The sequence below is a fragment of the Symphodus melops genome, assembly GCF_947650265.1.
Source record: "Symphodus melops genome assembly, chromosome: 15".
NCBI classification, from domain to species: domain Eukaryota; kingdom Metazoa; phylum Chordata; class Actinopteri; order Labriformes; family Labridae; genus Symphodus; species Symphodus melops.
The window spans coordinates 11,072,696-11,144,343 of NC_136705.1; the positions used below are offsets into that span (position 1 = coordinate 11,072,696).

The following is a 71,648-nucleotide window of genomic DNA, read 5'->3' on the forward strand; positions in this document are numbered from 1 at the left end:
CAACAACCTTTTCCTTTACATAGAATCCCAGAGACCACTGAAAGGAAAAATAAATACAAGTCAAGCTTCTTTTAGACAATGATGACATAATCCATTGTTTATTTAATCTTAAAAAAATCCCTATGAGCAGCATGTTGAGCCTATATGAGCAGATGAAAGCATCATTTCTTCACATCTTGACCCCAGTGATGTCATAGCATGGGCCTGTCGCTGGGGGTCAACATAGCCTCTAATGTGTTGTCTTTGAGTTCATCTCATCCCCATGAAAATGAAAGAACTAACAAAAAACCTCTGACGGTATCACTATAGTACTCATATGATATCGTAGCTTGATGTAGTGGTATATTCTAAAAGGAAAATTGTGCGTTATTTCTGAATGAAGTCCTTTTGTCAGTTGATTTTAAGGCAGGTAACAATAAAACAGGAAAATAACCATCAGACTGCTGTCACACCATAGCTTAGCAATGACTGGTGTGTGTGTGTGTGTGTGTGTGTGTGTGTGTGTGTGTGTATACAGAGGACGGCAGGCTTGACCATATCTGCATATATGACTCACAGTAACAACAGAGATACATAGCAACAATGACAACAACAATAACTACTTTAACAACAAATATGCCCATAAGGCTACATGCACATTTATAAAAGAAAAACAATACAAGGAAGCTGATTCGTTTTTTTTTTGTTTTGTTTTTTGAGGAACAAAATGATAAAAGTCTCTTCTAGGGGTAATTTGAAGGGGGAGACTGTGGTCAGTTGTAACGCAGAGAATTGCACCAATCAGAAGAAAGTTAAAAAAAAAAAAAAAAAAAAAAATGACTGACAATACTAAAAAAAAAAAAAAAGAACATGATTCACTGTTTTAGCCTCTCAAACTGAAAATCCCACCTGGACAAACCTGAAATACTTTGTGAAACACACCAACGTTTTTTGTAATTTGCTTACTTTGTTTATTTTATAGTTAAATTCAAATACTTTAACATAAATGTCTTATGTGAGCAAATACTTATATTTCAAGCTAAGATTATCATTGATAAATTCATAATTATCTACAACTCTGACTTAGATGGTCATATGTGTAAAATGTGATCATTTTTAATTGTGTTTTTTTAAACACCATATTTTCAATTGAAGAAAAAAATAAACAACTAAAAAGTACACTTTTTGTAGATATGCACATATTCTGAATACAAAATGTACAAACATTTTGTACACACCGACATTTTTAGAAGTGGGCTGTATATGATTATTGACACCCCACATTATCGAAACACATTCTGCATGTTACAACTAACCTCAGGATGTCAAAAAGTTACAACTTTCTGAAAAAGTAAACTGCAGGCCTTTCCTTGGCTTTATCACAAGTTTCTGACAAGAGCTGATTTATGATTGTATTGGATTCAGCAGAGCACCCACAGCCACTATAATAACCTTACGCCTTGTTGTCGTTGTAGTTTGTGTGCCTATTCAGCTTTTTAGCAGAAACAAAGTATCAATTTCCATGAACACATAGTCGAAAGTGGTTAATTATTACTCTAAAGAGGCATGATGTTGTTTTGAGTGTAAAAGGACCTTTTTCTCAGCAGAAGTAACTCTTGCAAAGTAGCATGTGTGATTTAGGACATTTGACTTGTTTGTAAATGATATTTGAAAAAAACTCACATTGAGCACAAGCAGTTTCAGATCCTTGTCATGGTGTAGTCAACAATGCATATTAAAGACCTTGTGGAACACTCGACATGTGACAGATCCAGGGTTATGTTATTGTCTACCACAAGCAATGAGGCTGAATAACAGCACATCCACAGTAAGTGCAGCCACGGTCAATGGACGTTCAGTTCTTGCAAGTGACTTCATGTTTTTAACCAGGAATAACAATTACATTATTTCCATTCATATAAAAGCAAACAGAGGTTGCTAATAGTTCCCAATTTTTCCATTTGGTACTGCTGAAACTCACTTAATCTTTCAAGTTTTGTCTGACTCTCCTCTCCTTAAGGCAATAGTCCGTTTTAAGTTTCAGGCTTCTGTTTGTTTAGGATTCTGTGCTAAAAGTGTTTTCTTTTAATGTCAGATAAACACTCTTGAGTGTGTTTCTTCGGAGCAAACAGACAGGTGTTTGGTCATAAAACCACTCAAGGGATTTATCTTTGATAGTTGCCTTGCAGTCTCAGTCTCATCTGGCACACTGAGAGCAGTTTTTATGAGATCGATAGTTTGGGCACTAAATCATAAAACAAGATTCGTATTTTGGCAGAAAGCACAAGCCAATTTATGTGAAGTCAAGTGTGTGTCTAGTAGTTTTAGATTTAGACACATGGGACGTATAACTTGATGAAAAACAGATGTGTTTCTAAAATGAGAACAGCCTTTGATATCAACGAGTGTGTGTTTTTAAAAAAAATTTGATTTATGGATCTCGCTGTGATTCTGAGCTTTATTTACAACTACCCCAGGTTACAGGGTTACTGTCCTGTCTTTTGTAACATGCAGATGGAAGAATTCTCCATTACAGTTCAGAAGATCGACCACGAAAAGGCCAAAAGGATAAGACAGGAACGTATTTTTCCCAAAGTTTCCAACAAGTTTTACAACACATCCTCCAGATTTTCAACACGGCAGTTTTCAAAGGCCCATGTTGGTTCTACAGTCCCCTTCCCTTGCTAAGAAACTGCTGATTAAGCCAGCTGTAGACGTTTCAATTTGGGGCAGCTTGGAGCGCTTTTACCAGCTGTAAACTTGACTGATTTCCCAGATAAAACAACCCATGCCGCTTTTCTAAAGTCCTTGTTCAGTCATTCATTTATGTATTAATTAATTTATGTTGTCATTCATTCATTCTTTCATCCATTCAATCGTTCATTCATTCATCCGTCCATCCACCCATTCATTCAGGGATACCCCTCCTGTCCCGGGTCATAAGCTTCTTCATCTTCATCCGTCTGTTCTGGAACCAGATTTTAACCTGCCTCTCTGTCAAATTTAAGAGTCCTGCCACCTCCAGGCGCCGGTCCCTGGTCAGGTACATGTTGTACAGAAACTCCTTCTCCAGCTCCAGCGTCTGGTGTTTGGTGTATGGACACCTTTTCTTCCTGGTGGACTTGGCGTGGATCCAACTGGCTGAAGGATTTTCTGCAGAAGAGGAAACAACAGGGTTGCATGGGTTTTTACTGTGACCCTGCAGCAGTGTTTTTACTGTGTGTGTGTGTGTGTGTGTGTGTGTGTGTGTGTGTGTGTGTGTGTGTATGTGTGTGTGTGTGTGTGTGTGTGTGTGTGTGTGTGTGTGTGTGTGCGTGCGTGATTGCGTGTAAGAAGTTCAAAGACTGACATAAAAATCTAGGAAAATATCCTCAGGTACAAGTTTTATGAGCCTACAACTTTTGGCTCATTAGAAAAAGAAACAATAGCAAGCACTCAAAATGCAGATCCATAAATAAAAACGGAATCAAAATACAAAGATGTTCAATGAAAATGGTCATTTTAAACCCGATCTGTCTTTTGCACAAAACAAAGAATTTAATGAGCACTAGGCTTGATTGAGCCCTTATTTAATCACCTTTTAAATCATTTAATATCAAAGGACACTGTGCACATTTTGTTTTGAGGTTTCTGGTGTTGCAAAAGACTTTTCATTATGGAAACGTGTTTGGGGATTACAATACATAGCAACAAATACAGCTGTGAGTCAACTTAAGCTCCAGTTTAAATCTCTGTCTGAACAGAGGCAGCATTGATATTCTGCTTAATGTTCTAATCTTCAGATCTGCAAAGATCTCTTAAATGTTTATTTAACAGTTGGAAAAGCTCTTATTTGAGTCATTGGTGTTTTCATTTTTAACGCCTAGACAATCCGTCCAAGCCGTTTTATAATCAATGAAACAAAAGCTCCCTTTTACAGAACATTACAACTTTAATTGTTAGGCTATTGTCATAATTATAGTTCAAGTCCCAAACGTAGTATTTTGCTTCAAAACTTATATTTATGTCGTCTTGTTTCCCCCCCCCCCCCCCCCCCCCATCTCATTTTCATCCGTTCACTTTTACCTTCTATAATGTGTTTTGAGTATTGTTAATTCATGCTGCAATACAAACTTGATTCTGCTTAACAGTAAAATATGTATAAATAATTAAGTGCTTTTTCCACCACAAAATGTTAACTATTTTAGCTGTTTCTTATGAAAAAAAGATAACATTTCTAATTAACAAAGGAAAACAAGTCCTGCACAAGTCTGATCACATAAATGCAGCGCGAGCCTATATAGGCTATGCAACAAAAAGTGAAATAAAAGCAATGGCAGCTTAATTATTTTAATGGACAATAAAGTTTTATACATAAGAGTTTACAAGACATTTATAGGGCTATAAAAGTCACACACTTACTTACTTAGGCCTCGTTCTCCCTCTCTGCCCACTCGCACACGCACACTGTCACACACACTCGGACATACACACACCTGTTTATACGCATGCTAATAAACATTCCCGAGTTTGGTTTTATCTGTCTCTTACCCGGGTCAAGCTGTGGCTCAGGTTTTCTCTCCTCGTCCTCGTTTTTGGGCTCCTTCTTCCTCCTGACCTCCTCCACAGTTCCAAGCCGCTCGAGGACCACCTCAGCTGGGCTGCCAAAGCTCGAATCCTCGGGGCTGTCCTCGTGCGGCGGTGGCGAACTCTCGGGTTTTACCGCCTCGTACCTCGGGCTCGAATTGGAGAGGTCAACCTGAGTAGGGAGACACCCGGGAAAACCGCTGTGTGACACGGAGGTCTCCAAGGCAGGAGTCGCCCCCTCCCAACAGCGGACGAATCTGCTCTCAGTAGCTGCCGATGATGCGAGGTGCTCAGCGTGGGTCTGCGTCTGCGGGCTGTAGTACGGGTGGTGGTGGTGAGTCAGGAGGTGATGTGGATGGAAAAGGCCGGGGATGGAGGCGCCGGGGGTGGACTGCAGCTGCGGAGAAGAGGGCGACGAGGACGAAGAGGTGTTAGTCCAAGGAGTAAAGCCATTTAAGCTCGTTTGTTTGTTGGAAAAATGTGAAAAATCCGGAATGTGTGAGGCGGGGGTCCCTTCCTCTTCAGCTCCCCGGGCTGGTTTCGCACAGCCGGCCGTCGAACCCTGCAAACCTCCCGGGATGAAATGTGCACCGTACGGCTCTTCAGTCTGGAGCCCCATCATGGAATAATAATTCGTTAGCGACATGTTTATTTTATTATTTCAATAAAAAGACACTTAAGTGCGACTGTAAAACGTTAGATGGGCTAGTATAGTGGCTTACATCCTCCCCTAAAATGGTAGTAATTTTTTTCCTGCCCTTACCTTCTTCTCGGCTGCCCATTGGTTATTCTGTTGATCACATGGTTGGACTGTATTTACCCAGTATAGGAAATAAATCTAATGAGTCTTTTGTGCTTAGATATGTGACAGTAGGCCTGCAAGTCTGCTGCCAGCTGGCCCTGGATGCAGCACACAGCTTTTTAAAACTCTGTACTTAAAACACCGTTTTACAAGCTGAATAAAATGTAGCCAGTTTACAAGCTTGTTTGATGTGTACGTGCGTGTGTGTGTGTGTGTGTGTGTGTGTGTGTGTGTGTGAGAGAGAGAGAGAGAGAGAGAGAGAGAGAGCGAGAAAGGGTGTATAACGGGGTTGCTGGGGCTTTGGATTTTAATGTATAGTCCAGGGTCTATGTCATATGAATATCCAGCTCATATTCATTTGTAATTATACTTTGGGTATTTTCGTTTCTGGTTTTGTTTTTTAATTTTTATATTATAGCATCTTACTATACATTGACGTATCCATTGTGTGTCAATTAGCACGCTCAGAAAATTAAATTATTCTTTGATTGTTTTTTTTCTCCAAAATTATTATGTAGTCTTTGAATGTTTTGCTTCGTTACTTTGTCTTGTGAAAATGCATTTCCGCTTTTGGTAAGATTGCTTTGCATTTGGATAAACAGAACTCTATTAAAAATCCCCATATGACTGTATAGGCCTTGTGACTGATGTGAAAACAGGGACATTTTCCAACCATATTTAATGAAATCATTAACTTATTTGTGTCTTTTCCCAAAAATGTAGCCTATTGAACAATAGAAAAGACCTAGCCTTTGTTTTGAACGCCTATAAAATATTACTTTCCTGGATTATTATTAGGAAAAATACATTAAAAGTAACTCTCCCCAAGGATCGGATTTGGTCCTTTAATTTTAAAGTGAACATCATTACACATCTTTGTGTGTGAAAGTGAAACTCAGTTGGACAAGGTGACGACAATGCAGTGGCCATGGCTCAAAGACAAAGAAACGGTGACCTTTTCGGAGTAATTTCTAACCTAGGCTATTTGTTTTATTTATTTAGGCTATTTATTAGAGAGAGAGATTTTTTTAAGAACATAGACTTCGATCGATGTCTCCTGTGCACCCTTAGTGCCACCTGCTGTCTGGATAAGCCAATGCAATAGGAATTTATGATACTTATTGGAACTGGTCCCAAACGCTGAACATTTGCCTTCAGATGGCATTTATTAGCATCCCGACCCTGTTCAACACCATTTGAGAATAATTAAAAATTATATATAGGCCAAATAGGGCCAGCTAGATTAGAAAATGGTGACACAATTGGAAATAAGCTGAGCAAAATAATATCATCAAGTTAAACTTTTAATGAAATAATGCATTTTGCAGATATAAATGGATAACCTACAAAAACCACTTGCATTTAAAAGCCTCGAGTTCATCTTTGATCACCATCCTTTAAAAAAATCCAACAAGGAAGAAATAAAAGTTTGATATCCTGAAGAGCTCTGGTGTATGTCATCAAGCAGGCTTCTTTACGACTTATCTTTAATCTAGATCATTATCAAGTTATATAAATACTATCAACCCAGAGAATGAAAAGGAAGTAACACATAAATCAGTGCATTATTTGGTTTATCTGTAAGCTTGAAGATTCAGAGCAGATGTGTGTTGTAGCATCAATGTCCTCTAGATGGCACTCCCAACATGATTCTCTCTCGAGGTGAATCTAGCATGTAAAGCCTCTGGTTTTAAGTCATACAGACTGACGCCAAAAGCTGATACTAACAGTTAAAGAGCAGCTATGAAAAAATAAAACATGATTTATAATGAAAATACAACTACAAATGAACACTTTTTAAGTCTTTAAAATTGAATCGACATTACTTTTAGAACACCAAAAGACTTTAACACATTCCTTCTTTTAGTTAGGACACATTTGTGTTGGGAAGGAGACTCAGCAGGCTTGTGATCCTCTTTATTGTAGGCCATTAGGTTGAGTGCTTTAGTTTCAACCAGACACACAAGCTGTCCTTTCATGTCCTTTCCCCTTCTTTTTACGTCACACATAAACACACACTCATGCACAGTTTCATTCTCACAGACAGGGTGAGTGTGAGAGACAAAGACAGAGAGACACCAGACAGTCTGTATTGCCCCAATAAAAGTCATTAGGCGGAGGAAATGGGGGGTTGCGATGGTGAGGTTGTGTTGTGGTTGTTGTTTTGCGGTTCAAGGTTCACTTACAGCCTTGGACTCATAGTGTGTTTCTGTTGTCTGGTCCTGAATTGTTCAAAGTCTGGGTCAGAACTCCAAAGTTAACAGTATAGACAAACTTTTAGCATGTTTGCTCATATAGATCAGGATAGATAGCTGTGGCCTCATATAGAAGTTACATTTTGTACAAGTGTTGTGGCTGCAAGACCGGTTTGAAATGTGATCCAGGATGATTTTGCTTCCGAGTATCAAGGCTTCACAACACTTATTGTCATTATAAATGTAATTAATAATTTAATACTCATCATCAGTAAGTGGATTTTTTTTTTTTAATCAAAAAAGGAAGAAATGTATAATGTTTACAAAAGGACCCAGAATAACTTCTTGAAATATGTTGTTCTATTCACAGGAACAAAGATAGAGTCATAGAGGAGTGGCACACACACTTAAACATTACTTAAACTGATAAACTCTTATCAAAGTAGTGATAACTGATCTGATTAGTGCAAGACTAATAGATTTAATCAAACTACTAAAATCACAACATTTTTAACCCAGCAATTTGTCGAGGAACAGAGACAACAGTGTTTGGAAAGATATCACTGTAACAATCTACAAATTGTGTATTGTGCTTAAATATCTGTTGTTTATATGTATCTTATATGTAATGTGTAAAAAAACCACAAGATATAATATCTTATGTTTTTCAAATTTTGGGTTCCAATCATTTTCATTCAGCAATAACTAAGTCAGACCTAAGTCACACTCCAAACCTCAAACCAGAAAAAAGAAGTATAACAGAGTAAAAGACAAATGGGTTTAAAAATGTTAAATTGTATTACAAACTTCCATCATACGTGCCCCACTTAATAGTTATAACATCAAGTCAACGATTTAACAATTTGAACTTTTCAAAACAAACAAAGCAGTTCCTCGTTCAGAAACATTGTATTAAATATTCAAGTAAGCGACATTTTCTTCAGTTTTTTTGTAGTCCATGTGCATTTAAAAAAATCCTTATTGTTGCAATGCAGAAATATGTGTAAAATAAGTAAAAGATATGCCTGTACAATTGGACTAATTTCTTTTTTATTTAATTAAGTATTTATTGTATAAAAAAACAAAAATCACAACAAGACCATAATATAATGACATGTTAAGCTAACGCTATGATGTTGAGTTGACATTATTTTCTTGAAGTTGTGCTGACATAAAATCCTTATGTTTGACTGACAAATAATGACATAGGGCTGTTGTTACTCCATTTTGTTAGGGTGATGTCATTTCATGACAATGAACGTCATGACCTCACATTGAGATGACACCATTTTACAATTTGGCTGACATCATCCACTGAAGTTGACAATGAACTTACATAAAATCATAATGTTGGACTGGCATCATTTAGCCTACCGATGTTGGGCTGACGAGAAGACATGCAAGGCTGAAATATGTGAGAAAAAAAATGACTGACGCACCCTGATGTCCACATGCCATACAATAAAACAAAAAATGTTCATGACGAAATTTTCATTTTTCACAACATTTTTCTTTAATCCCAGACTTTGTCTGTGCTTGCTAAAGATGGATATTAATTTAGTCATTAACCTGGGACATTATTGGTCAAATATTTTAGCATTTAACCCTCCCATAACTCAAAATTATATTGTCAGCAGTGCAAGTCAATGTCATCTATGTTCGATATGAGTTTGTTTTCATTGGGGTTTTTTTTAAATGAAAGTGATGCAAAAAAAGTCTGAGGCAGCAGGGTAACCACATGACCTCAGAACGAAACTAGGTGACTTGAATTTCCCTCGGGATCAATAAAGTATCTATCTATCTATCTATCTATCTATCTATCTATCTATCTATCTATCTATCTATCTATCTATCTATCTATCTATCTATCTATCTATCTATCTATCTATCTAGGTCTAAAAGTGGCAAGGAGAGAAAAAACTAAGAAAATCAAGAGTGAGAAATCATATTTCTTGAGGTGGTTTCTTCTGAGATACACAAGAATAATATGGGGCAAAGACATGTGGCTTGGGGTTCACCATGTGATGGCTGGATTTCTTTTCTTAATTTACTGTAATGTGTCCAGGACATTGTGCACAACATTTAGAGAGACTGTCCTTTACTCCTTCTCAACCTGTCAGTGAGAACAAGTTGTATCCTGTGTAGTATTGCAGCCTCTCTGTTTTCAGTTTCTTCTCTTTCATTCTTCTGTTTTGGAACCAGATTTTCACCTGTCTGAAAAGTATGAACAGGCATAAAAACATTTTTAAAAGCTTATTTTAAAATGAAAACATGCATACACAAATATAATAATTCCACAGCAGCAGCAAAATACATGAAAATGCTGCATTAGTTTCTAATAAACTACTACTGTTTTTTCATTAGATAATGGTCATCTTTGACTATCTTTGAGTGATTACAACACATCCATTTCTAGTCTATCGCACAAAGTTTCAAGGTCAGATGTGGTCCAGTAAAAGGATGCCTCACTTTTTTTACGGTGATTTTTTCTTTCTTTCTCCTGATCAATATTGCGCCGAAGACATGTTTAAATGTCTTTTATTAATCCACAAGCAAGTAAATACAGTTCGATTGATTGGTTATTTCCTAATTTGGAATTGCAACATTTATGCACCTTTCTGTCAGTCGCAGGAAACGGGCCAGCTGCACGCGCCTTTCCTTGTTAATGTAGATGTTGTAGAGAAACGCTCTCTCCAGCTCATTGATCTGCTGCTTGGTATATGGACAACGCTTCTTTCTCTTCCCACCGGGATCTGCGGAGTGGGAAAACAATAACTAGCATTAAATAAAGTAATGATAACCAGTCACTATGTGCATCTATAGGCAAAATATACTGATCTAACTTTCCATTTTAGGTGAATGTCAAGCTCATACAAGTCAAGAAGTTAACATGGCGCTCTATTATCTTCCTAGGCTTTTGTAGCCTATATTTACAAACCTTAAATGTGTTCAAATTTACAGTAAAACAACTTTTAATATAACTTGCACAAAAAAAAAGAGAAATCGGTTGGTGTTTCTTATTCCATAAGTCATCATGTTTAAAACCTAGATGCTATGTAAAGTAGAGGGTTTTTGTTATTAAATATATTTTAATGTATTGAATTTAGCACATTATAATATCTATTTTCCACTGTAAAATGTAATCTATCTGCAGGATATTTGATTTAGAGAGAATATTTCTATAGGCCTATTATCTGGTCATGGCGACACATTGATGATAGAGAGAAATACCATGAGTGCTTTAGTTTGGACGAAAGTGTCAAACTGTGTCAGACTGACAAACCACAGAGCATTGTTTTTAGCCTGAACGAAGTTCTATGGCAACTCTAGACTGCCCAGTTCGGGCCTACTCTGGCTTTAAGTCCACTAAGTGTTTATTCACCTATAGGCCTACTTTGTTCCTTTAAAGTAAGATTACGTTTAGTCTACCCGTATTTTGCTATTTCTGTTTGTCTCCACAATACACACTTTTTTTTAGTTTGTCAAGTCTCCACTTTTATCATCTCCTTCAATGTCCTATTGTTGGCTCTTAGATTTTTCCACTCACTCGGCACATGACAGTTGTCTCCTGCACTGCTGCTGGATAACGCTGCATCCTCCTCGTTCTCCTTCCCAGCCGGCGATGACTCTGTCCCCGCCTTCACGTCGCTCCTCTCCCCGCTGTCACTGTTCGTCCACTCTGCTCGACTCGCCTCGTTCTCTCGTCGAATAATCTCCAACTTCGGATCCAATCCTTCATCCAAAAACTCCTCGAAAACTGGCGGTAAGACACGGTCCCGTGCTGCCGGGAAGAGGAGCTGTGAGTCCAGATTGAACGCGGTGTATCTGCGGGGAAAAGCCAGCGACTCTTCGGGGAAACGACGAACAGATGCGCCGTAGAGAAAGCATTCCTTACCGGGGCTGAAGATCGTCTGTGGGGACGGTACATCTTCGCGATAAACAGTGCCCCCCTGTAAAGTTATGCAGGGTGTCTGTACTGAATTGGGATGGTTCGTCTGGTACAGGTTCCATTTCCACGGAGGAAGAGGAGAATAGTGTTGCCGTGGCTCGGGGTAACAGGAGCCCGGGTAATCCGTGCCGTTCTCTGTTAAAAACGGTCCAGCGATGGAGCCAAAGTCCGACTGTGACGGATAAGTGCAGCTTGGTAAATACATGGAAAAGTGAAATGGCCTCCTAAATTATGAATTTCAAAGTCTCACCTAAAAACCTTGCAAAAAAATGTAAATGGCCACATACAGGGCCAGTTGTTTAAAAGTTTCTTTTTTTCCCACGTCATTTAAAAACTAGATCTAAACACAGCATCCTGACGTAAACCTACACGTTGCAACAAGAAGCAGAAAGTTGATATAAATAGGATCGCCCTCAAATTTCTTCACACAGCCTGTCTTCATCATCCCCAATACCAATGTGGAAGCAGAAAAACAGAAGAAAACATATCTTTGACCTTGAGCCTGCCTAAGAGTCTGTTGAGTCAAATTAACTAAACATACAGTACAGACTGGGATGCACGTTTTTGCTGTCAGACCTGCCCCAAACATCCCCCACACACGCACATGTGCGCGCGCGCGCACACACACACACACACATCCACATTAATCCTTTTATAGCCTTTGTGTAAAACATAAATTGGTTGCAAGGAGATGACACAGGATTTAAGGCGCACGTGCACTTTTCTGTCTTTTATATGTAGACTATAATAAAAAAGAAAGACAAATACCTTGCATGTTGCTCTTCTATACAACTGCGCACGTCTTAAGACTTCTTGGAATCTGTTTTTAAGCAACAGCATATGTTTCATTAAAATTTTATAGAATTAGTGGAAAAGGAAGCAGCACACAAACAGGTTTTGCAAGACTTTAAAGAGTGTTGTGGAAATTTAGGTTGAAAGGGTATTTTATAAATAATCGAACATTTAGAGAGCAATTTTTTTCCTTTTATGAACATCCTTTTTCTTTGTGTTTGTGCCCAGACTATAGTCACAACTGATGAAATGTAAAGAAATTGCATGTTCCCTGTTTTATATGTTTTCATATTTTCAGCATGCATATCTATCTAAGGAACTGGAAAAACGATAACTTGCAACAACCAAAACCAAGCCAATAGTCATTTCATCTACAGCATTACTTTGAGACAGTATCTTGTCAAATATGATTTGACATAGTTTGTGTTTAAAGGGACAAAATAATTTTTCAAATCAAGCTTTCATTAATGTTCAGTCGATCAATTCTTTCCTAATTGCTGTGTTAAATGAAATCACAAAATGTCTATTTTTATATCAATGAACTGTCAAGACTAAGTTCTTCCTTTGAACTGATATAACAGAGTACAAACTGATAATATGTTTTTGTTTTTTTAAATGAAATTTAAAAAAAAAAATCAATGATAATCTCCTTTCACTTTCACATTCATGAACTGGTAAATGTTTAAAATATAAATGTCCAACCTTCATCCTTAAATAACAGTTAAATAACCATGTTCAAAGGGTCCCTCTTTAGATGAAAGTATTGTACCAGCGGTGGAAGGCAGATAAAGTATCAGCTTAAGAAAAACTGGTGGCTTATCACTGCACAACCACTGCACAACCAATCCTAGCAGATAGTGGTAACAGCAGTTGAGCAGCAGTGGGTTACATATGGTCATGTCCTTATGAAGTAGGCGGCATCCCAGCTCTGTATAAAAAGGTCACATGTGCTGCAAGGGGATTTTTCATTTAATGCTCAATAAATACAGTTCATGTGTCTTATCGAAGGTAATTGTCAATGTCATGCTTTCATTCGTCATTCTTCACTGCAACAAACAAATGTGTTGTTCAAGTGGAGGGTTGTGCTGTTAATAAAGAAAGACAGCATATATAATAAGCAATGCTGATTATAGGCTTAAATGCACAGTGTCACACAGTAACACTAACTACGCGTACACGCACACACACACACACACACACACACACACACACACACACACACACACATAAGCTCAAATAAGCAGCATGCTTCTATTATTCAATGAAATGGTTAAATGAGATTTGAACATGATCCAAGTTATAGGAGGCCGCTGCCAATCTTAACAGAAGGAAGGCAGACCAACAACTGGAACTCAAATGTCAAACTTCAGCGCCTAAGGGCAAAATCCTGATAAAGAACTTCCAGTCAAACTCTAAATCAGTTCTCCCGCTTTGGCCCGCAGCCATTATCATCTTATTATTTAATTTGGTACACAGAAGACATGAGAACAAAGAAACTATATCCAGCGATTGCCTTCCCTTTCTTTCTACCATCTATGGCCTGCACTGTCTTTATTTGATATATAACAGGAACACACCATGTGGAATGAAATATGGAGGAAATTGTCTGCATGAATGAGGTATGAGTGGTACAGTACAAATGACTGACCCCTTTTACACAGAAGACATTTTGACCCCCCCCCTCCCCCCGCACAGAATGAAAAACAGAGGTGTAAATAATACAATGATGGCTGCCTTTTATGTTGCTGCTTCTCTTTCTGAGTTCTTCTATCACAATGCATTTTATCAGGACATTCAAAAAATGAACCTATCGTGCCTATTTTTTTTCTTTTCGCCGATGATAAGGTTACCTAAAATCTTGTTTTCTCGTTCATCATCAAAACAGTTTGATTTACACTTACATGTATTGTTTGCTTCATTTATGTTGATTCATAATCCTAATATGATGAGTGAATGCGTTGGGGAAGTGGGTCTATGTTTATTATTCGATCAGCTCACTGAAATACAAGACTTTAAAACCAAAATACAGTTGTAGATGTTTAATGTAGTGAAATATGTGTTTTTCTGTCATAATAACCTTGTATTAAACATTGCAGCATGTGAAATGAAGTGTAAAGATTCAAGTTATAAGTCATATAATGTAAAAAATGATAAAGGATCATTTTAATTAATTTGTATTGTATCCATTAAAAGAGTAGTCTATGTTCTGTACACTTATGGCTTCCTTCATTTTGCACAACTGCTGCAGATGTCTGCAATGTCAAGTAGACATTTCTGATTTTCACAAATAACTCTCAATTGCAAGTGCCCACCAACAGATTCCTATGCTCCTATAGGTTGTTATGTTGTTATGTTGTCCTATAAATGGAACGTATAACTTCACAGAACCTTTCTGTCGGATATATTTAATGTATTACTTAAACTAAGTCAACAAACAAACCAGATGTAGATGTTAAACGTGCATAGGTTATACATTGTTTATCATATGTCATAACAGAAGACTTTGCACATAGAGGTTACACCTGGATCCATGTAGCCTAAGTCAACAGCAATATAGTAACCTCTGTGCTGTGGGGCTTTTACGTTTTATTGCACAATAAATATGTATGTCTGATTAAAAGACTGTGGGTAATGCTCACATGAGGCACCTGAATGACATATTGGATGTCCTTAAGCAAAAGGTGATCTCTTTCACATATTTTTAACCTTTCCTCATGTTTATTCGTAAACATATATTGTGAATTATTGGAGCATCACTGTGACGCTGATGGCCCTCAGTAAACACAGCCTCGTGCTGCGCGTGTTGTATTTCGGTATGTTGGCTCATTACCTCAAGTTGAAGTCTATTTCATCAATAATCCCACGGTTTAAAAAAGAAAATTCGATATAATAAGAGCGAAATAGTTTGCTAAAATTAATATTATTTAGCCAACTTTTCACACTGTAGCTTTGTGCATTATTAATCGACATTATTATTTGACCTTATTGACTCCAGACAAAGAATAAATAAAGGTCCCAATTAATTTCAAGCTATAATGCTTTTTTTAACATTACATTCTTAATATAAAATCTTAAGTCACTTAAAACTGATGTAGACTTTCTACTCACCTCAGCTCATGCTGTGTATGAAATGATAAATAGAGGACGGGAAAGAGACGCATATATTACGCATATGCTGTTTAAACTACACAGCATGATAGTGTTTAAATTAATAAGATAACACAAATGATATAGGGTCCTATAGCCTTTTAATACACCATAAATGTAGAGACTGCAGACCTGATGCTATCACGAATATTCTTAAAGATTTCCCTGTAGCTTTGGAGGGAATTAATTAAAGGTAGGCCTTTATTGGTGTGAAATCCTGAATTGTGCTTTGACAGAATCATACTTTTTAAGCATTAAACATTAAAACAACAAGAAAGCTTACGTTCCAACATCAAGTATCCTGTAATTCGACAGTAGCAGGTAAACGGGGTTTTAAATCTCTAGCTCTGAATATAACAGTCTATAACATAAATTCGTTTCAGGTAACATTTTGAGTATTATTTTCTTGTTTGTTGTTTTTCATTTGAAGAAATACGTATCGAAATGTTATAAGTTATACAGTGTGTAGGCTACTGCACTGACGATTCATGGTGTCTTCTAATATTTCGTAGTTTAGGCCTTTTGCAGCATGTCTCGCGTTTGAAAGGAACATTTAGTGAAGAAATCAAAAGGAACCAGAGAATAAAACAATATTTAGTTAACCTACACTTAAAACATTGAATGTGGGTATCTTTATGACAAACTGCGGTCTTCTAAACTGAATTGAGCGGTTCGACCTTACCGTGTTATGTGGTGGCGAAGGCCGCGCAGCAGCAGATCCAGACACACTTCACTGCATGTACGTCCGCACGGGCATTTATCCTAAAGCAGGTGTCTGTGCTAATTTGACAGACAGACTGACTGACTGCCAAGTCCAATAAACAGCCAACGTCCAAACAAAAGTGTCTTTGAACCATGTGCCGTGCACTCGAAATGTCCAGTGGACAAAAGAGAGACGAAGCAAATGGTTGTAAGAAGGGGGCCTTTTACCATGTTGTATTTAAGGCTGACAAAAACCAAGCTGTCTCTAACCATGAGTTCGGTTAAATAATCACTTAGATCAATCATTTTAAAGCTCTGTTTATATTATATTTATGATATTTCTTTATCTGAGGAACAGTAAGACTATACAAAGAAAAGCACTCAAAAACACAGCGGCATAAAATATGCCTTTTTTTTAAAAATCATTTCCCTTCATGTTTAACTTCCTATTCTCTTTCAGTATTGACGGATCCATTAAAATGTCAGACTTACTATTCTCAAACCCAAACCTGCCTGAATGGCTGTTTTGTATGAATGAATATTAGCTGTCTGTATGCACAGACTAGTCTGAGCCTTTGATAGAACTCTGATCAACAAATATAGATCTCTTGAATGTATGGTAACAATGCTTTTCAACATGCATATGAAAAAGAAATCAAAGCCCCTTAAAGATTGGAAAAAAGTGGCCCTCTCAATTTCCAGGTTCTCTCAACAAAAATACAAAAACATACACTTTAGTGTGTTTGTTTTATTCTGGCATATGAATTTGTTGAACTATGTGTTAACTGATTATAGCGTTCTTTGACTTTTCCTCATCCATATGTCTGAAAAACAAACACACTTGTGTGTGGTGCTGGAGAATTGTATAAAGTAGTCCCTGCCGTTCATTTTTATTCAGTGTTTAATTTATTAAGGGTTAATGAAACGGAAATAACTTTAGCATCAGGATAACTCATCAGCTATAATGTAGGCTACATCAACACACATACTGTGTTGTGGTGTGGTGTGTGTGTGTGTGTGTGTGTGTGTGTGTGTGTGTGTGTGTGTGTATGTGTGTGTGTGTGTGATAGGTAGAAAGAAGGAGAAAGGGGGAGCTAGTGGGGGGAGAGAGAGAGAGAGAGAGAGAGAGAGAGAGTTTTATTAGGCTCATAACTCTTCAGTCTCCAGAGGAAGCTGTAAGCATTAAAGCTGAAGGCCAAATCTGTGCACGCTGCAGCCTCATCTGAAACAACTCAGTGGGGAGTTGGAAGTAAAAGCTGTTGAATTCTGCAAGATTCTGCAGATTCACAATATTTTTAGTGTGATAACATTGAAACATACATGTTTGTTTGAGTGTTTGAGTTTTAGACTTTGTCCAGATGTTGTTTTATTTTCTCTAATCATTAAACAAATATTCAGAGGGAATCCATCAAATGGTTCACCCACAGTCCAGTATAAATGCAAATGTATTTCTTAGGTTTCATTTACTCCTACCTGATGCGAAGGAAGCATGTGGTCTCGAAAAGCTGTAGAGTGCCTCATCAGCTGTTACCTACAAAAGAGGGCAGTATTATTGTCAGATTAATCCACTGGCCTTCTCCAGCTTGATGTTTGGCTGAATAGAGATTTATTACAATTTAGAAGTGAATATATTCACAAAATACCAGATGAGATAATTTGTGACAAAGTCTCCAATAATTGCTCAATTAAAAGTTTTGTATCTTCACAGTTACAAGCAAAATAGGCCAGTTAATAAATCTCTGTCCAACCGATCGTCTTGTGCTTGATATAAAGTGAACCATTTGATGGATTCCGTTTGACACTCAAACAAACATGCTTCCAATGCGATCACGTAGAAGTTATGAATCTGCAGAATTTCTCCAGAATTCAGCTGCTTTTTCTTCCAACTCCCCACTGACTTGAGTTGTTTCAGATGAAGCAGCAGTGTGCACACATTTGCAGTAAATCAATGAAAGCCCTGTGAAAATGATAACATTGCGACATCTAGTGGTGATATGAGAATATACCTTGCTTGATACTTCTGTAACGTTTCTGGATTTCATCTTTTCTTATTAGTTGATTGGCAAGCTGTATTCCCCATTGCCAACTTTTCATTATTAGACTTATCTAAATGTAGTGGTTTTAAAAATATATGTATATAAAAAACATACAGCCTAATGTAAAGTGTATAAATTAATTTCTCTTTGGCTTTTATTTTAATGGATTGTAAGGATATTGACAGTGTTGTGGGGGCATTAGTTCATTCTGTAGGGACTTAGCAGGTTCAAGTCATGGACCAAGTTTTAAAATTGGCCTGGTAGCTGGAGAGGTGCCAGTCCACTGCTGAAGTGCCTTTGAGCTCGCTGCAGGCAGCCCCTCACTCTGAGACCCCTATATTAATGCATCTCCTTAGGATCCTGTTTTTGCACGTGTTTATTTCGGACTCTGTGTGTTTTCATGTTCACTAAACAGAGAATAAAAAACAAATGTCCCCCTAGGAGAATCAATAAAGAACAAATTATTATTCACTTTTTCCTGCTTTGCCTCTTATAATTTACTAGTAGGCTCAGTCTTTTTTCTCACAAGTATATCTAGTCAAGGGTCAGAATTCAACAACTTTTTTTGTTTTTAGATAAGATGATTAACTGCTGGAGACTGTCCTGATTTAATTCTCCATTTAAATGTACATTTCAACACAATAGGACAGTACGATTCCTGTGGCTCGAGTGTTGGGGTTGATTTAAGACACAACAAACAATCACAGTTTTAATAAATGAATGACCATACAGATGTTATTTTTTAATTTCCAATCAATTAATTGCTTCCGTTAATGAATTGACTAATCGATCAGATCTTGTCTAAATACAGTCCTCAATAAAACCCATCAAAGAGCAATCCCATGAGGTAACCACAGAGCCAGAAAGACTACAACGCAAAGGTCTCTGGGAAAGAACCGACGTCTGTTCCGAGATGACGTCACCCAAAACAAACGTCTCCACGCCGCGCCAAGACTCGCTTGGTAGTTGAAGTGTCAGTGGAGTTGGCAGCTAAAGTCTTCTGTTAGCTTGCTTACTGAGCTGACTTGACGTAATGAGCGGTTAACATACACGCTGAACACCTCCTTATGTAAGTATTTCATTAATTCAGAGATGTAAGGAAAAGTAGAGACCTTAACGTGAGTGTTTTTTCAGGAAGCATCGATTCAATCTGCTGCTATTGTCGCAGTAGCCAGCTAGGAGTAGCACTTAGCTTAAAACACGTTTTAAGGGGTATTGTTTTGTTTTATGAAATACCAAATAAATACAAAGAAGACATTGTTGGATGCCTCCTGTCTGGTTTTATAACATCATTGCAGTTTCTTGCTTGCGACTGTTTTTTTGTATCCAGTATTGTGTTGGAGCAGCTAAAGCTACTCAGCTAACGTCATCACTGTTTGTTTTACTGGAAACGTGAAACTTAATCGCTGCTTTTGTTTGAGGACTTTGCTAAAAAGTGATGAGTGAGCTATGGAAGGGCTGGTCTTGAAGTGAAGCCTGTTAAAACTGAACTATTAGCTGTTGCCTGTTGGCTGCCCCGGGGACGCTAACCTGCACATACTCCTCCAAATGTTCACACATGTTCCTGAAGAAATGTGGAAGTTTGGCCACAGGTGCACACATCATGTAACACCACGTAAACATGTAGCTGTTTTAGATTTAAGGCGGTTTATATTTAAGGAAGGATGTTGTCTGGTTCCCTTTCTTGAAAGCGAAAAAATCAGCATGAACACCTTGCATCTTTTTACACAATGCACAGCTTCACATCAACAGGTAGAAAGAAGTTGATTTGATTTAATGTGCAAACATAGCTGAGCCATGCTTGGATAGGTCATCTGTGGTGAACCACCACTCTTTATGCTGAGAGGAGACTGCTTTCAGTGTTGAAGATACAGCATGACATGATGTCTACTATTTGATCTGAACCACATCGAGGACTATTTTAATTCATAGTCTCACTTGAAGTTTGATCTTTGTCAGTGCTGTGCAGCCATGTGCTATAATATGGTTTGAGTGAATAAATAAGACGCAGGAAGCGAGGATTTTCCGAGCAAATCCGCAGGAACAACGGCCACCATTGTGACCCCGTACTCTGTGCGCAGCTTGTCAAATCCTGTGAGGATGAAAGTGTTATGTAAATCTCACAGCAGGGCTTAGTCCCTCCAAACATCCTGTAAGACATGCGTGTGTGTTATTTGACCTTCTGTAAGAGAATTTCTGTTCCACAGTGAATCACAGAGGAGACCACTGTCATCTACAGACATGGGGGCGCTATATTCCCGATGGAAGGTGAGAGAAAAGAGAGAGTTAAGTGATAGAGATAAGTTAACATTGAATGATGTGGATAGACTACAGACAAATAAAAAAAAACACTTGATAATTGTGGGACAACACTGAAACAGTTTCATAACACTTTATACCTCAGTACACAATCTTACATTTATATATGTTATGTCTTTTTTAGTTTGTGTTGCCAACCGAATTGTTTCACTTTAAAAGCCTTGGACAGAGCGGAGCCACCACGTTCTATCTGAACAAAGAGTCACTGGTTTGTTCTACTTAAGTGACGACAGTGTGTCAGTCAGTTTCGATGTGTTCGCCATTAGAACAGTGAACTCAGTGCCCGAGCCAGATGAAATTCATTCGTGCTATTTTTAGATCTACTAGAGAAGTCAAGGGAGAGACAGGAGGAGAGCAAAAGAGAGATAGCAGTAGGAAGTGGGACCTCGGCTTTTCAGGTTCAGTGATTTAAAAATTAAAAAAAAAAAAAATTCCAGAGACACAGAGTACATCCGATTCACCTCGATTTCTTTGGACATTTTCTTTTGCATATATGCACCTGAGATGGTTGAGTGAGGCCTGGATGGATCCGACTTAAGCTTGCTTGTTGAATTCTCTTATTCGCTCATGATGATTTTCTCATCTTTGTCCTCAACCCAGACAAAACCCACCACAGTGGAGCAGCTGGAGAACATCGACAAGGTACTGACTGAATATTTAATGACACGTTTTATGCTCCCATTATAATTTTAGTAGAAAAAAAAGAGGACCATCAATTACAGTCTTTTCATAATTGAGATGATGTGAAGGATTATTGAACTTTGACTGGTCGCATTAAATCTGGAATTCCATGTCTGACTGTTTTAACATTGTGATTGGGCGAATCATCAGGATGAGTCATTTAGCTTTATGAGACTGGTGAGCATTAGTTGAGAAGGAGCGGTAGAAGTTATAAGGCGAGCATCTTTTTCCTGTGAGATTGACATTGCTTCATAAACCTTTGACCTCCCTGTTTCTCCTCGAAGGAGATTAAAGACCTCGAGGACTTCAGAGCTAAAAACCAGCGTCTTCAAAAGGTCAAGTCTGCCAAACGCCGACATGTGCAGTATGTGCTGTATTGCCGCATTTTCTCGTACTCACCTTTTGTGTTTGTGTGTCATTGTGCCTGCAGCTGTGGGTGGGCAGGTTGCTTCTTTACTCGTCGGGCCTTTACCTTCTGACCTCTCTGGTTGTGTACTGCCTGTACCTGCCTGAACAATGGCTGCAGAGACTGTACATGGCCCTGCCTTTCTTCATTTACCCAGTGCTGTGAGTGCTCGACTCGAATACAGTTCACACACTTATTGTACACGATTCAGATGTTGATTCTGCTACAAATCATTTTCGATGTGCCATCTTCAAATTTGATGTTTTTTTTATTTATTTTTTTAACTCTTGTCATCAGGGTGTGGTTCATCCGGAAGCTGCTGGTGTTCCTTTTTTCCAAACGCACCGAGAGGAATAGTAAGTTAACTTAACGTTGCTCCAAAACGACAGTGAGGCCAACTCCTTTTCTTTCATTGTGGTCTTACATAGAAAGATGTCACACACCACTCTAACGCCCCCCCCCCCCGATGATTATCAGTTTGGGTGTGTTTCTCTTCAGACTGGCAGTTTGTGAGGGAAGCGTTGAAGACGTGTTCAAGATACAAAACTGAAACTAAAACAACAAATCTTGTTGATAATATTGTAATTGTATGACTGCATGACTTTGACCTTGTTCTCATGTCAAAATAAAGTGAAGCCACTTAACTGACAAATGCTTCTGTTTTTAGATGATAAGCTGGAAGATTTGAAGGTGGCCAAGAAAAAGATAGTAAGTGACTTATTTCTTTATTTTCCGAGTCGACATTTCATTTGTAAATCTTTTTAAAGATTGATTGGAACAGAGTTGCGGCTTTGTGTTCGAGCCTAGTTTCTCCCTGTGCTTCCTTGTTTGGCGTTTTCAGCTGGAAGAAGTGATGGAAACGGAGACGTACAAAAATGCAAAACTCATCCTGGAACGCTTTGATCCCGAAGCCAAGAGGAAAGCTGTGAGTGGACAGATGTTTGTTCACCACCTTATTTGCCTCTACGAAGGTTTATTCTCTGATGGGCCCACTGTCCAACAGAACTGTAGTATTGCTTAATATGTAAATGATGTAATCTGAAAGTTTTTACATCTTTTTTTTTTTTTTTTTTGTCCGTGTGTTTTAGGAACTGGAGTCGACCCCGGTGCGTCCTCAGATGACTCCCAGACCAGGACAAGGTAAGACACACGTCACATCAACAGATAAAGTTCTCCTTCGGAAGTTTAAGAGGTGTTTTAAGGAGCTCAAGAATTTAAAGATTTCTTCCGTCCAAATGACAGGATTTGTAATGAATCCCTCTTCTCCATGCAGAGATTCGACAGAGAGGTGTGGCAATGAGACCCATGCCGATGGGCACCCCGGGTGCAATGGCAATGACTCCCCAGGGAGCACGGCCCACATTGGGACCAGGAGGTACACCTATTGGTAAGAGGGCAGGCAGAGATACTAAGAGGAAGAAGTATCAGTACTTGTCAGTGTGTCACCTTGACGATGGCTCTACATAGCACCATGAGTTTACAGCCACAGCTTGTTTACTTGTGTTCTTTCACCGTGGAACGTTTGAAGTGCGTCCCAGCAGATTCTCAAGTGTCCAGGTCACGGACAGAGTCAAAGGCAACTGGAACAAGCACAAAGTCCAGTTGCCTTTGACTTGGTTCTTTCAGACGTGTGTCAGTGTCCTCATCTCGTGTCGCTGTCCCTACAGAACCTGTTCCTCTCTCAGCTCCAGGAGGACCACCGGACAGATCTGCTCTGTCTGCATCTGTCCTCCAGGGGGCAGTACCAAGAACCCCATGCTCCCCTATTCCAGGTGTAGGTAGGTTTCAAAGCCTATGGATGCATCTTCACATGAATATATTTGTGTGTGAATGTGAATACACTTCTGCTGTGTATGATTCCTGACCTGTTGCAACTTCATCCTAAATCTCTAACATGTCTTCAATCACCTTGTGCGTGTCTGTTTTTGCAGGTTTGCACCCACCAGGTCCTCCGTTAGCACGTCCAATTCTGCCCAAAGACAGAGGAGCAGTGGACCGAGTCATTGAGTATCTGGTCGGAGACGGACCACAGAACAGGTCAGAGTCCCTCCTTCAGATGTGAAACCCGTCGTTTGCACGCAGACTGTGTTACAGTTCAGCCTCTGCTACTCTACCGTCATCCTTACAATTCTGCACTGTTCATAGCTTTGGGAAGTAGAGCGTTAATCCCTGTAACAAAAGCCCCGTTTCCACCGAGCGGTCCGGCTTGGTTCGTCTCGGTACGGTGTGCATTTTGCGGCATTTCCATAGACTAATCCCGGGAAAGATTCCCAAATAACCAATCTGTACCGTCCCACTTTTTGGGACCCTTCCGTTGGGGTGCCAAGAATGTCGAGCCAACCCGAAAAGGTGGAGCTAAACACTGCAGTCCGTTGATTGGTTGATAAAATCGTCACTTCCTGTGTTACGTCGGCAAACAAAACTCTGCCATTGACTGTAACACACAGCTGATTGTTTACGTCTGTATTTCTCCTCGCGGCACACAGCCTTCTCTGAAACAAAGCTTGATTGAGTTTTTGTAATAAAGAGTCACATGTCAGTGACAGAGAAGATGAACTGCTGGATGTCTTCCAGCGTTGGTTTTGTTTGTGTCACATTAGCGTTAGCTCAGCTGTTAGCGGTTAGTTGCTGTCATATGACGCTATTTACTTAGTTGCTATCGGCATCTACCAAATAGGGCACGGGTGGCTGTGGAAACACAAACGGGATCAGGCTTATTGAACCAAACCATAACAAACTGTACCGATCCGTACCAGACTGCTGTGTGGAAACGGGGCTAAAGATATGGTGATGACACATCCTCCTGGCAAAGCAAGTAACGGTAGAAGAAAGTGGACAAAGGAAAATATCAGCTGTTAGTTCTCACACTCATGAGCTACATGCTACAACTGTTCAAAGCAGCCGAATGAATTCTGCAGCACGTTTTCTTTGCAGCCCTCCTCATGGAGGAACTTTTTCTGCCTGATGGACTCGGGTGAAACAATCAGAAAACTCGCACTCTGTTATTATAGAGACATGCTTCTCGCACACACTTCTGCACACATGCAGGACCTGGTTACATGTATTGATGGAGAGATGTCCGAGTGCAGCGGCAGCCCCCCTGAGCTGCTGGGAGTTGTCAAAGTCCTCTTGAAAGTGCCATAACTGAACCAGGAGACAGAGCTGCAATGTTTGTTTGTTTCCTCCAGAAAACATGAAACAGTCCCCCTCCCTCTTTCTTTCCTGTAGATATGCCCTCGTCTGCCAACAGTGTTTTTCTCATAATGGCATGGCTCTGAAAGAAGAGTTTGAATATCTAGGTAAGACCTGAAGGTGACTGTCTTTACTTCAAGTAAATTTAAAATACATACCGGTAAAAGTGAAACACTTACTCATCATCCTGATTTCTCTCGTCAGCATTTCGATGCGCATATTGCTACTTCCTGAATCCAGCCAGGAAGACCCGTCCTCAGGCTCCGAGGCTCCCAGAGTTCAGCTACGAGAGGAGGCTGCGAGCAGAATCCCGTTCCCCCGGACCTTCACGGCATTCTGGAGCAGGCGGCACAGAGGAGAGCCCGTCCCCTTCTGGAGGTACTGAAACTCCCAAAACACACAGACTCAGGCACGGCCCCCCCAGCCCTGAGTTTAGACCCATCTGAAAGTGTTCTTTCATTCAGACAGAGACCTACACACACACACACACACACACACACACGGCTATACTCACACCATTCTCTGCATATTCATGTTACTGACTTTACGTCCTAACCGCCCATGTTAAATGCTTCTTAGTTCCGAGCTCTAGCTGACCTTCATTTGTTTGTGTGCGATTCTTTTCTTAACTTTGATGATGCTGTCTTCATATCCATCGATTGGTCAGTTAGCGAGCAGAGGTGTGACACAACGACAGATCGGACTTCTTTCTTCTCTTTTTTTTTTTTTTTTTCTGGTGATGCTACAAGCTCCAACAATTCAATCAAAGAAGTCTCAGGGAAAATGCTGAATGTCATGTTTATGGCTGACCTACTCGATGTATAGCATTTGCATACAATGCCTGGTAACGAAGCAGTTCTCTACATCGTGGAATCTTGCTGCAGCGTGAAATGTTGTGTCATCATCAGCCAGCGTCGGTCTAGTTGCATGCTCGTAGACGATTCCCCGTTTCTTTTCCTGTGTCGGACTAAACGTGTCACATCCAAATGATCAGTAGGTTAACAGTGTGATCTTACCTCTAGCTAAGGCTGTGGCTCCGTGGAACTTGGTCCACAGTTTCCGGATCCAGCAGAGTCCAAAGAACCCTCAGAATCCACCTCTGCAGAGTCCAGGTTCCCTCTCTCTCTCTCTCCCCTGCACTGTCTGGTCCGGCTTAATTGGAGCTGATTTGATTATCCCAGAATGGGTCATGTCTCTTGGCCGTAGAATCAATAACACTGTAGAGCTCAGCCTAATGCTAAGTCCAAATCATCTAATTTGCAATAACCTAAAATTGAACCTCAACAAATATGGGGTGAGCAGTCACTCGACGTTTACGCCAGATCTGGGTTAAAAAGTGTTTTTGAACTACAATATAACCTCATTTCAAGATTTAAAATCATCGTTTAAAGGTCAAAGATTCACAGAAAGGGGGAAACTTCTGTCGGCTAACAGCAGATGGATCAGGAACAAACAGGCGCTCTATCCATAAGAAAACAAAGGACACGCGTTGACTTAGATCTGGTATTCACTGAGTGCACGAAATGTGGAGATGAGTTTCTGAATTGGTTGATTTTGCTCTCCTCTCTACATGATTTAATGTCTCGATTGTCTCGAAAAGCTTCGAGGTTGTTTTTTATATTTAGCGTGGGTCATCTCGCTAACCTTCGTGCTAAATCCTCGTTTTGCTTCTGTGTACTTAACTCTAACCAGCATGTCTTTTTTTAGTGTACAAGTACTCATCCCATAAACTGTGTCACATCTGTACAGGCTTCTTTTCATCATAGAGTACCTACCTGAGATTTGAAACATCAGGGCCTGTGTCCACTGTCAGCCTTCTTTTTGTGCTGGCTGGTGTCTGTTTTCTGTCCAACAAAACCAACAAAGAGTGTCCTCGGCTCAGAAACGCCCTCAGAGTCAGCCGTTACAGCTCTCTCTCTCTCTCCTTTTTAAAAAAAAAAATCTACGTTCACGTCTCCCACATTGACCAATCAAAATCAAGAAGGGGTGGGACTTCTGATTACGGCTTTGTCAACAACATTGGTTTTTCTCATGCGACCAACCAACACCTTTCTTCTTTTCCTGCATTCAAAGCAAATAATGAGCAAATTAGAAAGGACTTTATGATCACGACTAAATGAAGGCCTTTTCACCCTGAGTCTGTTTTTTTCTTTTCAAATTAGTTTTTTGGACCCGTTTATCCGATAACAAATATTTCACAAAGAAACCTTGCCCACTAAGTCCGATGCTTTGCTCCTAATCATTGTGAAAATTCAAGTCATCAAGCAGTGAAAATGATTTTGTGGATTCTTCAGATCCTTGGAAAATAATCTAAAAAGAAAAAACACCAGGTCTGTCATATTCCTGGAAAACCCCCCCCCCCAGACCTGAGCATGGAGAGTGTGACCTGTATATAAAGCAGCTGGAGGATGAGCTCGATCACTTCCAGGTGGATTTCAGGATGTCAATGCTCAAAGTAAGTTTCAGAGTCCAGTGTGCAAACAGGATTTACACAACATGAGAACGTGTGGCGATTTTTTGAAAGGAAAAAAAAAAAGCGCAGTCGGTGTGCAAAGGCCCTCGAAGGAAATGCCTCTGGAACTCTGCTGCAGCGGTAGGCGCCCAGATGAAGCGGTTCAGGGTTCCTCAGGGTGCAAACATAGACGCGTAAGTGGACACAGGCCTTAAGAGCTGTATTTGCAGGACTTGTTGAAAAGAAAATGTCTACCTACCGGGTTCTTTTCAGTGCACTGAAAGGGATCGCAGACTTGAATGAATCTCTTGAAGATATTTTACTCTAATTAAACACATAATAACACAACCAATGGGAATGGTGAAACTTGTCTTACGTTCACTTCTGATTTGAACTCCTAACAAGCAAATCCATATCTGTACTTCAAACATATTCACATGAACCGCTCGGCTCTCCCCTCTTATACCCGCCTGACCTGACGCATCTTCTCCTCAGATGAGAAAGAAGAGCTGGGGGAACATAAAGAACCCACTACCGAGGTAGAGAGCGAGAGCCAATCAGAGGAGCAGCCGCCGGCACAGCAGGAGGACAGAAAAGAGGAAGACGAAGTAGAAGAAGAAGTGGTTCAGGAGGAGGAAGAAGCGATGGAAACAGAGCAGAGTCACAGCGCCCCCTGTGACGATGAACCTCGCTCATCTTAGTGGACGAGCCCAGAGACCATTCTGTCCTCACACAAGGGGGCGTGGTTGGCCATGATAGATGGGTGGAATTTTAGAGCAATATAGGCGGACAAAGATTTGTACAAGCACGCCCTGAAAACCAAAATCCTTCACTGTTTTAGTGTTATTTATTTAGGAAAGAAATTCGAAAGCAGAATGTGAATCATCATGTTCATCCTTTTTTTTTTTTTGTGGTCTGACCATATTGCCTAAAATTGCTGCCAACACATCATGGCTTTAAGATATTTGACAGAAGGTGTCAGATTCATGATTGTAGTTTAAATCTTAAAGCTGGATTGAGTTGTTTATGTGGTTAACTTATCGGTATTTAATGATTTGTTTTAGGCTCTAAGGCTCCTTTAGGTTTGATGTAGCTGGCTGCTGTATGAATTCAGATTTTTTTTTTTTTTTTTAAGAGTTATGAATTTGGATAGAAATGCTAGTTCATAGATGATTCGTCAATTCCAGCAGGGAAAAAAAAAAAACATGGTTGAATCCAACAATGACCCTGACCCCACACAGTGTGTGGTGTCTGCGTATTCAGTGACGATGATGATGTAAGGATAAGTAATGAATGACATGTTTTGTTTTGTTAGTGTGCAGAATGTTTTTGCCAAACTCTGGGAGAAAGAGTACTTTGTCAGACGAAGCAGATATCATTTAATGTGTTTACATTTTATTCATGCTGTTAAGGTTAAGGCTTCTGCTTTCATTGCTTGCCTTTTAACCCCCCCCCCCCCCCCCCCCCCCCCCCCCCATACAAACATCAACCCTTAAATCTCAGTTTCATTTTATTCTGATGAAGTCTTTTAACTTCCTCCGACCTTTTTTAGAGGCTTGTCACAGGCCACGAGAGGGTTTCTAAAAACTAAAATATGTGCAGCAGAGCTCTGCCAGTAATCAAATTATTAAGGAGCAAAGGTTCCTTAATTGTAGGCTAAAACAGTTTTTAAACCACTACTTTCATCTTTTGTCCAGAAAGCCTCGTGGCGAGTGTAAACCCTGACTTGTTTGGACCGCTCATGCCTTTGTTCAGTGTTTTCTGGAGTGAAAGTCTGAGTCCACCTTCCTCTTTTGTGAACTATCATCTGTTAGATGAAAACTATTCTCATTGATTTTTAAGGCCCAGTGTATACAATTTAGAATTCTATTGGAGGAAACATTGGTTTGTTTTCATTTTGTGTAACAGCCTGAAAAGGATAATCTTCCCAATTAAGAATGAGCCTCTCGCAGTCTGTTAGCTCGCTCTGCCAAATGTGAACAGGAGCCAAGAATGGGTAAACCAAACACATGCTGTTTGGAAGTTTAGCAGCTTCCTTTGATTCGGCTTCATATTAGAAGGTTAAAAAAAGAGGTGAGGGGTTCAGTCATGATTGGAGTCCTTCTGCAACCTTACCACTAGATGATTCTAACTCCTACACACTGCTCGTCTTAATGCCCAACTCCTGCTGCACAACTGTGCGTCATAGTCAGCTCAGTGGAACAGCAGAAAAAAGAGAGCCACACGTTTGTTTTAGTGATGTATTTTAAATGTGATGAACAAACGGACCCTTTTTACCTTTCAGTATAAACCTCCTTCATTATCCGTGCCTTCCCTTGATCGACGCGTTCTTCTTCAAAGAACCTCTACACTGAACTGAACTCAGACGTCGGCTTTACATGCGTCTTCTTGTCATTCAATAAAAAAGACTCGTTCGTTCGAGGGATGAAGTGAGTGTTAGTTAGTTTTGCTAACGAAGTCTGTGAACGAACTGAACCTCGAAACATTTGGCGAAGGTGGAGGAGAAACACGACGCGCAGCTCTTGCCAACTTATCTCCTACCCGATTTGTTGCCAATCCAAATTCCTCCCAGGATTATCATTTGCCAAATGCTTTGTTGTTTATCCGTATTATTTTCTCACTCCATTTGCACTGAGATTATTTTTTTTGTATTTGTTTGGCAAAAATAGTGTTTTAATCTGTGTTTCAGGTGTTGCTGCAGTTTGCTTTTAGAGGCGTAATGTGTGAAATCCATGTTACAGTCGTGACCACTGAAAGCAGAGGGCCTGCTCTGGCTTGTCTAAAATTATTATTTTTTAAAATGTTTAGTCCCTTTTTGCTGTTTCATTTGAGCCGTTTTTAATATGCGCACTCATGACAGGAACCCCAATGTGTGCTGTGTTGCTTTTCTTACTTCATTATTTTCCATGTAACCTGCCCTGTGTATAGCTGCTGTGGCAACAGAAACATTAAAGAGGTTCATGGGTAATAAGCACTGGTGCCTGGTGATTTTGAAAAGGATTTATTCTGTTTTCAAACGGAACAAGAAGACATAGTGAGAGCCTCTCTATGCAAACATGAATGATGTAGCACTGTGGTTGTACAGGTCGGTTCCTAGAAACACATCCAGGCTTGGTGGTTGGAATATCAGGGGAACACAGAAAACACAGCACATTATAATGAACAATCATATCTTGTTATATTTTTACTTTCTCTGTACATGTTTGTACTTCACTAAGTTTGTGACCTCAAAAAAAAACATCCTCACCAGAGAGAATCATCCACTCCTCTTGTTGCACTGATCCTTCTGACTGTACACTGCAGCCAAACTTGTTTTTGGACGAACAAACCTTTGCTTCATGTTTAGCAGATGGAACAAAGTGTGTTGAATGTTTAAGTGTCCTGATTCCTCAGTGAGGCTTTTTAAATTTGTTTTTTTCCCACCCAGCTTCTGCTTCCATCAGGCATCTATGTTTACAAATGAGGTATCATGGTGCCTGCTCACAGACTTAGTGTTAACAAGCTTTTCTTCTTATCCCTCCTAACACCTTCTGAAGATGAAATTGTAGCTATGAGTTGGATTTTTTTTAAAAACTTATTAGATTCTCAAATGTCCTCAAACACAACACGTGATGTGAAATACCTACACTTGTTATCTTTTTGTGGTTTTGTCTCTGCTTGATTTGTCAGCTGCATTTTTGCCAATGCTGGTTGACGCTAAGTGTGTGCATGGCGCGCCTAATAAAATCTGTCAAAAGCAAAACAAATCCCCTTTTTCTCTGGTGGTTCTTACGTTTTGTCCAAGTCTAGATTACATTATTAATATGATCTTTAAGGCTAGATACAGTTACGTGTTCATTACAATTGTTTGCTTACAAAGTGCCCAATCACGTTTGTACCTCCAGATAACAATACCTCTGATTATGAAAATAAAAATATGATCAGTATATTTATTACTCACCAGACTTCACAGATAGATAACTGTATTTATAAAAACAAATATTACAAGAGAACGTCAGTCTATTTTTAACTAAACTACGTAAGGTTTTTGTCATGGGGAGTCACAGCAGCAAAATAAATCACGTTGCTAAACAGGTTGCAACACTTTAGCTGTGACACTTTCACGATCAAATGCTTGTCAGATATAGAGGGACAAGTCATTCTCTGCATCTCAAAACACAGTTACTGCAGCTAACGGCTAATCAGCTAAAACCTGAATGAGATTTTTTTTTGGACTCCCACTCAAATGACTTTGTGTAGGGTGCACATATCTCCACATGCAACAAGCCACACATTTGTTTCATTTTTCAGACTTCTGGGGCTCCTATGGCCACTGTAACTGACTGTCCATTCATAGACACACTATTAAAGGCAGCAGATAGGTCTGTTTCAAATTGTGTTTTTTTAACCGAACTTTTCAATGTGGATGGAAAATCGTGGGAAAAAAACAACATTCAACGGTAAGAGATTTCTCACCAACTGTACAGCAGAGGTAAAGGAGAAGTTACCTGCCTCAGTGACAAAGCAAACTTAGACACAAATCCAACAATATTTACACAACCTTAACTAATCAATATAAAGGGTAGATGTTTCATGAGAGTAAGGCAAAAAAACAAACAATAAAACTTCCAGACAGGAAAATATGTTGCCTGAACTCCAGTAGAAACCAGACTCCGTGTGTACCAATGCATCTAAAAACAATGAGCAGCTCTTCTTTCTTTTAACAGATTGAACACATCTTCCTTCTCTAACGCCGTCTTTTGACTGAAAATGTAGATCGAGAAACGACATGCTCAGAACCCCAATGTTTCATGATGCTGCCAAAAGTACACACTGAACGATTATTGTTGTGGCTTATTTATCAGTCATAAAAAAAAAAAAACCCTGAGAGACAAAAGAAAAAAAAGAAAATGCATCCCGAACAAACAGGTTAGAAAATCAGATCAAACATTAAAAAAATGTTAGTGGCAAAAATAGATTCAAGTATGACCCATGTAGATTGCAAGATACATCAAAATTCTATTTATCTGCAGGTTCTACCAGTGAGGACAGGTTTAGGCGAACTGGAATCTGTCCACAATCAACAACTTACTGGTGCAGCTCTGTTTTTGAAATCTATGCTGAAACATACAAAAAAAACAAAAAAAACAAAAACAAAAACAAAAAAAACCACTCCTTCATGGGTCAGGCCTCTACAGCGTGTTGAGCTCGATGAGTCTCCCGGCGAATACGGCGAGTGTCCCAATGATGCAAACGGCCATGAAGACACACAGCAGGATGTGGTCCAAAACCATGGCGACAAACTTCCACTCCTCTGCGGCCTAGAGTGAGACGAGACAGTGTGAAAGTGATTCTTCGGACGTTCAGTGTTTTGTGGCTCTGGTCACCTCCATGACGGCAGTGTGGTTGACTTTTGATTAAATTTGGATGCTTTATGTTTTAAAGGTTGCTTTGCAGAGACATAAGAGGCTTGTCAATGGGGGAAGTAATTTCAGTGCAATTAGAGTCCCTTTAGATTTGATTATTGTTTGACTTGTAAGAAGAAAAAAAAAGAGGATTGAAATTAAACATTTCTTTCAAATCTAATAAGATTTAAAAAAATGAGTGAAGTTGCAAGAAATATCTAGCTAGTGCCATCAGCTGTTTAGCTTAGCTAAAAAAAGATGGGGAAACAGCTCGTCACCTTCATACAAAGTCTACCTACTTATCCCTTCTTTAAAACAGGATTCAACATTAGCCTATGTTATGGTGACCTTACCTTGACAAGTCTTGGAGAAATGTTTTACTACTGAAAAAACTTAAATAAAAGAGTCACATTTAAGTCACTATCTATCTCTATTTTTCATGCAAATACCTTTGTTAAATAATTTAAGCATTTACTTTAAAACATCGAATATGGTGCAGCTTTGGTAGATCGCAATTAAAGTGTACTAAATTGCGTGTTCACTCCAAAAATTTGCACATGTGGTTGGTGGGCGTTTTGCGTGAATGATAACAGTTACAAACCTTGTACAGGTAGTGGTATTCAATTCAGGCTTTCGCATGTTCTCACTGGTTTACGTCACGGAGAGTTTGGAGATGCATGGCTGTTTCATGAATGTTAAAGTCGTGTGGTTTGTTGTCTTACATTGTTAGATTCCTCGTCTGACTTCATTGTTTCAGCGATGTACTTCACCCCTTCAATGGCGCTGCGGACATCAGGGTTTTTAGCGATGGGAGACTGGTAGGTGACACTGGTGGGGGTGGGGTTACCTAGAGAGGAGAGAGTATGGGGGGGGGGGGGGGGGTTAGTTGTCGGAATACAACGTGGATCATTTTAAAGACCGCTTTCATCAGTTTGATTTACATCTGGGGTCTTCTAAACTTTTACAGGCCTCACCTTTCCACCGTCAGTAACACCTACATGCTAAACTAACAGCCCTTGTCCTACATCATGTTTTTGTAACCTGTCACCGAGTCGTAGCCTTGCCTGAAATGTCTGAGATGTCCATGTCAGTGGGGAACGATCGCTTCTGCCGGATCTCCTGACTGGGACGCTTCATTGTTGAGAAGAACATCATGTTGGGAATGGTTTCAATAAAAACCTGAGAAACAGACGAGAAAAGATGAAAATATACATCACAATTTAAAACTGTTCTATTTACCAGTCTTTGTTTGTTTGTTTATGATTTAAACAAAACACTGACCTTGCGGATCCAGAGGGGCATGGTATGTGTGCTGGGCGAGCGGTGATGTGTGTTGATGACAATGACAGTGATGATAATGGAGGCGATGACAAACACCATAGTGAAGAGCATGTATTTCCCTATGAGAGGAACAGCACTGGAGGTGGAAGGGATCAGCTCCACAATGACCAGCAGGAAGACAGTAAGAGACAGCAGGACAGAGATGGACAGGGTCATCTTCTCACCTACGGACAGACAAAAGGACACATGTTAAGGATGTGTAAATATGTTTGTTTCAAACACACGCACACACCCTTTTTAAACCGTTTGTACAGTGAATATCCTTAAAAAGTAAATGCAGTTTAATGTCATGCCATCACTAAACACAAGTGCAACCATGATTTTTCCAAACTCTGACTTTAAATAAACATTAAAGGCATAAGTCGATGATTTTCACACAAATTTTACACAAATGGAGATTGCTCGAAGGAAATCTGTAACTATACTTCCCATAAAATTGACTCTTTTTTTGTAAATGTCTCACCTGGTGCACCTAAAATTGACATTTTGTGAAGGTAGATGCTGTTTTTGGGTTGGATTATGAGTGGTAGATGTATCATATCTACTTTAAAAATACAGCCATGCACCTTTTTATTGTGGCCACTCCAATATAGCAATAAAATAAAAAATATACACATTTCGTAATTTCCTTTAATTTTTTGGGTTGTGTATTTTGACATTAGTAGCTGTTTCTACGGTCATCACAGTTATCAGATAATAGGCCTACAAATATCTTTAGGCTACCACATGTGATGATACATTGTGAAATGGGTTACTCATACGAACTATTGAATATGGACAATTTCATTCCTACTTAATTTCCTATCACAGTTTTCTATAGTTTCTGAGCACGTTTCTCTCACCCCAGGAGGATCTACATACCAGAGTCAGTAGGCAGGTAGAAGACCAGTCCAGTGAGAAAAGAGAACAGCATGCAGGGAATGATGACGTTAACAATGAAATAAAGAGGCAGTCGCAGCATGAGGAAATGGTAGGTGATGTCAAGATATGGTGTGTCTGGACAGCACGTGTAGTAAACCCAGTGTTTCCAGCTCCTGTAGTCTTTTAACACCCATTCACCCGACTCCATGAAGTTACTGAGGTCAGGCCGGTCACTGTCCTGAAAGACAGAAAACAGGGAACAATCCAATGTAATTTAATAGGAGTTACAAAAGGGGTAAATTGATGTTCATATTATTAGACATTAAAACACACATTTTGCACTTACTTGGTTAATGACAACCAGCAGTCCATCATATGTCCAGGTTCCCAGTTTCATGCTGCAGTTTTGCAGGTCAAATGGGAAATGTAGCACAATAATCTCACAGTAACTCTTAAAGATGGCCGGGGGGTTCCACGTTATGCGCCCGGTGTGCTCCAGCAGGACTTTAGTTTCATGGATGATGGCAAAATCACCATCAGCACTGCAGCAGAGGAGGAGAATAGAAGATATACAGAGTGTGAGATGTTGAAACAGTAGTTATTTACTCAAGTATATAATATAGAATGTGTGTTTACTTGTTATATAGCACCAGGTCAGGTCTCCATATGTCTGATGAAGGGACTCGAATCTTTCTGATACCTCCGTAATCATCAGGATTCCAATTTAGATTCACATCAGTCCATTGCTGGGACAGTAAAGACAATACTTTAGATTAGATCATCTCTTCCATATCTAAGGAGTCTGTGAAATCATTGCTGCATTGTTGAGTGTCACAGAGGTATTGAAGATTTAAATCTCAGATGTATTTGTAGTGTTGGTCGGTAAAATCATTAACAGGTATTTTAAAGCCAAGCATAAGATTGGTTTCAAAACAGTTGGCCTAGTAATGCATAAAAATCATAATTTGAGAGGGTATTTGTCACAAATCTTCAGCCCAGTTCCAATGTACACCATTTGAAATGTTACATACCAACTTAAATTGTAACCCATCGTAGCACATTTAATAAGGAATATTTGAAGTTGGCAGGAATTTTAATTTAAATGTCTCATGTAGGCCTACCTGTCTGAGACGGACGTTACTGGTCACAATTTGGTTAACTTCATCCTTGAAGATACAGAAAGAAAGACAGCAGTAAGAAAAACATTTGTTTTACATATTACACACAAAATAATAGACTTTATGCCTCTTCGCTAGAAAAACGATGTTCTGAGATATTTGTCAACTAAGAAATAACTAGCCAGCAAAACAGCGTACATAAACATTTTCCTTCATTGTTTCCTTTTTGTATTTAAAAATGTTTAAACTGGCGTTACACTAAACGTGAAGTGGACGCGCATGCGCTGTTATCTCAAAGATTTCCCGAACCGAACCCGAAATGTTGGCGGTCAAACGAACGCAAATGCGTTTGAAAAAGTTACCCTTTAATAACAGGCAAACAACAAAAAGAAAGACATCTAAATTGAACTAATTGAAATGGTTATGCTCTGGCCGACAGGCTGCAAATAAGTTTCAAGGAAAGACTAGTTTGTTTGTCAGCAGAAGTCAAGTTGTTGTCCCCACTACTAAAGCCAGCTAAAGTTCACTGGTCTTGCATTTTGATAACTTGTGGAAACATTGACTGGTTGCACCGGGTTTGAAAAAGCGGACGTTTGGGACTCAACACTGAATGGCACTATCCAGGTTACCAGCTATGTTTAACGCTGATGCTACAGATGACGAGTGAATCAGAAGAAGATCTACAAACAGTAAGAGCGGATTTTTTTAAAAATTTTTTAATGTGCTTCTGGTGTATGAGGCCGCTGTGCCTCAGATTGTTCGGCCTGGTTTTAAAATGAAATGAGCATACCAAAGGCCGCCGAGCCTGTTGGATGTATCCTCCCCAGGTGACTGTCACCTTGATGCATTGTTGCTGGATTTATTATTCACCTTGGTGTATAAAGTGGGCTTGTTTGTTTTGATTTGTTAAATGAAATGTATCCTCTATTTGAGCTAAGAGAAACAGCTTCATGGTTTCTCTTGATGATCGTTTTGATCCTGTCACATACTTAAAAGTATGATGTGTTAAGTAAGTCATAAGAATTGCAGTACTTTCGGTAAGCTCTGTTTTGTAATTTTGCTGGAAAGATCCAGGGTTTGAAAGTTCATGTTTTTTTAAAAATTATTATTATTGAAGCAGGCCTGTTATTCTTGACACTCAGCACTATTAAATCTATCAAGTAACATTATTTAAATTTAAAAAATATATAGAAATAATAATATTGACTAATTGATGCTCTCACAGTACCACTTTAAGATTTAAGAGGAGAAAAAGGTGCCAAAAACATCTAGTACTGTACAGACAAGTGTGAGGCCCGTATTATGTCAGGCATGTTTGTGATCACTAGGCACCCCCCTCACATATTATTTAAATATTTTTGTTTTGTCAGTTGTTCAGTCATATTGTTGAATATATTTGCACAAAGGCACTGTGATATTTTTAGTGGGTATATTTGTGGATTGAAGAAGTACGAAGTGTAAAACACAGGCACTTTTGGGGCAGCACAGGGGGTCTTTGATGCCATGTGTAGCTCAGTCGACCCAGACGTGCAAGAGTGTGCAGCCACGCTAAGTTGATGTGTTTGTGTCTCTGTGTTTCAGAGCAATTTAAAAGAACTATAAAAATACCATGCACGCTTGGTCATTCGTGTATAAGATTGCAACACAAGCATGCAAACATACACAACTCCAAACTGATCCGGCTTGTCTAGCTGGGAAATCCAACCCGAGACTTTCTTAGTTACATAACCAGCCTTCAAGCTACCCCTCGGTGTGGACTGATCCGGAGTGAATAATGGCTCCCATCTTTGCAGACTGGTAGTGAAGCCAGCTTGAGGCACAGATGGAGATGTATGAGCAGTAAGCCGTCTTTGGTCTCAGCGGTAGAATCAGTCAACAGCATGAGCAAGGCACTGAAGCCCAAACTCCTGCTGCTTTGAAGGATCAACTTGTATAGTACTGATGGACAGTTAGGCGTTTAATTCAGCAGACTTTTTGAGCTAGATCTAAGAAAATAGGATTTTTGATTGCAGTCCTTCAATAATCTGTTCTAATGTTAAATTAACTGTGTTCCTTGTCTGTACCTTACAATCAGAGTACTTTTGAACTAACGTCAAAATGATTGTGCTCTCATCTATATTAAGCGGAGTATTGCACACGTAATACTTTGAACACACATGTTCCATAAGACCAGAATGTCATGAAAAGCAAGCTGCAGACTTTCTGAGTATTTGTGAGACGATCTTCAGTGTGGGAAGTGATACAGTGGTCACAAGTGGTCACAGACACTGCACATTTGTAGTTTGAGGAAACCTGTGAGCCTCAAGTTCAAGAAAATAACAAAACGGGTTTGAAGCCGACATCCTCGCAGTTGAACGTAGTAGTACATGTCCTTACCACACTGATGAGCTGTATCAGCTGCAGTCCCACCGTGACCTCCACAGCTTCCTTGAAGTGGTTAACAGGTCGGACCACCTTGTTGTAACCAGTGAAGAGTTTCTTCACCAGCTTCGTCTCATCTTCTGAGCAGTGCACTGGACACACAGGCATACACACGATTTCAGTTACACATTCAGATTACATGTTGTTACACTGTTCGTTTCTTAGGTCTCGCATCCTTAGCTGAGATCGATCAGGATGTTTGAATTATAAAAACGTTGCTTTTATATGTTTAGAACAGGTTTTATATTTGGCTGCGGTACACAGCAGGTGTTGCCTTACTCATCATCTGACACCCGCGTGCTCTCAGCAATGTTTTCACACCGAAAACATCTAAAGCAGGAGAGAAGGCAGCAGATTGCATCTATCTGTGATTCACACACCGAACATTTCCCTGGCGTTCAACCAGTGAACCGAAAACCTTTTTAGTGTGAGTCTGAGGGGGGGGGGGGGGGGGGAGAATGGAAAACTAAACAAAACAAAAACCTTCAGACAGGAGCAAGGCAGGAGCAGCAGATGCAGACAGCTCTCTATTAACAGCAGTCATGTGACTTACATTCCATACATGGTGAAAAGCTTCAGCACTGAATATCCCGTGAGCCATGTAAGCTCGGCGATCAACTCTGTTTCCGTAACAAGTCCTTGGAGCGAACCTAATCTGAGTGCTAAGAGGGTGTTGGGGACAAAAAAAACAAAAAAAAAACAGCGGCAGCCAATCCACTTGACACTGAGTGTGGATCAGTTAGAGTTCAGAACAGTTAACCTGTGTTTAACACCCCTCACTTAAAAGGTGTTTCCAGCTCACAGACTTACAGGGTGTTTCTTTTGAAACCAGGAGTCGAGGCATGATGGGAAAACAAAGTTGTGGAATTGGCGCACAAAGAAGAGTCCACTATAGAATTTTTTTTTTTTAAATCACTGCTGTAGTTTGACAATCTCAACAAGGGAGCATATACACAATGAAGCGTGCGTACAGACTATGATCATGTGTTTGTCGTGACATATACATTTGTCTCCAGCCCCTGCTGCTCTCTGACGAGGGAATTTTCTTGACTTTATTTCCTGCTGCATTCTCACATCGGCTCATCGACTTCATGCGGGGAAATGTACAAGGGGACTGACGGAAGACATTGTGGGTAAAGTCAGACTGGAAAGTTTGTCTGTTTGCGTTCATGCATGCAGCTCTGTGAGAGTATGGAAGCACTGTACAGTATGAGTGAAGGGCTTTTGTCCCTTTTTGTCAGAGTGAATTTGGAAAGGGATGTTGGGTATTAAAACCCTGAAACTGAAAGGAGTTTTAAATAGCTTCAAATAATTTTTGGCGTAATGTCATATTTTGCGCTGGATTGGAATGAATTGTCTCGTTTTTCATTGGCTCAGGTTTGTGTGAATGTGTTCTCAGTGCCCTTTGCTTCAGTGGGAATAAACATTGAAACAGAACTAAGGGCTTCATGAGCATTAAAAGACCCTTATAACAAGTCAGGGGTTTGGTATGACATATTTTGTCAGTAAAAATCCAAACCATCTTGTATACATTTCTATGAATTTTCACAACATCACATCATCTACAAATCAGTAGATATGTGGTGGCTGCCTCCCCAACAATACAATGACATTTACCTTTTTCAGCTTTCTTCATTTCCTTGAATATGAGTTTCCTATTTAATCATTTTCAAGAATTCAGGTTCAAATCCATCAAATGAAACATTTCAGGCACATCCCTCCAAAGTTGTGACATCATAAGAATTCGTGACTTTGAGTACACACAATCTATGAGAAGTAATTTCCTCTTGTAATATCGGCCAATCAGGAAACGGATTGGAATCTACCAGAAACAAGGGGCCCCTCTTTTCTGAGACTCCTCAGGTTCAGGTGACTGTTTCGATTGTTGGCACTATTGCCGTCGTAGCCCATGTGCTATCTGCTAGGAACGGACAATTGCTTCACCTTTGTTCATGTGTGATCCCAGAAAACATCATTCAGTTACATTGTGATCCAGCAGACGAGCAGAGTACTTTTGTGACCCAAGTTACATCCTTTGCGTGTTATTTTTGGTATCTGTTGGCGAGCCAATCTCAACTGAGCTCTCAAGTATCTTGTTTCTTTTCGCCAGCAGATCAGACACACACACAAACACAACACTAAGTGGATTATAAAGAGTTAGTTTTTTTTTTTTGCATGGTTCTGCTGTTGGTTAGTATGTCAGTCGAGAATGTTCTGTTTGTCCTGCTAGCATGCTTTGATCTAGCCATGTATACAAAAATAGATTGGAGGCGGGACGGAGCAGCCACTTGGACCTGTCAATCACTGCCCACTTTCAACTCCCAATTTCTGTGCCAGACTGAACCACCGCTGAAACATTTCTCTCCCCCAGCTGAAAAGAAACACAAGTGGGGGGGCGTTCAGATTCGTGTCATAGTGCGTGATGCTGTAGTGGGCTTGAAGCATGAATCGGCGCCGCCGGTCTGAGTCACGTGTTAAGAAAAATGCTGGCAGGATCTACTGTTGACATTCATTGAGAATGCCTCTCGTATTTGCTTCCTCCATTTATTTCCTCTCGGGACTTGGCATGAATCGTTGCATACTTGGCTGCTGATCGTCACAGCGTATCACAGACCATGTAGAGTGAGACACACACAAAAAGTCAGATGAACAACCACAGGAGACGGATGTGTTGTGTTTGACGAGAATCGACAAGAATCAAGTTGGAAAAGAAGAAAGTGCTGTCTGAGGGGAGCAGTAGACTAATCTCTTCTTTGGTTAGTTTCATTGTGACCTTACATGACCACAGTTGAGACCGTGTGTTCATTCGTTCATTCATCCAGGCTCTTTTTTGAAGCAGATATTTCTTTTGTCCTCTTTGTTAATCACTTAAAATCGCCCCACTGTGGCACATTGATTTCTCATATAGTGCCTAAAGGTAATAATAATCGACCTTAATATTAATAACTTCAGCATCAATATTCACTCCATTGATTTTCTTATGGGAAAACTGACTGAAACATTTTTCACAGCAGTGAAAGTGATATTCAATAATTCACCTGCTCAGGGTTCTAATTTTAGACTCTTTCCCTTTTTTTTTTTTTGGACATTCTTAAGAATTCGTCTTCACTTCATGTAAACTTACTTGACCGTATCAGTTTGTAACCCTGCAGAGAACCAGAGGTGTTTAATCTAACAATATGGCACCAATTTGTGAAAAATGGAAGGTACTTAGCATACGAGTGGCATTGAAGGGTCACAGTGTGATGCACTGCTCGTTGTTTGTGTTTTCTGTCTGTTCGTTTCAAACTAAACTAGCATGATTGTTTGTGTGACGTACGGACGAATGTTGCTGTGACCTGATTTTTTTCAGAGTCAATGTGTAGCGTCCAGAAATACAGACTTTAACATCGACAGTGATGATCAAACATGGAACAGACAGCAGGGTGTCCAGAGCGCCCCCTGCAGTAATCTATGGATGATGACACTGTTTGTGGGAAGACCCCGTTTTTTTTTTTTTTTTTTTTTAAAGGAGTGAAATAACCACAAAATCGACTTCACTGAAATGTTCTTAACCTCCCGTTAACAACACGTATGAACTACCAGAAAGGAGACTCCCAAATTAGTGAATTTCCTTCAAAGCAGTTTTAACATCGTCCCCTCCTCGACTCCTTCGATTTCATCCTGCTCGTGCCAAAGAAAAGCGGCTACTATGAATTGGACCCTGATACTTGAACATGAGCTCACTGTTACCTTCTCAACTTTGATCCCCTGAACCAAAGTGGGCTGTTAAAAACTGGAGCCACTTCAAAAGTGACCCCAAAGACAAAGTTCTCTCGGAGGGGAGGAACCCAAACCTGAGCTTGTCCTGACACTCTCTGCCGCCGACTGTAACTTAACATGTGAACAAGTGAAGACTTCTCTTTCTGTCTGCCATATTCTCATGCTCTAACTCACACCATATTCATATGTTACTAACAGGCCAAACAGCAGGCCACAAATGATATAACACTGAGGCTCCTGATTGGAGACTGAGGGTCGTTTACATGATAGAACTGGCCTATTAGAACTTCATCAAATGACTTCATCAACTCCTTGTTTTTTTTTTAAATTTGTAAAATAATGACCACGTGATTCACATAGAGGACACTTAACCCCCCCCCCCCAAAAAAACAAAAAACAAAACATAGAGGACACTGGGATATTTATATTTCAGATGTGTTCCTGTAATTCTCGACTTAACTTCCTGTATGAATGGGCATTTATACAGAAATCAAAACACTCAAGTGTAGTTGTACTTGTAACGCTAACTAAGTTGAACTATGGTGGCCTATACTGTACATGCAACTGAAAGGAAGTGAATTACTTTGTAGGGATCAATGGATGTGGCTGGAGACACTTTGCATCTTATGGAGAAAAAACCCCAATTAAATCTTATAAGATTGATACAAGTAAAGGATATCGGTGACTCACAAATCTGTTACATTTCTCTCCAGGCTTTTTTTTGTATAGCTGGGGCCTGGATGTACAAATGGAGTGTTTGACAGTCACAAGTTTAATCCCCCTCCCAAGAGAGACAGCATGTGCATCAACACTTACAGCATGTGTCCTTGAACGAAGACGGCAAACTCAAACCAACTCACTGATATCAATCACTCTTGAAGAGGACGTCTGCTCTACCAAATGCCTTAAATTCAAATGCAGCTGGGAATGGGAACAATGCTGAGCTGCCTTTTTTAAGGGGCCTGAAGGACAAACACTAAGTCCCAACACTCCCTTACATCCAAAGTTACTCTTCACAGAAAGAATTTCAACTACATTTTAGTTTCTCTTTAGAACGTTTTAGTTGCTTCAGGTATTTTTGTGAAAGGCAATATGAAGATGAAGGTGTCAGGATAGGAATCACTTCAAAGTTGCAAACCAATAAACAGGTGTGCCTTTATTGATTGATCGGATGACATACGTCTCCAATTGATCAGTTGTTTAAACCCACTTGACAAGCAAAGCTCAGCTGTGTGGTTGTGTTTTAAAGGGGTTAAACAGACAGCTGTCCTGTTATATCAGAGAGGTGTCCTGAAATCACTTCTGCTGTGATCCAAGCACTATAAAATGAAGCACAATGTAATGTTCACTTTGCAAACATCACACAAGAAGGGATTCATACAGGAGATAGCGAGCTTGATAAGATAGATGCTAAATAAGCTAGCTGTAGCTCATTTAGCATCACTCCATTTACCGTCTATGATCATCTTATCAGGATGCTAGCTACTTCAAATGTGACGCTGTTTTTTTTTTTTTTTTTTTTTTCAGTTAATTCTCATGAAAAGTTTCCAATATGGAACATTTCCCAAATGTACTGGTAAATTGTGCACCCCTTTGCAACCCTATTCCCAGGCCATGTGCCAGAATACTGAGTCTTCTCTCTGTGCAGACTCGACGGAGATCAGTACTGTCATATCACGTTTTAAAATGGACCCATAAGAACGACACACGAATCCACCTTTGAGAGGTTGAACACATTTTCAGTTGGTAGTATAATTTAAAGAGCTTTATTCAGAGGCATAGAAACACATTTACCTCTTTGTTTAAAGATCTGAACCAACAAGGCTAATAAAAACAAAAACGGTAACACTGGAAGACTTACCCGCAAATACACAGAGGATCCATACCAGCCAGACCTGGACCTTGGAGAGGTTCATATCCCCAGTTTATTTAAACAGCTCTGAAATCTACAGCATCCGGGTTGTAATGTGTCGTTAAAGAGTTAGCAGGTCTAAAGATAACCTATTTAGCGACTCTGCTTTCATATAACCTAAAGCTATAACGGTCCCACTGTATGTCTTACAGTCACAGTGGAGTTGAAGGGAGTAGTGGAGAGGGACCGGCCTGTAAGTGAACTCTGTGAGCTCTGGTTTCCCCTTTCCACCGCCCCCACCCAACATCCCAACCTCTCAGCACACTTGAAGGCAGAGGAGACAGCTGGGAGGGTGTGTTTGTGTGACTCACTGTTCAATGTGTTGAATATCAAACATCAACACTGTCTAAATGTCTCCTACATGTGGAAGGTTCTTTTTTTTTTTTAATGGCGAGACTATATCGTCTTCTATTGGTGAGATGGCGACTCAAAGGTCAGTGGAGGACTAAGAGACGGACAAACAGGAGAAAGGAGACAGACAGATGGACCGGAGTGGACAGAGACAGGGACAGACGGGAAGACAGCTGAGAGCTGTCACTGCTGGAATGAGCAGCATGTTCACACATGCTACTATACCGTAAAGCGCGCACACGCACGCACGCACGCACGCACGCACGCACGCACACACACACACACACACACACACACACACACTGTACCCACAACCATGCCAGTATGCTGCCATGATGGGAAACGGACCAGTTTGTGTTTCAGGGAACAACTGGTCTCAAAGACAACACAGGTTTAAGGTGTCACTGTGTTTTCCTTTTTTTTCCTTTCTTATTAAAATGATCACAACATGAACATTTTGTGTTAAAAAAACTCAGACCTTGCATTTGATGAGGACTTCAAGTTCTCATATAATTTTTGACATTGATGCCTTTGATGCACATTTGATGCCATTTATTAATGAGTGGATTAATCAAAGCAAAGTCAAGAGTTCAGAGGTGTGTGTGTGTGTGTGTGTGTGTGTGTGTGTGTGTGTGTGTGTTAATCCAGCAGTTAAAGAAGCCACATGTCACTGTTGCTGTCCTTTACCTTTTTATCTTCCTTGACTTTTGTATTTCTCACGTTGTGCATAGTCTATAAGGAGCTGCTTGTTCACGTTGGGGGTTTGGGCCAAGTCATCAGCGGGCTCCCTGATGCTAACTAAGAGTAAAAAGTGACGGGTCAGAACACACATCAGAATGTGTGTTGTTGGAACATTTTCTTTGTGTAAGATGATGGACATCAAGCTGGATGTATCGACTTCTCCATCCACTAGATGGCAATAAAAGACAGAAAACTGAGCACATGGAACAGGGCTTGATGACATTATATGAGAGAGAGAGAGAGAGAGAGAGAGAGAGAGAGAAATTTAGACTGTATTTTTCTGTCTGTCCAGCACTAAAGCTGTACAACTGCCAGCAACTGTTTTTTTTTTTTTTGCTCTCCCTCTCTTTCTGTCTCTCACTCTCCATCTCTTGTTTTCCGTTCATGCCTTTGTGGCTTGTTCGTTTTGAATCACAGACATGCAGAACTTCATTGGACCCTTTTTGTCTGACTTAAAATTGAGTCTGAATTTTAAAAGGACATGAAAGAGCACTTTGAGTTGAGGAATCCAAACTGTCCATCTGTGTTTTAACCGCCCCACCCCACCCCACCCCCCCGATACCTCCGAATTAAATGGCACGTAGAAAGTTTATTTTTTTCACTTCAGTACTGGCCTCAAATCGTTATCAAAAGTTCATCTTTGTATCTTGGAAATAACTCGCACACAGAAACGCTGTCAGTCAAGATTATGAATTACCAAATACCCTGTTAAAAAAATCTCAATTTGAGTGGAGTCAGTTCCTTCACATTAAGAGTCTTCTCCTTGAAGTGACTGATATCTTATTTTAGAGTGACATGAAAAGGTTATTCAGTCTGAGAAGAAAACGTTTCTGCAGGGAGCTGTCAACACACCAAAAACAGCAGCTTGCACATGAAGAAATGTAGTTTCTTATTTCCTATATAGGCGACAGGATGTATATCTCAAACTCAGAGATAGGACAGTTAGTTGGTGGGGAGAAGTTGCAAAGTGTTTTTTTTGTTTTTAAAAAAAAAAAAAAAAAAAAATTTACTTTTGCTTTTAGAGGAAGTTGACATGTGGAGAGTATGTTTTATCAGATTAAGAGCAAACTGTTCCTTGAGGATAATGTGTGTATTTAAAAGCAGGTGAAATGAAAATGTAATGTAAGCTGATTGTGGGAATCAGTGGGAATTTGGTTTGGCTCTCTTTGGCGCCCACCAACAGGCTCTGAGCACATTTTAACCCTTCATAGTAGGAGTCCACTGAGGGCCAAAACTGATACCCATTTTTATCCTGACTCAAGGTAGTATTTTCCACTATATTATCAACATGACATAAAACACACTACATTAACATGTACCAAGAATTTTTTTTTTTTTTTTTTTTTTTTTTTTTTTAAGCTTATGGATTCAATATGAACTTTGCACTTCTTAGAAGCTGACCTTGGCCAGCGGAGTTACAACCTGCAGCAAACAGATGATTGGACCGCACTGTGGACATGAAAGAGATGCTATTCTCCCTGTTAAAAGTCATTATGAGATGAAATCAACCATTGAAAGTACTGTGTTAAAGTGGAAAAGTTGCAGGAAGAGACAACAGTAAAACTAAATCTACTTTTCTTCAACTTCGATAAATCTGCCATGAGACAGATTCTTTGAAAAAGTTTGAATTTGGGCCACAAGAGGTTAAAGGCATACTTTGTTTCAACAGTGAGATGTGAGCTTATGAGCCTTCTCTAGTTTGAATCGACATTCATCCTTTTTAGAAACTGTCAGGGAGACAACAGCCCAAGAGAATCAAGGGTTATAGTTTGGCTGCACTGTTACATACAAGAGTCAAATATTAAACTTTGAGCTTTGAGCTTTTTTCAATAATTGAAGTCAGGTTATAATGTTATTCTTTAAAAGATTGAAATGAGACCAGGTTTCATGTAGCTATAATGAAAAGAAGCTTTTTGGGAGTATTTTCATGTCAAAGTGAATGTTAGGATATTAAATGCGTGTCACACCGCAGAACAAAATGTACATTTGCTCATTATTGATTAATTAAAACGTTATTTTCCATAAGTTTTCATAACTCAAGGAAGACATAAAGATTACCTCTTGAAAATAGTTAAAACATTACAACATAAAGTTTAATATCAACATGTTTCTCCTGATAGCATGTTAACATGTTTGAAAACAATAATCCATTAAAATACATGTGATATCCCTGCAGTAACAAATATCATATTATCTATTTTTAATTCATTATTTTATTCATGTTTCTGTTTAATGATGTTTTACTTTCTGACTTTTAGAGCCTGAGGACATGGGTGTATTGTTAGTGTGCCTCAGCTCACTCATGTTTTTACATGGGTCCCTGTCATAGTTAACTCTTCAATGTCCTTTCTCTCTTACTTATTTAAAATCTTTAAAGGATATCTTCTTTCTGTTTAAAAAAAAAAGGGTAAAAAAAATAACATTGTAAATAGACTTAAGCAGTGATTAAACACGCTCAGTTATTTTGCTAAAACAGCAGGAAGTACTGACACAAATGTTACCATGTCATTCAAAACTCCCTAAAAGATTCAAAAGAGATTAAAAATATTTTTTTTTTAAATCTGAATTTACTGTTTAAGCTCATTTTTATTGAAACTTTGTCCTCTGGTGTGACATTTACCGTCACCTCATAGGACTTTCAGTTTGTGAGCGTGTTGTTCTTTGCTTACCTCCCTGTTTACTTAATCATGCATTTTATATTTCCAGGTGCATTTGATATTGATCACTTCATCAGAGATCGGGATGAATAAATATGATTGTCTTGCAATATATCCATTGTGCAAACTTGCTGTATGGTGAAACGATAATTATCATACGTTAATTGTCTTCTTGAGAATCGAATGGTATCGTAGCGTTAGCCTTTGCTTCCTTCTTAGCATCGATTCACAAATTGCGAGCTCTTCTGCTCATCAGCTTATAAATGAAAGTATAACGCCTGACTTCCAATGTCAACAGCTAAGAAGAAAACACAGAGCTATAACTCACATCTATGTAAGGACTGGAATTAGTCCAAGCACTAACCTAAAACTGGATTTGAATCGGTTCTTTTAGTTGCTGTGGATCAATGCATCATCTGTTAGAATTGATGGTTTTCTCAAACAAAGGCGTCGATGTTCCCACTGTCGTCGAATCATTCGGGAGCTTCAAGTAACATTTCACTTGTCCAGGATGCTTTGAGATAAACTCTGAGTGTGTTCACATGAAAAGACACAGTTTTTCTCGAAAGCTGGCTGAAAGATGTCTGGGGAAGAACTCAGATTGTAGCGGTTGGGGGAAAAAAAAGAAAGGACCAGACATAAATATATTCTGAACACATGTCGGATGAAAAAGCTCACAGTTGAAAGCGCGTCAAGATAATTCAGAGTGAAAAATAACATGTGAAGCGATTGATTATTACATGAATATTAAAAGCAGACAAAATGGAAACGAGGGAGAGAAAAGCCCAGAGCAGCTGTGGATTGTAAACCAGGACGGGCCTTCAGAGCCAGCTCAGCCTGAGATTTTCACAATGAAACCTGTTTATGGGGTTTTGTATAAAGTCTTTCATCTAAGACACCATCATGAGAATTGTCCAACATCCACTTTAAATGTTTAGTTATACCGTTACTGTCAAATGAGAGTTGATGTCAGCTCAGTATAAAACCAGGAGAATTCAAAAGCAAACAATACATCGAAAAATCCTATTAGTAAACTTTATTATAAACTTAATACTTGTAAATTGTGAGAGAATGTATCATGAACCCAGCATCTTGAATCGTATTGTATCGTGAGTTGTACTAACTACAAAGTAGAGTCTACTAGGAATGTTTAAATAATAGTAATGTTAGTATTTTAATCAACTCAAATGCACACTGAAGGCCTTAAAAATACTAAGTAAGTATTACTCTTTAGAAATCCCTTGAACATGAATATGATGTCAAATCATATGAAAATAGTTTTATATATAAGAAAACATAGGCGCTGTTTCCTCCAAGCGATTCAGTTAGGTTCGTCTCAGTTCGGTACGCATTTTTTGGCATTTCCATCGATTAAAGTCGGGAAAGATTCCCAAATTACCCACCCTACTTTTCTGTTGGGGTGCCAAGTATATCAATCTGACCCGGAAAGGTGAAGCTAAACACTGTAATATGTTGATTGGCCGAAAGAATCGCCACTTTCCGTGTGACATAGGCAAACACAGTCAATTGTTTATCCATTACAATTCCTCCCTCCACTCATGGACAGAGACGCTGGGTCAGCCATTCGGTGTTTCCACGGCAACGACGTACACGTCCTGGCGGCAGACACCACAAGACGCGTCCTTTAGCAACTATAACATAACATATTTCTTTGGCTTCGATCCCTGTTGTTATTTTGTCAGTTATTTCTTTTTTGTGTTTGTCCTTTTTCACTGTAATATTGTTAAAAAAAAATCTTTAAAAAGCAGCAATAAATATAACATTTCCGAAGAATTTCCATATGATTTTATACATGATGACTGTTATGGAAAGAATTAATACACACTTATTGTGATAATTATGAGACCAAGATCATTTGCTTATCAATCGAACCATTAAAATCTATAATCATGGGGACGCCGATGGTGCAGTGGCACTGTGCGTGTAACCCATGTATCGAGGCTCAGTCCGGGTGGCAATCTTCCCCGCATGTCTCTCCCCACTCTCCTACCCTATCCACTGTCCTCCACTCTAATAAAGGCTATAAAAAGCCCAAAATAAATCTTTAAAACAATAAATAAAAATAAAATCTATAATCATGACATCCCTGGAGCGGACTGGACATGAAGCCGGATGTATATCTGTAGATATACTACACTCAGTTAAAATGAATGAGCAGCTTGTCTCTGTTAACAGTGACACACTGGGACAGCTTTCTGGTCGGAACGATCCTCCTCGTGCTGATAATAATCATCCTATTATTATTTTTCCCGCACAGATGTGATGTTATGGATTAAGATAATTCTCTCAGATGTTGATTCACCAGGCGCATACAAAAGCTGTGTAGTGTCCTGGCAGTGTTTTTTTTCTTTTTTTGTTTTGTTAATGCCAACTGTGCAGGCTTTTGGTTGCTGCAGTGATTCTCAAAGTGGCTTGGGGGGTCCGCCACGGAATAATTTACAAACAATTGTAAAAGTGTGCTGTGTCATTGAAAATGCATATCTACAAACTGGGACATCTTGCACCAATAAAATCAGCTATTTTTAAAACTTTAGTTTTGTGTCAATAGATCTCTGAATGATCGTGACATTTCTGTCACTTCATAGTGTGAAATGAAATTAAAAAAACAAAAAAACCCAACAACCTCTGAGCCAACATGGTGTTAAAATATAGAATGAGTTACTTCAAAGTAATAGAATACTTGTAAATGATGCCTAATTCTATCGTTGCAAAGTATTCCATAGTACATTAATACATTATATTAATACAGTTAGGCTTATGGACGTTACAATAATGACGGGATCCTTGGAAAAAATGTCTCACCTGAAAGGCGTCCGTGTTCTAAAAAAGTTTGAGAACCCTGATCTAGAAGTTGACACAGACGTCAGTCCAGTTCTCACGTATTGATTTGAAACAGGTACACGTGTTTCTAAAATGTACAATATACCTTTACTGTAAGCAAACTGAATCAGGGTGGACTCATGGTGTCAGGAGGGAATCAGAGAAAGACTTCACATGAACTGGATGCCATTGTCACTAAATCACACTTGTGTATAATGTCCTGCAAAGAAAACAAATCAATGTAACATTACCACAAACAGGTTTAGTGGGCGTTTCTTTTTTGCGGTATCTATCTGGATTATTCAGTTATTAAATATTCTGAAACTTCTATGAACCATGACAGTACATGATTTATTCAGGGATTAAATGCGGACGCGGCTAAAACAGTAATCTTGTTAAACATTTGCCTTTAACCAATGGCAGTGTTTCTCAACTGGAGGGTCGGGACCCAAAAGTAGGTCGCGGGGCTGTTTTCAATGGGTCACGATTGTGCACCAGGAAAAATAAAATGTGTCAACAAAACATTTGTTTTATGTCACAAATGTTATTCCCAAATGCACTGTTCTTCATGAAATGCAAGAAACAAGATATTTATTTATGTACTTCTCTATAAGGCTAGAACAAAGAAGACAGTTGGCTGTAAACCAAATATAACTCTGCTGTTACTGTAATAAGATCTCTTACATACCTATGTAGTACATCTTCACAAACCTAAAAGAATTACTCTCACATGGTTGACACAATTAAAAGATATATCCACAAATTCATCAAGATGAATGAATCCATGAAAATACGTCAGTCTTCTTCGATTGAAATGACTTTGGTTGCTCATGTCCCCAGGTCTTTCACAAACACCTCGTTTGGAATAAGATGACGATAGCTTTGTGACTTTCTGGCACTCTCGATTGTTTGAGCATGACTCTCATCAGATCACTTTATTTCTACTGAAGACCGAGTGTTTTTTTTTCTGGCTGGTAGCAGTCAATGAAATGATTGTCTTTCACTCGTCAAACAAGATTAAAAAAACCCCCCAAAAAACAGGCTCTGTATTGAAAACGTGTTGTGCGCTCAGCATGACGTATTGACCGCGGCACAGTTCGAAAGTAGAAGGAGACAGTTAGGACAGGACGGGGGTAGACATTTGCATTTGTTGCCGTTTGAGGGTCATTCCGCTCTGTCCTTCTCTTTCTTCCCCTCTGTGACTTATTTGATGATGACTCTCTGAAGGAGCGAAAAGTCGAAGCAGCTTTGCTGTTTGTAAAGTGATAGTGTTTGAGGGAAGGGAATTAAAAAGAGAAACGTTGCCTTGAACCGGCCCCAGGTGAGAGACAATTAGTCCCCAAATGATCAGAGACCTGCTATATTTTAATTAGCCTGGTTTCTTGGTTGAGACTCTATATTTACTTGCTTTAAGACCTTGTGAGTGAGAGCACTGTTTTTAATTTACCTACATTTACTAAGTTTGATCCCTGATGAATAGAGAAGAGAATTCTCATGGTGTACACATGCAGTTAAAGTGAACCTCTTTAGAGCTTACTGTACCCCTCTCTATAATACTGCCCCCTTGTGGGTCAAGTTTAAGAAGGCGAGCATCCAGAAGCTCCAGGTTACCTATAATGATTGTATACGTATATTGCTTAAAACACCAAGATGGGGCAGTTTTGTAGTGTAGGAGTCGACGTGCTCGAGGCTCCGTCGAGAAATCTGATGTCCAAATTTATCTGCTGCCTGAATGATTCTCAAAATGATGTCATTAAAAAAATAAAATAAAAATGATGCTGCTGACAAATCCTCGTCTCAGTTCTGTATGATACCAGTCACCTTTGTAGAGGCACTGGTACAGTTGTCTTCTACCAGTTGTTTAAGCTGTGTTACTCTATGTCCAATAAAGAAATAATAATAGAAGGTAACAGGGATGTGACTTTTCCAAAAATCAAGATTAATGGATTGACATTAAATCTAAAAACAGTTAATACTGATTTTTTTTTTATTATTAACTTAACACCCTTCTAAATCTAATTATTTGATCGCATGTATCTTAATAATAATAATACACACAATGTGTAAAACATTCCTGACTGTGCCTGTGTGTAAATAATGTTTCATGTGATGAAGGGTTTTCAGAGTTTGAAGGTGGGAGTGAGATGAAGGGATATTCACATTTCAAAATGAGAGTTCACGACTTGCACCAGAAGCTGCTCAGCTTGTGAAACGTGAGCGTTGCTCGTGAATGTGACATAAACATGTCTCAAACGATTTCACCTATCGGTCTCTATATACATTAATATATTTACTCTGACTTAGAAAAACATCAAACGCAGACTTCAGCAGGGAGGGGGGGGGGGGGGGGGGGGGTCAGTGTGTGTGTGACCTGGGTATAATGGGGTCAGGACCCCTCCAGCGTCTGTGGAGAACTCATCACTGAGCTCAGTGCTAAATACACCGGACAGAGCTGGTATTCTCTCACACTCACACAGGACGTGTGTGTGTGTGTGTGTGTGTGTGTGTGTGTGTGTGTGTGTGTGTGTGTGTGTGTGTGTGTGTGTGTGTGTGTGTGTGTGTGTGTGTGTGTGTGTGTGTGTGTGTGTGTGTGTGTGTGTGTGTGTGTGTGTGTGTGTGTGTGTGTGTGTGTGTGTGTGTGTGTGTGTGTGTGTGTGTGTGTGTGTGTGTGTGTGTGTGTGTGTGTGTGTGTGATGTGCCGATGGAAAAAGTATCATCTGTGCTCAATAAATGGAATGCTGTTAAATCCCAGTGTCACAGTGAAAAGGAAGCAGGGTTTGAATCGCGCCTGATCCTCTGTACAAATATGAAGACAATTAAGTCTTCAACATTTTTTTTTTTTACAGCGTTTTGTCCTCCTCTCACTCTCAGCGGATCAGCAGTTGGTTGCTCATGTGTGACAACAATCTCTTACTTCAAGTTTTGATATTCCTGTGACCTCGGCTAAATGCGCTGTATGCACATGGACCATGTCAAAGCTCATACGACTTGTTTTTGTCAAAAACAGCGTTACCTTTTCTTTTTTTTATGTCCTCTTTGCTTCACATCTCATCTTTTCTCACCTCTCTGCATTGAATCAAAGTGTCAACATTGGTTTGTGAAGCATTTCACGTCCACTCTTCGATGCCGGCTGTTTGCCCTCCTTTCTCGTCCTTTGCCTCACTCTGTACTCTGTCACTCTGTACCGTTTGAATTCAAATTCTTCAGAAAAGTAAGTAAACATATGTCAGTCGAGCTGACATTAATACGTTGGAGCTTTTACTGCCATGGTTAGTATTTACAAGTCATTTACCACGTTGACTGCTGGGTATTTATATCTTATTTAGTGTATTTTCTTTAATGGCAATCTTTTCAAAAAGATTTTTATTGAAGCATCATGAGCTAAGCCTGAAAAGGACCCATATATCGTTTGTTTTATTGGGGTCAGTGCAGCTCTCTTGTTTACAATATTACCTGCTGATTCTCTCCACCAAAGCAGAGGATTTTCCACGCAGCGAGGGGAGAGGAGTCTCCTGAATCACCCCCCCAGTACTTTTCTACTACTGGTGTCCGGAGTGCATGCAATGGTCAAGTTTGGTCACTGAGAGTGCCCTCTACTGGATCAAACGGCAAACTACTTCTGACAGCCTAATTCAATTCAAGAAAAACTTTATTTGTCTCCGGGAGAGAATTCAAAGGCACACAGAGCAGAAAATGATCGACAGTGCAGCTTTACTTAAAATGTAACCAACGCGCTTATAACATGTATATTTCCAGTTTGATTGTCTCATTACAGTTTCAGTGTGGACGTTCTCTCCCAAAGTTTTTAATGAATGTTTGAATTTCGTGTAGAAAGTGACAGCACTTGAGGAGACAGTGTTAATGATAGGGATGTGAAGATTAATCGTGAGAAATGTATGGCAGTTATATAGCAGCAGCTGTAGAGCAGAGGTCGGTTGTAATAGGCAGACGTTAGCATGTCAGTGGAAGCCTTTCTTTTCTTTTCTTCCCAGGACAGGGCATGAACGAAAGAGAGGAAAAAACTGAGAAACCAAAGATGAAAGACAAGGAGTAGTGGAAGAAACATTTTCCTAAGAAAGTAGGAGAGGGAAGAGAGAGGAAGATACCGAAGAGAAATCCTCTTGATGTCTGATACGGATGGTTTGTGATGTTACACGTTGTAAAACCTCACCTTGACACAACATCTCTCATGGGCTTCACATCTCTGTTTGTTGATCTATTTCTGTTCATCTGCCTGTCTTGTCTTGTCTTGTCTGTCTGTCTGTCTGTCTGTCTGTCTGTCTGTCTGTCTGTCTGTCTGTCTGTCTGTCTGTCTGTCTGTCTGTCTGTCTGTCTGTCTGTCTGTCTGTCTGTCTGTCTGTCTGTCTGTCAGTCAACAGATAATAAAGTCAAGATGATCGCTCCACTGGAAATTAACTTGACACTGGAGAGTGATAATGCTTGCTGTAATCCATACAGCACCCTCTGCTGGAGTAAAGCAGCCTGTGGTTTGTTTGCGGGCCATGTAGTGCCACCCCGGAACATGAATAGCACGGTTTAGCGCACGCTCTGCTTGTCTCACAGCGAGCAGCAGGCAGGGGGGTTTAAGCAAAGTTTATGTTATGCACACAGGGTGTTTTTTTCTTGTTTGTCCCAGTAATTTGTTGTTGCTGAACGTGACATTGAAACTGAAGTTTTATGTTTTTTTTGACACAAGCACGAAGGTTCGTTTGGGCATTCATGCAGATTCCTGTGTCTGATAAAAAGTTTGCACCCTCGGCGAGCGGAGCGAGGCACGTGCTTGCGTTGCGTAACTGTGAAGGTGTTATGAATGAAAAGCGATGTTCGCTGGTGTAAGGTTGGTTGTGCATTGTTGTTGTGTTACGTGATGCGCCGTGTGTTTGAATCAGGCCTGTTGTGGTGTTTATCTGTTTGTTTATGCGCTTGTTTAAAAATGTTGCACTGTGAAATGTCTGTTTATGAATGAATGGTGAAATGTTTCGATATTTATCAAGAATTCTAATCTGCTGCTTTTGAAGGTTTATTATGGCTTGTTTTCTCGTTTCACGGTGTTCGAAGTGAGATCAGTCGAACTGCACACCTCCTCATTGTCTCGGTCGAGGGCGGTTACAGCCAGCGTACTACAATGAAACTCAGATGAAATGTCGTTTAACCAGTGAAAAAATCTGTGCTGTAAAATTAGCCGTCACAATCGGTTGATGTTATCAGTCAGGCTCTACTAAATATTACATTAAACAGCGTTAGCATTTTAGCTCATTCCTTCACCAGGCTACACTCAAAGACTCAGAGAGGAGCAACCCAGTGTTTTTTTTTTTTTTTTTTGTCATTTGATTCATAGTTTTAAATATAATGTAGAGTTTAGGACGGTGTAAAGCTGGTTATCTGACTACAAACATCTTTTGTCTTTCCTTAAAATGTCTGAAGGCCAAAAAAGGCTAGCAGCTGTAATGTTTGCCGTCAGTCAGGCTCATGGCTAACGCAGGCATGTCCCTCTTCATCTTCTGTGAACGGCTGTAAACTGTAAGGCTAAATACGGTGTAACCTTGAGGAGTTTGATGCACATCTTGTGTACGTCTCAGCCCCTGCAGTGAGCATAATTTAACCGATTTCCCCCGAAGCACATTAGCGATGCGCGGCAGGTCACTTGGTTTGACCCGAGCCGTCAGCTGCGCAGCATGTGGCAAAGAACCAGAGGAAAAACCTCCAGGGCAAAGACAACAAATTGTCGACAACAGTGATCTTCTCATCTGAGAACATAGAAACTGAACAAGCCAGGAACAGAGGAAGCAGAAACCGACATTACAGCATGGGGAGGAAACAGACAGAAAAGAGACAACTCTGTGATGAGCAAGCAAACAAACAACAGATCCTCTCATCTTGTGGTAAAAAAAAAAAAAAGGGGAGAAGAAAAGAGAGTGACAGATGAATACTGACAGAACCCACTGAGGGAAAGGAGGGGAACTACAAACGGACAGAAGCAGAAAGCCAGGCAGTAAAAACAGCAAAAAAGACAAATTTCATCTGAGCTGCAAAAAGAGGGAAATGAAGGGACAGAAAACTCTGTGAGCTGTAAGGAACAACTCACGGGGATTCGCTCCTCTGTGTTCTATAAAGGCGGCTCTAATAGAAATGACAGCAGGTGAAATAAAAAAGAAGAGCGAAGATCACAACGAAGAAGACTTCAGATACTCTTTCCAAATAAGGGATTATTTCATGTTTCGATACACCGGTTTAATATGTACGGCTCAATAATACAAATCCATCTTACTGACAAGATGATGGACAATCTGATCATAATCCTATTCATTTCTAAATTCTTCAACATCACTGTTTTGTGTGAGGAGAATTTCTCCCAACCTTTTTTTTTTTTTTTTCTTTAAATTTCCTCACGAGGTGTTTCCAGATGTCGTTTCCTTTGTTGTGGGGAAGAAAGCAATCACGCCTCAATCACGGTTACAACGGACTTACCCGGCAGTCAACCTTCGTCGTGTGACTTACTGTAATGCTTGTTCCATCTGCCGCTGTGGAATCATGTCCCAGCAGTAATAGTGTTCAACCCTCTGAAGCTCACTGTAGCAATCCCCAGAAAATCCTCTTTTTTCCTTTTTTTTTGTCGTGGTCTGTTTGGGAAAAAAACAACAACCTCCAGTAGCTATAATATCATGAGAACTGAAACCAATGAAGTGCAAAGGCCAGTTGGCATCAACACAACTACACTTATTCAATCTATATTTTTTCTCATCAATAATCCCAGGTTGTCACTGTTTATGATTAATTTACGATTCACGATCTCATCTCAAAAATGCCCAGGGGGCGCTGGTGGTGCAGTGGCAGTGCGCGCGTCCCCATGTATTGAGGCTACTGTCCTCACGCGGGCGGCCCCGGGTTCGCGGGCGGCCCCGGGTTCGCATCCGGCCTGTGGCTTCTTTCTTGCATGTCTCCCCCCACTCTCTCTCCCTGATTCTCCCTGATATTTTTCTCATCTTTCTCAAAATGAGGGCTGGACTCACGACCATTCAACACTGCTACCATGTTTCTAATGATACACAGCTTCATGCAAATGGGTGAAGTATCCCTTTAAAAGGCACCAAAGGCACAAAATATATCAATACTTGTGACCAGATTTCTGTCAAACTGACACTAAAGACAAGAACATAACACCGTCTGTGTGTTTCTTCTTTATAAATAAATCTGAAATCAATTCTTAACTTTAGTTTTCATTCTATTAATTTAGAGTTCTGGCATTTAAAGTTTTAACTGGTATGATGTAATTTCCTGTCATGTTTGTAAATGTTACTGTACATTGAAAACATTGAAACATTGCACAATCATGATTTGAAGAAAGTCGTGATAAAAATTGAAATCGCAATTTCTGCCAGAAACTACCTAACAACTAATGTTGGACACGTGCCTTATTATTTTCTAAAAGGATGAGCTAGCTTTTAGCATGTTGGTGTTAGAAGAGGCAGTATTTGACATAATCAAGTGATGCATAACCCCTTGGGAGCAACAACGTTAGTCGCAATATACTTAGCACATATTTTCTGTGAAAACTTTACGGAATGATTCGAAGTCTGTCAAGCAAATCAGCCTTTCTGTTAAACATACTGTCGGATCAGATTTACTGTTTGGTTATCATGGGTAAACCTGTTGACGGAAATGTGTGCTAGCTTGAAGATGAAGTTATACAGCTTTCTGGTCCATTATTATCTCAGGCCGCTTTAAAGTGACAGCTGGTCAACAAATGTAATATGGTAGCCCAGAGGGAATATAACCTTGAAAATCAGCAGGAGCAAAAGCATTATGCATCATGTATTGATAATGTTACAGAACTTTATGATAGAAGATTCAAACATATTTTCATACTTGATGACTGTATTATTTTGATCTCTCAGAGACTTACATGGTGGTGGCCCATCACATCATGCCTGAGTGGAACATGGTCAGCTCTGTTCTGCAAATTCAACCCATTTATAAAAGGGACTCAAGGTTTGGAGCAAGTGTTTCAGTGAAGCTTTATCAGAAATAGCGGCGAGCAGTTGTTTTTCTTAATGCTAAAATGCTACAGTTGTCTGTAAATTAAAAGTTGTCACATTTTAAAGCTGATTTAAAAAAAAAAAAAAACCCCGCCCCCCAGGGTTTTGGATCCATGTCACCTTTATCATCCATTATGAGTTTGCACCCCTGAGATTAAAGTAAATACACTCTCCACAGATTGAGTTTATAATGTTTATAATGTTGTAATTCAGGGGCGGTTGAATGGGGTAGCAGGGGTGGGCTGGGTACTGTTAGTGTTTGAAAATTTTTTTTTTAACGTAATTCCTCATGAACTCAGTTACATGTTCTGAAACAAATACATGTTAAATAAAATTTATTATTTTGGCGGTTAAAAAATATGCTTGGCTCGGTGACAAAAGGTGGTAACACTCTGTAATACAGAATTCAGAAAAATGTAAATGGTAAAAAAAAAAAAACCCTGCAAAGGAATTTATGCTGTCAAATGACATCAAGAGTTAATAGTATTCATGTTCCAAGTCTGAGCAAAAGCTTTTTGAATGGCATTTAGCTTCTTAGTGAGTGCCAGCACAGAGATTAAGAAGGCATAAACATGTTTTCTTCAAGCGTCAGATGAAGGTGGAGCGACTACATGTTCTGAATGAGCGTCTTATCAGGGAGGAGTCAAAGTGAAACTTCTTTTCAGAGGTCGGCTCAGGCAGGTTTAAGGCATTAAGAATATGTTGTTGTCATAAAACGTACAATTAAAGCAGAACAGGCATTTACAATATATTTCAAATCTTCAGTGATACAGCAGTTATAATGGAATTAAATAGAAAAAACTGTTCCTGATGAGACGAACAAAAAAAGCACCAGGTAACAGTAAACGTGTGTTTAGAGTTTGTGAACGTGTGCCTTCAATATTAAAGGTCTACTGGTCCTGTCCTCCCTTGATCTGTGCACTAATGTAGCTGTCAGTCATGTTGTCATGGTGGTACCAAAGTCTCATTTCCCGGGCAGGAATACATTAGCAGAGGGCTGCTCTGCCATCACCTGTCGAATTAGCAGGCTGTCCCTGACAATGAGGCTGGAGAGAGAGGACGGCTCATCCTGACAACCGGCATGTAGCCAGACACACACGCACACACACGCACGCACACGCACGCACGCACGCACGCACGCACGCACACACACACACACACACACACACACACACACACACACACATACACACAAGACCTACGAATACACCACTTTTCCAAACCGCTGTATTATGACTGAGTTTTTACGGGCTCTGATATCGTTATCATTTCTAATTTACTGATTTCATTCTGGATGACTTGTGTTGTAATCCTTTCATTTCGGTTTCTCACAAACTTTTGATTTTGATTCTGGCGAAGTACCAATAACCTTTTTATAGCAATCCTCTCACAGCGCTGTGTTGATGTTTTTGGGTTTTTTCCACTCTGGGCTCAGTGAGCTGACGTGTTACGAGCACAGTTGGGATTCTTTTATGTCACCTGCAAGAATTAGATTCACAGCTGGTTGCTCTCCTTGTTTTTTTTTTATCATGTCGCTTCTTTGGAAATGAACTTTTGCAAATCAACAGCTGGCATACTTGTATTGTTCTTTGGGGCTCTGTAAAGTGCTTGTGTTACTCGAAGTATCTCTTACAAAGCAGAGTCTAGACTTTGCTAGAAAAGACTGTTGTTGATGGATGATTGATTCCTGGCATGTCGGTTTCTCTCGCTGGGGACACAGCAGGCTGTCTCCAAATCTTTTATTTTCTTACTTTGGATTTGCCTTATGCCATATATTAATGAATTAACTGCTGCCACCAACTGACTTCAAGACAACATTACAAGACACAATTATAAACAGACACAGCCACTACATTACTACGTCCTACAACAATCAACATGCTGATGTTGGGGTTCCACTTCCACTTTATAAATCATTAAAAATAATAACACACGAGCAGACCACCAACGACGATTCGTAATGAATTTAATTTCAAACATTTAAACACAGCATGATTTTTTTTTCTTCAAAAATTTTAACGACAAAAGACCAAAACGACATCATCTCTTCTTCTTCGCCCCCTCAGTCTGTACGTACGAAATCTTCAGCTTCAAGATCGGCACACAAAGGCGGCAATGGTGACATTCATTCAATCGCACACACTTCCCAATCTGCTCAGTTTTGTAGTTTCCTGAACAGAAAGTCCCATCTTGATATCCTAGAAAACAAAAAAGGAAATGAATATGTAAGTTAGCTATCTGTAGACAGTCTTACTTTTAGGTTTGGACCAGTGAATTAAAATGACACGTTTCATGAACTAGTTACAGAAATTACAACATTGACGACACACTCACTAGATTGAGCTCAGCAGATTACGTTTCTTCAACTGGAAGCACATGTTTGTATTAAGTTATGGAAGAAGATTCTTTTGCTGTGTTGCAGCCCTTTAATATCTGATTCACATTCTAACCCGGTCGTCTTCTGTCAACACACAACTTTTTGAAGCTGGATCAGACAAAGAGAACGAGCTTGGACATCAGACCTTTGATCTGCGTGTGCACAAGCATGTGTGATTGTGTGCGTGCGTGTTTCACCACTCGAGCTAGTCCACATTAAAGAGACACATCTGGGGGGGGGGACAGGTAGGAACCAGCCTTTTTTATCCTAACCTTGGATGAAGACAGAATGTGTCTGTGTGTGTTGAAGCTACTGTGTGAAGAGATCATTCAAAACGGGAGCCTCCAGTCTTTTAAATTTGCAGAAGTGCAAACGAGGGAAGGAGTCAGACATTTTTAAAGCAGCTGGCGAATGTTGGGATTTTATCCCTCGGAAATAAAAAAAAGTTTTTAGATAAGCCAGGTAGAGGAAGAGTAAGCTGGGAGAGACCCATAAAAAATACAGTGTTTGACAGGGATGTAAAGAAGAATCATAAAATCTTGATAAATCGATTCAAAAGTGTCAAGGTTCACATCGGCACTGTGAGAAATGAATCACAATAATATGTTGAGCCTCAGCAGCTGTGGAGCAAGATTTTGAAATTGAGGATGCATCACATTAATCAGAGGTTTGGAAGCAGTTTGGCTTCCCAAGACAGAAAATGAAAGAGGGGAGAAGATAACAGACATGACCAAATCTGTTTGCAAGTATTGCAAGAAGACAGGGAACTACACAAACAGCACAACCAACTTGATGCAGCATTTAATCCACTTGACAATGACAAGCTCTAATACCTTCCCTTATTGCGAGAAATGAAGCCATTAAAAGGCCAAACCACGCTGACAAGCGGGTTTATTGCCCGAAATGTAACAACGACCTAAAATGTAATTATTAAAAAAAATTATATTTTATTATTTTAATAAAATGTAATAACTGGTCCATAATGTATCAAAATACTGAGCAGTTGGTTCAGTTCTTACATTATGGGGCAGGGAAAAGATCGTTTTCCTACTAGTGTAACAACGCGTTACATTTGGTCAAAAAGTTACAAAGTTTTGGGCTCAGCATTATCAACCAGTTATTCGATTTTTAGATTGTTGTTTTTTTTTTTTTACATTTCGGAACAGTCTCATTTTGTAAAGTAAGTTATAAAAGAGTCTTATTGTGAACCCAGTGTGGTATCGTGAGTTTTAGTGAAGTGTTTCATCCCTAGTTTTTAGGTGCAACAACAAATACACTTCCAGGTGATCAGCTTTCAGATATGACCCCAGTAATGATATAACGTTCCATGACATTGACACAATCTTCCGCCCGTCAGAATTACAAGCATCCACTAAACTAACCTTCATGACTTTTTCTGATGCTGTCAAACCTCTGACTATTCAACTACTACAGTGTATGTTTCTATCGGCTAGCTTTTGAAGCTCCTTTCCTACAGTATTAAGAACACACAGTAATGCACTTAAAAAAAAAAACACCAATACGAAGCTGGTTAAATGTTAATTATAATCCCTGATCCTTATTTCAATGAATGAAGGCGATGAATTAAGAGCTGCTGAGTGAATGCTGATCATGCATAGGAACGTAACGGCTCCCTCAGAGCTGTTGAAATTTTGATCAGCACATAAGGGATGATAAATTTAGCAATTATTTCCTTTTGAAGCTAAGACCAGAGCAGAACCTTTGTATTAACAGCTTTGTTTGTCGGGATTTTAAAACCAGAACGAGAGAGAGGGGAAGCCTGTTTTTTCCGAAAGCACTGAATAGAGACAACCAAGGGCCAGAAATATAAGACCGCTCAGAGAGAGCTGGAGCGGAGGTCATTTTCAGCCAGCCTTATCCAATTGGCACTCTCAGTCAGTCGGAATCCATTCCCTTTACATCGGCTTTGAAATACATCATACTGCAGCGTCGACGCACATACCGACTTCATTTCCACTGGAAACATTTCCAACCGAGTGTGTGTTTGTGTCTGTTGTGCGGGGGACACCATTTGTACTAGTTTTGTTGTCAGCAAGGGAAATAAGCATTTTCATCATGTTGTTGTCCCGTTCCGTTTTTAAAATGATATCAAGGCGTCATTAAGAGCCTACCCATTCTATTCTGTTCTATTGCAGTTCAACCCCAAGACATCAAGCAGATTGATGTTGCAAACGTTCCCACCCATCGCTCCCGAATCCAAATTACACTTCAGGTAAAGCAAAGGCAATGGGGTCAGCTTGTAATCTGCTGAAGCATAATCACTATCATGCATAATAGAATGTGTGGTGTAATAATAACGCAGACATGGAGATAGCTAGCTGCTTGGGCAATCAGTTATTTGCTGCAGACATTTCCATTTGAAATTCCAGGCTTTTATTTGGAGCAGTTGCTGTGAGGACACTGTCCACAACAAAGGGAAAACAGCCTCTTTTAAGGCCAACAATAAGCCTCATCAGCTGATTAGCAAGTGGTCCATTTTTTTTATTCTTGCCCTTTCTGTATCTGCTGCAATTGTCCAGTGACACAATAGTAAAAATGAGCTCCAAAGCCACAGTTTATCTCATGATGAGAGGAGGCTCTGCATGGAGGAATACTATAAAAAAAAAAAAAAAAATCCTACTACTATACTTTACTATAGGAGGAAAAATCTGATTTTGAACTCTGTGATTAACAATGTTAGGCTCAGATTTTCTGGTAAACTGAGTGGTTTACCGATCCATGTTAACAACTATTGAAGGCAAAAAATAGGGGGGTTCCGACCAAGTTTCTTGGCCCAGATCAAAGTCACTTAAAGAGTAACTACACACTTGAACATGTAATTTGAGCTCAAACTTAAATAATATTAGTAATACTTTTTTATTTATTTTTATCTTTTTTACAAAATGTTTAAAAGTTGTTATTTCCGGGGTTGAAAATGGCTCAATATCGACTGTTTTAAATCAGCACTGGACCATGCAGACTTTTTTGTGTGTGGACTTTTGGGACTGAGCAATGTCATGACTCGTCAGTCCTTCCACCTATATCCACTGTAGTGGATGACTTAAACTAAGTTTGCAGGTGTGTAATATCAGGAAACGTGTCGCTAGGATGCCAGTCAGTTCTGATTTTGGCGTCTGTTAAAATCTGCATGTTTTAGTGCACAGCCTCTCTCGCACTTCTCCCTCGGACTCATTTCAGCGATATAATTGCACCCTTCAGACGACGTCCACTTGTCGACCCTGAATTTCAATGTAGCTGCTCTTTAACGTCAAGGCCGTCCATATGACTAACTGAGAGAGAGGGAGGGAAGGGTAAAAAAGAGAAGAAGAGAATTAAACTTAAGACTTTCATCTTGTTGATTTGTCTGTCCTCTTTTAGCCTCGGTCTCATAAAAAACAGACGTGCGCTAAAAAAAGTTATTGATACTGGTTTGGACTTTTTCTGAGCTTCTTGACTTTATTCAGTTGCCTCCGAGGCTGAATTCTCCCTGGAACATCTCAAGAGTGTGAGTTGTGCATATTTAAGTTCATCTAACGAACAAAAGGAAACCAAGTGAACCAAAGTATTGAAAAGAACTAACATTGACTTTTTTTCTTTTTTTTTTGTGATCAAATTTTTATTGAATTTGAAAAAACACAATACATATAATGACAACATACGAAAAATAAAGGAGACTATAATACAAAATATAAACATGTTACATGTCAACAGAAACAAATTAATATATAAAATAATATTCAAAATACAAAAATATAGAGTACCTTTTAGGCCTAAGGCCCTTTAACATTAATTAATCAACCCCACCCCCTCGCCCAGGACCTGCAGGATCATTACATTGACATTCATTTTTGAAACACAAGTTGGGAATATAAAAAAGGGTAATTACCAGGTAAATGCGGTGTTAAACTCCACACAATACAGAATTAACATCATTCACATATTTCCTGTTCTGGGTTATTTTCCGTCTTTCTGCCTCTGGCGTGTCTCTGCACTGTGTGTGTGTGTGTGTGTGTGTGTGTGTGTGTGTGTGTGAACACTGTTACTGTTATTTAAGCATGCAAATAGCATGTTTTGTTCTTTGCTTGCACTTTACGAATCCCAATAGGGAATATCATCTCAGTAACACGCTGCAGGGCATGCCTCGAAGAGAAGCCAGTGGACGAGCTGAAGTTCCTGCAAAAGTCTTAGAAAATACTTTGAAGGACATCACAGGCACCTCATGCATCATTCTGTTTTTTATCATACTAATATCATATCATATTTTTGTGGGTTTTTTTTTCTTCAGTGATACAAAATCTATTTTCTCAAGAGGCACTTTTTTTCTTTTAAAGAAGTTTAGTGAACGTTCGCACTTTATGAATCCCTCAGCCCAAATTGCAATTTTATGTGCATATGATACGCATTGTAACACATACCGACTGGTTAAGGTCAGGAAAAGGGATTGAGAGAGGTTAGAATAGTTCTGTTTGGGTAACCCCATGACTCCTCCTGACGAAAGTTAGGGATTGGCGTATCATATGCACGCAAAATTGCAATTTGATGTACGCATTGCACGACATTACAATGTTGTGTTATTTCTACGCAAACTTTGAGACTAAGTTGGAATCCCTATAGGGAAATTCTTTTTTGTAACGAACCCTCACCATGAAGCCAAGAGAAGAGGCAGTTGATATATCAATGCTTTTTTTTCTTGCAAATGTGTCAAAGTCCTGTGAAAGAATTATTTACTATAGCACCTAATGGTTGAATTTTACGTATTGAGCATGCAATGCAAATAAAATATTAAACTTTGTGTCCCAGAGGCAAATTTAATTTTGGTAAATTATTGTTGAAATAAAACTAAATCTTATTCGGCATATTTCTTCTTCTTTGTTTTGTAGGTTGTTTTGAGGCCGTATCGCCAAGACCGAGCTTCCATTACCTCAGATAGGATAAAGTTCAGACCGTACTCTACCACCAGTTATCGTCCCGCAGATGTTCTTGAAAAGATTATGGCACATTTTCCAAGAACAGTTTTCAAACACTTAAAAAGATGCCTGAGAGTTTTCTTGTTCGAATAACAAAAACCAGAGAAATTTAAACTCAGCAGAAGATCATAAACAACCCTCCTGATTGTGATTGGGACTTGTGTTGGTGTTCTTTCTTGAGTGCTTATCGTCTTCAAAGGAAGCACACATTTTCTGTTAAGGAATCATCTCTGAACTGGTTCTCTTTCTTGTTTGTTTTTTTTTCTTTTTTCTTTTTTTCTCTCAGCTGTTTCTTTTGAGAAGAAATCAAAGCCGAGTGCTCTGCTCCCGATGCAGTGATCAGTGTTTTCACCGAGACCCTCTTTGATGCCGTAATGAGCCCAGTGTGGTGGCTTATTATTATCCAGAGAGACAGCGGATGGAACAAAGATAGATGGAGCGATGGAGAGGGAGAGAGAGAGAGGGGAGGGGGGGAGAAGTGAATCCAAGGCAGTGGGTGGTATGTTTCAAACCGTTCATCTGAACTCCGGAGCAGTTACTTTGTCTCATCCGAGCAGATGAGCAAAATCCAATTGTAACGTTGTCATACAGAGAAACTGATTCTTTTTTTAATAGTGGTGTTATGAATCACAAATCCCACGGTTTGATTGGGATCACAGATTCTTACTACTGATCGGATCGGGGTTTTTTTTGGGTTTTTTTTGTGTGAAATGAGCAGAAAAGAAAAAGTTGACATTGATAATGTAACTTTCCCTTCATGACACAAACTGTGCAATTTAACGCTGTCATCGCAAATCAAAAATGCTTCTCCGTGAATCTTAACGGATTAAGCATTCACCACTCGTGTATTTTCATGATTTATCAGCTTTATTTTTTGGCTGAATTCAATTAAAAAAACCCAACTTTATTCGTCCCCGGAGTGCAATTCAAGGATAAAGCTCACAGAACAAAAATATTCTGAACACTATAATCAAAACTCAAATGAATGACTATTTCCTGTGCACAACAATGTAAACCTTAAAGGGTTTTCAGACGGAAGAAACCCCAGAATGAGACTCTTTCAGCCACCAGTGGAACGTGACGATCCCATGTCAGCAGTATAAAGAGGAACTAGAGGACAGAAAAGACAGCGAGAGTCGACTCGTGGGAAAGATTGAAAGGAGGAGAGACAGATGTTGGGATTTAGAGAGAAACAAAAGAGGGAGAGGTGGATTCTAAAAAGAACAACTGTTTCCAAATCAGTCCCCGGCAGCTCTGTGACAAATAGAAAAGATCGGGGTTTAAAGGGAGCTGAAGTCAGCACGACATCACTGCCACCATTTTCGCTAAATGACTTTTAAATTTCTGGATAGAAAAATCATTTCAGGGCAGAGGGGCTGGGAAACATTCCCAAGGACAGTCGAAGATTATTCGACCCCCTTCAAACCTCCTAAATGGACAAGTGTGTCTCTATTCACGAGGCAAAACATCACAGTAGAATCCATCTTTTATTCTGACACTGTAATGAATCATTTAATCACCCATAGACACTGCAAAGTACAGAGATTAAACTTCTCATCGCAGCGGCTGTGGGTTCAACTCCAACCGCTGCCCTTTGCTGGATGTCATCTCCTCGCTCCACACCACATTTCCTGTCTCATGACGGCGGTCCCATCAAATAAAGGTAAAGGGCTAAAAAAAAAAAAAAAAAAAATCCGCTAAACATCTTTGTAAAACCTCAGTGCAATGATAAAAGGGTAATAACCTAAATGATAGTTGTGATTAGGTTAGCGGACATTATAAAGGAATAAAATACCCGACAACTTGTGTGTCGTGAGATTTCTCAAAATCAAAGGATTTTTAAAAAAAAAACGCGTTCGATGAGCTCCTGCAAAAACACTGAGCTTGTGAATTCAGCAGGTTGAGAAAGAAAGAAAGAAAGGTGAAGCAGCGTTGCCCTTTTTTTTTTTTTCTTTTCTTTTCTATCCACTGAACTCATTGCATATACAACAAGCAAAATAGGGATGCAAATTCACGCTCACTGTTGTAAGTCAAGAGCTACTCAGTGTGAAAGTAGCCAAAGTAAGTATTTTGCCCTTTTTCTCGCGCTGCAAGGTTGCCGTAATTAGGGGTGTTTTTCACCCAAAAAGCAGCCAGTGTTATTATTCCAATTGAAGTGCTGAGAAATCACCCGGCAGCACTTTCCAGCGTTATGCAGAGTAGGAAAAAAAAGGACAGGGAGCGAGAGCTGGGCTTATCTGAATGAAAAGCTCTTATCATCTTGTTTCCCGCCTCTCGAAACCAGCGCCGCATCGCCAAGGTCAACAGCTAAATAAATGTCTTTATGGAGGGTGTTAGCCCGTTTTGTACTGAAATCGTGGAGGAGGATGCACTTTTTAACTCTGTCAAGTGACATGCTACCCTCACACAGCACCTACCTGCAACACACACACACACACACACACACAAATATATTTATTTGTGCTTTGACTTCGAAACCTCAGCCAATGTGTTTGTCAGAGTCCAAGGTCATGTTTTGTTATAATTTATTCAATATACATTTTTGTAAACAAACCTGCTGGTTCGTTCAGTTCGTTGATTCACTGATCTATTCTTCCCGTTCACGATCTGTTCTTCATTATTGTCTACGGATCTTTAGAACGTGATGATGATAAATAACTCCTTGCCACTCCACAGAGAGAATGATGCACGCCATTGGTTACATTAACTTTGAATTGCCCGAGGGTTCATTTTGTCAATATTGGCCCGAATGTGAACGACAGACACAAGCGTGCTCGTGTGAGGGATTAAATGTACGATCAGGGGGAGAAGACGTAGGACTGCGTTTTTAAAGACATCCAAACAGAACGAGGCAAACAGGCAAAAAGGGATGTGACTTCATCTGAATCCTGAAAGATTTGGCCACATATACCAGAAAACAGCTATATATATTGTAAATTAGACTTGTGTGGCACAATTATTAAATAACTAGGTAAGAGGAAAAAGGTGCTCTGACAATAAAGATTCCTCTGTCACCACTTCATGACTCGTCATGATGGGGCTTAATACCTGAATGAAGATAAAGTGAAGGGAAGTCAGCTGGTCAGAGAAGATGAGAGCAGGATAAAAGTAGGAAAAACTCAGATAGTGGTAAAGAGGTTAACATACGAGCATGATAAGAGGTAAATCAGACAGAAAATCACAGTGACATGCTTTGATCTACTTATACAATCCCCCTACTGGAGAGAGCCGGTACTACTTCTCATGTGCGATGTTAGAATTGCTCCAAATTTCCCAGGTATGATAGTGGTGTTCCTGTGAACACATTCACATATTGATAATTCACTGTAACATTAGCACCCCTACAGGAAGTAGGCTGTACTGCGTCACATATACAATGTTACGTTTACTCCAAATTTCACAGTTACCATGACAGTGGCAGTCTGACTATTCTGATATTCTGTGATCCTCCTCTTTTTCAACTTGCCATTACTTTACATTAGGTCTGCTGATTAGCCACACCTGCTACTGCTGTCCCCACAGCAACACCCCCCCCAACATGGACAACGTGCGAGCCCTTCCTCACTTTCATTCAACTTTTTTTTGAATGAAGTGACAGTACAACAGAGTGAATCCCTGACTCTCAAACTCGTCTGTCTACCCAGGATTTGTCTCTCTAAATCCTCATCAGCCTGTCCCTCACTCCTCCTATCATGCTACAGAGTCCCTTCACAAACGTGGAACACACACACACACACACACACACACACAATCACTTACAGAACTACTTACAAACAACAAAGCCAAGCTTAACTGAATCCTGCCACCATTCCCTCAACATAAACGCACATACAAGCGCACTCAACTGTGCGCTGGGTATGAACACACGCACAAACACAAACTACACAACCTCTCCTCCTCCCGGTAATCTCTCCATTTAGCGTCTCCTCTCTCCTATTATGTGGGGATTTTCCTTCTGATGGGAATTTCAGCAGCAGCCGCTCTGAGAGGCCATCTAATTAGCCATAGATGGCTGACTTCCAATACAAGTAAATGAGCAAAGATCTGCCAGTGGACAAATCTTTTTAACCTCGACAAGAAAGAGGACAGCTAGGAGCACTAATCACAATCACAGGCAACTATTCCCGAAAAGAGAGAAAACACATCTGCTCCAGGCTGCATTTGCATTTAGAAGAAAAACACACTATTATTGTTTTTTTTTTTTTTTTTTTTTTTTGGTCTTTGTGGCTCAAATCTGGTCCTTTTATGGCTGTCCAAACAAATTAGAAGGGCCAGGAAAGATTTGTACTGATTTTTATTTTCAGCTGCCCCCCTAATCAACAAAGACCAACAACATTAACAACAGTTGTTTGGGGGAAAAAAATCAGCAACTTTATGTATTGAATGATTAATAATAAAAAGTCAGTTTCAGCTTCTCATATGTAAGAATAACATGTTTGTTTGTTTTTTAAGTCCTAGATTGTAACATTCTGAATTTATCAGGGGAACGTTGAGAGCTCAAACAACTTACAGAACTGTTCAAAATATTTCTGAATGAAGTTGCAGCCCCCAACATTGGAATTAAAAAAAAAACAACCATTCCTTCTGCACTGTTTATTTAGCCTGCGTCTGTATTTTCAAATCCCCTGAACCAAGATCCTGGCTTGTGGCGAGGTTTGAACCTGGTTTGTCATGCTTTCTTAGGTGCTGAAAATCCCGGTGGAAAAGTAGAATTAAAGAAGAATTAGTAGACTGTGAGCCATCAGAGTGATCCTAGAAGAGAACCAAAAGCTCTTAGTGGTCCTTTGGCCCCTATCCACTTCTCTAAAGCACAGTTTAATACCCTCTCTCTACCTATATCCATCCATCTTACACTTTATTCCCCCTTCCCTCTGATCGCTTTTATACCCCGATCTTGCTTTATGACTCCCTCTTTCCTTCTACTCATCCATTGCATTATCCTCCATTCATCTGTCTTTTGACCTCTGTCCACACTCCCATCCATGCATCCAAGATGGAGTGTACACAGCGTCGAATTGAAGGGATTACCTCAACTGATTTCCTTTCCTTAACTCCATATTTCTTCTCTTTGTGCTTCTACTCTGAATCTCTTTCTCTGGTATGTTTTTATCAGTACCATTCTCCCCCCCCCCCCCCCCCCCCCCCCCTCTCTCTTTCTCCCTCTCCCTCAGTGAATGAGGTTTGTTGAAGGTGGGATTGTTGGGCTGATGAAGAAGACAAGAGCGTTTCGTTTATACAGGCTGTGATGTGGAGAGTTTGTCTGAAACTAAAACCATTGGACAGAAGGCTTCAAGTCAAAGTGTTCGTTCGTTTAGCACATTTAAAAACAGCTTCAGCTGACCGAAGTGCTTTACAGGCAGTGCATAAAAACAGAACCCAAAAAAACCCCCCCCAAAAAACTAAGAAAGACAGTACACTTGTAGCCTACATGTGCACACTCGTATATACACGTACAGGCATACACACATCAGTGATTTAGGCAGAAATGGGAAAACAGGGGGTGCAAAAAAAAATACAGGGGGTGCAAATTTTTTTCAGTGTCACTCACGGCGGCGCGGCACGGCGGAGCGGAGGTTATGTGCTCCCTGACACACTGGTTTTGAAGAAAACTGAATAAGTCTCTAAATTGTGCATTCTGTTCAATAAGATGCATTGTTACAC

At 39.7% G+C, this 71,648-nt stretch overlaps 4 protein-coding genes across 8 annotated transcripts; 1 reads left to right on the top strand and 3 right to left on the bottom strand.

The window, feature by feature from the left end:
- Nucleotides 1-2,401: 2,401 nt before the first annotated feature.
- LOC306836221 (homeobox protein Hox-D9b-like) lies at nt 2,402-5,450 on the bottom strand. Its single transcript, XM_079363209.1, has 2 exons — nt 4,510-5,450; nt 2,402-3,132 (listed from the first exon to the last, which is right to left on the bottom strand). Exons 1-2 carry the CDS (start codon nt 5,189-5,191, stop codon nt 2,888-2,890), a joined length of 927 nt encoding a protein of 308 aa, XP_079219335.1. The 5' UTR covers nt 5,192-5,450; the 3' UTR covers nt 2,402-2,887.
- Nucleotides 5,451-9,464: 4,014 nt separating this feature from the next.
- On the bottom strand, nt 9,465-11,696 carry LOC306835664 (homeobox protein Hox-D11b-like; the record flags this gene model as incomplete). The annotated part of the gene is made up of 3 exons (XM_079362329.1): nt 9,465-9,756; nt 10,157-10,295; nt 11,090-11,696. 3 exons carry the CDS (start codon nt 11,694-11,696, stop codon nt 9,651-9,653), a joined length of 852 nt encoding a protein of 283 aa, XP_079218455.1. The 3' UTR covers nt 9,465-9,650.
- A 7,381-nt stretch (nt 11,697-19,077) lies between these two features.
- On the top strand, nt 19,078-30,189 carry lnpk (lunapark, ER junction formation factor). 3 transcript variants are annotated; one of them, XM_079363515.1, is made up of 16 exons: nt 19,078-19,237; nt 20,376-20,436; nt 21,088-21,129; nt 21,453-21,503; nt 21,599-21,735; nt 21,872-21,930; nt 22,242-22,282; nt 22,416-22,499; nt 22,663-22,714; nt 22,848-22,961; nt 23,242-23,352; nt 23,506-23,611; nt 24,803-24,873; nt 24,971-25,144; nt 25,789-25,878; nt 27,714-30,189. In XM_079363515.1, exons 2-16 carry the CDS (start codon nt 20,410-20,412, stop codon nt 27,917-27,919), a joined length of 1,365 nt encoding a protein of 454 aa, XP_079219641.1. In that variant the 5' UTR covers nt 19,078-19,237; nt 20,376-20,409; the 3' UTR covers nt 27,920-30,189. The 3 variants fall into 3 exon arrangements, with proteins under 3 accessions (XP_079219641.1, XP_079219642.1, XP_079219643.1); XM_079363516.1 differs by having other exon boundaries at nt 23,260-23,352; XM_079363517.1 differs by lacking the exon at nt 25,789-25,878 and having other exon boundaries at nt 19,081-19,237.
- Nucleotides 30,190-32,358: 2,169 nt separating this feature from the next.
- chrna1 (cholinergic receptor, nicotinic, alpha 1 (muscle)) lies at nt 32,359-44,315 on the bottom strand. 3 transcript variants are annotated; one of them, XM_079363512.1, is made up of 10 exons: nt 43,967-44,315; nt 38,299-38,435; nt 35,926-35,970; nt 35,441-35,550; nt 35,151-35,346; nt 34,805-35,042; nt 33,884-34,107; nt 33,667-33,781; nt 33,325-33,449; nt 32,359-32,518 (listed from the first exon to the last, which is right to left on the bottom strand). In XM_079363512.1, exons 1-10 carry the CDS (start codon nt 44,019-44,021, stop codon nt 32,390-32,392), a joined length of 1,374 nt encoding a protein of 457 aa, XP_079219638.1. In that variant the 5' UTR covers nt 44,022-44,315; the 3' UTR covers nt 32,359-32,389. The 3 variants fall into 3 exon arrangements, with proteins under 3 accessions (XP_079219638.1, XP_079219639.1, XP_079219640.1); XM_079363513.1 differs by lacking the exon at nt 43,967-44,315 and adding an exon at nt 39,961-40,521; XM_079363514.1 differs by lacking the exon at nt 43,967-44,315 and adding an exon at nt 38,897-39,061.
- Between the last annotated feature and the right edge of the window lie 27,333 nt (nt 44,316-71,648).

What these genes read in the sequence shown, in the direction of transcription:
- LOC306836221 (XM_079363209.1), bottom strand. Translation starts at nt 5,191, where the DNA reads ATGTCGCTAACGAATTATTATTCCATGATGGGGCTCCAGACTGAAGAG. An exon ending in TGAGCCACAGCTTGACCCGG is followed by an intron (nt 3,133 to 4,509) that starts GTAAGAGACAGA and finishes CCTCTTCTGCAG; the next exon opens with AAAATCCTTCAGCCAGTTGG.
- lnpk (XM_079363515.1), top strand. Translation starts at nt 20,410, where the DNA reads ATGGGGGCGCTATATTCCCGATGGAAG. An exon ending in CAAACGCACCGAGAGGAATA is followed by an intron (nt 21,931 to 22,241) that starts GTAAGTTAACTT and finishes TTCTGTTTTTAG; the next exon opens with ATGATAAGCTGGAAGATTTG. An exon ending in AGAAGAGTTTGAATATCTAG is followed by an intron (nt 24,874 to 24,970) that starts GTAAGACCTGAA and finishes TTCTCTCGTCAG; the next exon opens with CATTTCGATGCGCATATTGC.
- chrna1 (XM_079363512.1), bottom strand. Translation starts at nt 44,021, where the DNA reads ATGAACCTCTCCAAGGTCCAGGTCTGGCTGGTATGGATCCTCTGTGTA. An exon ending in GTAACGTCCGTCTCAGACAG is followed by an intron (nt 35,551 to 35,925) that starts GTAGGCCTACAT and finishes TTACTGTCCCAG; the next exon opens with CAATGGACTGATGTGAATCT. An exon ending in GACCTGGTGCTATATAACAA is followed by an intron (nt 35,347 to 35,440) that starts GTAAACACACAT and finishes CCTCTGCTGCAG; the next exon opens with TGCTGATGGTGATTTTGCCA.